Source organism: Ochotona princeps, chromosome 23 (assembly GCF_030435755.1).
Source record: "Ochotona princeps isolate mOchPri1 chromosome 23, mOchPri1.hap1, whole genome shotgun sequence".
Taxonomy (NCBI): Eukaryota; Metazoa; Chordata; class Mammalia; order Lagomorpha; family Ochotonidae; genus Ochotona; species Ochotona princeps.
In genome coordinates this window covers 22635811-22707899 of record NC_080854.1, presented here as the reverse complement: position 1 = coordinate 22707899, position 72089 = coordinate 22635811, and the positions used below count along the sequence as shown (strand labels likewise).

General features: G+C 38.6%; 1 long non-coding RNA gene and 1 pseudogene across 1 annotated transcript; both read right to left on the bottom strand.

Moving 5' to 3' along the window:
- Positions 1-22347: 22347 nt before the first annotated feature.
- LOC101519354 (high mobility group protein B1-like) lies at positions 22348-23363 on the bottom strand (annotated as a pseudogene).
- A 34954-nt stretch (positions 23364-58317) lies between these two features.
- On the bottom strand, positions 58318-66674 carry LOC131483128 (uncharacterized). Its single transcript, XR_009247542.1, has 3 exons — positions 66458-66674; positions 64165-64253; positions 58318-58416 (listed from the first exon to the last, which is right to left on the bottom strand). It is a non-coding gene; the product is annotated as an uncharacterized LOC131483128 (long non-coding RNA).
- Between the last annotated feature and the right edge of the window lie 5415 nt (positions 66675-72089).

The window sequence follows — 72089 nt, the reverse complement described above, 5'->3', positions numbered from 1 at the left end:
TTTCATGTGGGATGATAAAGACCTTCTATGTAAGGTAACTGGCCTTGCTGCATTTATAAATTAGGTCATAATCTGTAATGGATTTCATCTTTCTTTAACAATGGATCGCCATTTTCCAGTTGTGATAGGATTATCTGAAGGCTTCCATGAGTAACCTATGGGGATGCAGTGAACACAGTTGGAGAAGGAGTGTAATAAACCCTGAGCCTTTTGGGGTCAGGTTGTCCTGGGACACTCTGCCATTCATGCCTGGAGAAGCAAGAGCTTGGCTTCCTGGCAGAGGAAACTCAGGGTGCCATGGCAAGCCTCGGTGGCTCTGACTTCTAACCTTGGGCTTGGAGGTGGCTTTCTCCTTCCAGCAGCATGATTTACCCAAAGGAGTGATGCTCACCTGAGAGACACAAAACAGAGTTTCTCTGGGAAGATCTGCCTCATAAATGAGGAAAATTGTCAATGGGAAAAATCTCTCTTGAGGCCTTGTAATTTCTTTTTTTTAAAAGATTTATTTTATTTTTATTGGAAAGTCAGATATGCAGAGACGATGAGAGACAGAGAGCAAGATCTCCAATTTGTTGATTCACTCCCCAAGTGTGGCTGCAACGACTGGAGATGAGCCGATCTGAAGCCAGGAGCCAGGAGCTTCTTCCAGGTTTCCCATGTGGGTGCGGGATCCCAAGGCTTTGGGCTACAAGTAGGGGGCTGAATTGGAAGTGGAGCCACTGAGATTAAACTGGCACCCATTTGGGATCCCAGCGTGTACAAGATGAGGACTTTAGCTGATAGGCTAACTGCACACGGCCTGAGGCCTTGTAATTTCTTTATTAATTTATTTAATTGGCAGTCACACAGACAGAAGCCTACAGAAGATCTGAGGTATAGCATAGCTGTTATTTCAATCTTTCTCTCTCACTAAGCTGGGTCACAGTCACTTTTTTGAGACTCCTGTTCCATCAGAACTTCAGTATTTGTGACAGGCCACCTTGACCCCAGATACTGCAGAGAAAAGAACTTCTGTGGCTACCTAGCTTTAATAATCATTGGACAGTTATTAACTTCAATAATATAGGTGGGATGAATAAAGGTTCCTGTGTGTACCTATCAACATTGATCATGTTAAGGGCATAGCAAGTTAAGCTTCCATTTGCAGTTGCAACATCCCATGGCAGACTGCCAGTTCAAGTGCTGGCTGCTCCACTTTCAATCCAGCTTTCCGCTCTTGTGTTGGGGGATATAGTATTTGACGGCTCAAGTACTTGAGACCCTGTCAACCAATACCTGTCACTTTATTTCTCCCGCTTTCTCTGTCAAATAAATCTGATCAAGTTGTAAACTCTGAAAAAAAAACAATCGCTGGACAATTATTAACTTCAATAATATAGATGGGATAAATAAAGGAAAAATCACAAGATAAATCCACCAGGATCTGTGCATTTGATGGTCTATTCCAATTTCTGTCAGCAGTTAACTTTGTGACATTGGGTCTAGTTTCTTATGTGCCTCATTTTCCTCCTTTGTAAAATTAAGGAATTTTGGATTGAATGATCTCTGAAATCCCTAGTGCACTGTCCCCTTAGATGCTCTAGGATAAATTGAGAGAAAGTGTGTAAACTGCTTAATACAGTCTTACTAAATTCTCAGCAAGTAGACTAAATTTTTGTTTTTCATGCCATGATCTTAATGGAGGCACATAAAATGCTGAACGAGACAAACCAGTTTATTATCTTTATTAGTATTCACTTGAGCCAAACAAGTTTTAGAACCTCGTGAGCAAATGTTTGTGACTGAAGTCCTTCCTCCCCTGGGATATGCCATATCTGGGGGAACTCATCAAGGAAAAGAACCCTCAATCATTTTGATTTGCAAGAATCCTTTGGCCAGTTCTTCAGGTTTCCCAGCTGATCAACTAAAGCCCATTCTAGTCTAGGCTGGAAACCTTTTCATTTTCCCTCTCTGTTTCAGAGGACAGTGGCACTCTACTTCCTTATGGCTATGAGATTATTTTGCCAGATCATCTACCCATACCTTTTAAAAATAATGATCTACTGTAGCAGCTATTGGCAGGAAACCTCAAGGATTCATAATGATTCATTATTCTATACTTGTTGAATGTATTATACAAAAAGCAACCATCTCCAAATTCAGAAAAACTTCAATTTTATCACATCAAGAACTGACACCTTCACCAAACAGTCTTTCAGTGGCAGCCCTGGTAGCTCTGGTGCTATGGTGTTGCTCAGTTTCCTATTTGGGTTTTAGAAGGTTGAAAACAAAGTAGACTTGTTCTTTCTTTCTTAGGGAATTTGTTATTAAAAGTCTCTCTGCTCTTTAAAACACATTGATTCACAGATAATAAAAACCTAATTGTTCAATTTACCTCCCCTCAGCAAATACATATGAGAAAAGAAGTCAGCTTGTAGGACCAATCAGTTGTAGGTTTAAGATTTTTCTGCTGGTTATAGATACTGGGCTCCACACTCCAGTCTGACTCTGTAATTTCTCTTTCACTCTTTATTGTCATAAACTATGCATCAATGAGAACCTGGAAAGAGGGAGGAAGAATTTTCTGCACCCCCCGTCGCTTTTGCTGTAAATGATGCCTAAGCAAGGTAAACAGGTAACACCTGTGATTACCCTGATTCATAGCAAGAAGCAGCAACAATTTCATCTTCGAACAGAGACTCAGTGGTTTTAAACACGTTTCTTTCTGAAAAAGCAGGAATAATGAATTAAATAATGACTACTTAAGAGAAAAATGTAGAAATTAAAACTTTGATTCCTAGAGTAGTTTGGTTATCATGGAGATCTGTTATTCTTCTGAAGCCGCACTGCACACACCTTACTGCCATCAGCCGAGCTGTCCTCATGGCCGTTGCTGTCCTTTTGCCAAACGCTGCTTGATTTCCAAACTCTTCCCCCATTAGCTGACCCTGACACCTGAAAGGGGTTCCCAAGAGATGGCAAAGAGGAGTCATTATTTTCTTGAGGGATATGTGATGGAAAAGGGTTTAGGAGGTAAAGAAAAAAAGTCCTTGAACTTGGACAAACTTTTGTTTCCTTGTCTGTTTTAGTACTCATTTTCTTTGATTGATCATTTATTACACTTATAGTTGGCCATGAGCTATAGAGAACACAAAAGGAAACTGAAAAGGGTAGGTAACATAAGCAACAAAATAAAGTATGATATGTAATATATACCTTCAGCCAAGACTTTATTTACAAAATTCTGTTGACTTCCTACTATAAATAATTTTCTGAACTATGCATTAGCAAAATAAGTATTAAACATGTAGTTCTACCTCTGTCACAAAAGCATTAGAAATAGTACAAATAAAAGGTCTTGGGATCTTAGGAAGAAAAAGGAATGTAAATTGTCAAAGTTTTGTTTTTTAAAGCAGATAGCATGCTGATGAAAAAAATGATAAAGTGGTGAATTACAAAAATACCCAAAGCCGTGAATATTAAAAATAAAAGCAAGGGTTCATAATTTCTTTGCAAAATGAATACTGGCAATATTTGTTTCACAAAAGATAGAATTATTTTAAAATTCATTGTCTGTGAAGTAGTTATGGGCTGTTTTTATCTGAAGTATAGAACATAACCAAGAAGGAAAGTAAACAAAGGGCACAAATCAAGTATAAAGAGAGAAGGTGAACAAACTGAACAAAGGTATCTGTGAAATCAGACATGTATTAGCATAATATTAACTTAAAATTAACATAAACTTCCATAATTTTAATAAAGCAGCATGGTGGTGGGAGGAAGAAATGGGATCTCTTGTAACTAAGGCAAGTATGTATTGACTAATTCTTTTGTTATGGTTTTGGATCTGAAGACTCAAGCAGCCCTCTTACAGAGTCCCTTTAGGAGGTGGTGGTTGTAACTCTCTCCCAAGTTCTCCAGCACGCTGCAGGCTGCAGGGAAGATCCTGTTCCACTGGAGCCTATCAAGGGACCTACTAACTGGCAGAACAGCCGGCAATTCTCACACTATGAAGATGGAAAAATCTCCAGTGAAGAATGACTGTTTTCTGGTACAAATCCTGTACTCGTATTTCTGATTGCCTAAAGCTTGACAGCAACAGCCCAACATGCATGATCTTGCCTCAAATCTTACAGATTGTGCCTCTGGAAATCTCTTTTCTATCCAAACAAGAAACTGAGTAGTTCAGGAGACCTTTTGGTTCTTGGCCTCTCCCTTTTTGGACAACAGATACGATGGCGTCCGCATTGGGGAAAGCTAATTAAGATTTCATTAAATCCTCAGACCAGAAGAAAATTATGCGCAGGATATAGCACTATGAAGTACTTTATAATAGCTATGCTCTGAAGAAATGACATTTAAACTGCTCATCTTGTCTTAAATCAAAATCCAGGGATCTTTATCTCTCTCAGTTGTAAAATGCATGTATGTGTATGTATTTTATACATAGGAGAATACTTCAAAAAGTTCATAGATGGGATTAAAACATAAGTATTTTGGTACAAAAATTTTAAGAAATTTGTGTACCTGAAGAGTCTTCAAAATTTCACGAACAGTGTTTATTATGAAAATCAAATGCATTTCAACTGTTTTTCACCAAAATATCTTTTTTAAAAGATTTATTTATTTTTATTGGAAAGGCAGATGTACAGAGAGGAGGAGAGACAGAGAGGAAGATAGTCTGTCCGATGATTTACTCTCCAAGTGACCACAATGGCCAGTGCTGTGCCGATCTGAAGCCAGGAGTCAGGAACTTCATCCAGGTCTCCCACATGAGTGCAGGGTTCTAAGGCTTTAGGCCGTCCTCAACTACTTTCCCAGACCACAAACAAGGAGCTGGTTGGGAAGTGGAGCTGCTAGGATTAGGAGCAGCATCCATATGGGATCCTGGCACGCCCAAGGTGAGGACTTCAGCCACTGGGGCACTGCACCGGGCCCCAAAATATCTTTTAATCCAGTTCCATAACATTTGTGAAGTATCCTAGTATGTGTGTATATTTCCTATCTATCTATGTATCATTTGAAAGTATGCCATGAGCTTTATTGTTTAGTCTGTGTTCTATTTGTCATTTTATTTTTTTGATGACAGAGAAGTCACAGAAATAGGAGTACAAGGAAACTATGATGGACAAACTGGTATTTCAGCTCTTTGTATTTTCTTGTTACAAAAGAGATGCAACATTATCCAATTCAAATTGGTTCTGGCCTTGTAAGCTTAATACAGTAGGAACTTAGGGATGTATAGAAGTCATAAATCCCAACAACTAACCAGGTATAAAGGTATCTATAAATTCACATTTGGCAGAATCTCAGCTGACTCGCAGAGATGCAATGGGACACGGCCATTGAGAAGGTTACAAAATGGGAGATAAAAAAAGATCATATTTTGACAAAATCCAATCATACTGGTTTTTAAAGAAAATCAGGCTTAACTAAAGGCCCTGTTCTCTTTTTGCTGTGATTATTCGTTTTTATTATTAACGTTATGTATTGAAGATTTCTCCCCCTGCTCCAAATTTAAAAGAAGTGATCACTGTAGCTGTGAAATCATTGCTCTGTTTTGCTTCATTTAAAGCAGATGCAGTTTATGGGATCCGGATTTTTTAAATGGATCATATTGTATACTGTATAGGCTGCAATTTGTCACTTTGCTAAATTTCAATGTGTTGCAATAATAGTCAGACTTTCAAAAATTCTAGTGTAAAACTTGGTTTTTCAGTGACCAGCTCATTAGATCTCCAAACTGTTTAATTTTTTCCCTCTAGTTTCCCTAATAATTTCCCTCTAGTCTAGTTTCACAGCAAAGAAGTAATCCACAACAAAGAATATTGATTTCAGGAATGCATTTACTTAGCACATTTATTTACATTTTTATTTACGAAGTAGGTTGGTTTGCGCCTAATCTTTCTCCTTGCTCTATTTTCCTTCCTCTTCTCCTTACTTTATTTCCCCCTTCCTCTCCTGAGTTCATAAATATTGATAGAACACCAGCTATGTTTCAAGCCTAAGCTGCAAGCCAAGGACATGGTGGTGAAGGGCAGGTGAGGTTCCCAGCCTGACGGGAGCTGGAATTTGTTGGTGGTATAAATAGGCAAACAGGCAATTCCAATCCAGTCCTGTGACAAAGTGCCACGTGCACAGGGACTCCGAGAGAGAGAGAGAGGATTTGCTTGGTTTCAGAGATTGTATCCATGACATGGAAGCTGATCTCTGAAGGCAGAAGAGTTTTCCATCTAGCGACCCACATGTAAGCACATGGAGACCGTCTTTGATGAATCAAGCTCTTGGATACAAGGGAAAGGCAAATTTGGCAAAGGAAAGAAAAAAGAGCAAGAATGGAGACTAGGAGACCAATTTTTAAAAGCTGTTAAAGTTATTGGAGCTAGAGATCATATGACTGTGGCCTGTAGCTGTGGTAGTGCAGTGGAGCAGAGAAATTGGTTTCCAAAGTCGAATGAAGGATTGCAACGATAGTTGACTTTGGACACAGAATGTGTTGAAGTTTGCATGTGTGTGTGTGTGTGTGTGTGTGTGTGTGTGTGCACGTGCACTGCAATCATGGAGAGGAAAGAATCTCGGATGGCTATAGAATTTCTAGTTTTGACAGTTGTGATGGTGTGAGAATACAGAATACAGAATACAGAATACAGAATACAGCAGCTGGGGGAAATGTAGAAGGGACACTGAGTTCAGTGTCATGTGAAATGAGAGCCCAAATGACCAGTGGACTAATGGATTGAGAAACCATAGCTGGAGGTCAGAATTGGTGAGAGATGTCAGCGTAAAGGCGATTGTTGAAGCCATGCACTTAATGAAGCCACTGAAGAAACACGTGCCAGACAGGAGTGGGGGTGGGTATCTGCATCCTGCCCATCGATCAATGGGTGATACCCATGTCCAGTAAATGCCAATGTTCTCTTGGGACTTTTCTGACCTATAGAGATTTCACATTATGACCTTCTTATACCTGCTTAGGTCCTAGAACCCGAATGGGCATACTGGAGGGAAAGCTTCTTTTGGGAAACATCCAGATGCCCACACACACAAAGTCTTGGGTCCATCAGTAACTGGTTTCCGCTACACAAAATGTTGATCTAGCCCTTCATGGAGTGCCTAGTTGCTGAGTGCCACAGAAATGTTGACAGTCATGGCAGGAGTCAGATCTGTTTATTATGTTTTTTAATTTGTTAGTATCTCTTTCTAGGCTAGTGAAGTTTTATTTTACATATTTTGATTTAGGATCTCATACCCCTTTTTATTTTTTATTTTTTATTTTTTTATTCATTGATTACATTGTATTATGTGATACAGTTTCGTTGGAACTGTTTTCGAGCATTTTTGCTGTGGCCCATGTTTATTTGTCTTATATTGAATACTTTGTGACTTTTTGTATGTCGACATTTCCTTGATATTATCCTCAGGTTTAACCATAGTATGGCTTATTATTCTTGCTTTTTATAGTTATTTCTTTCGCATCAGACTTTCTGTGTAGTGAAATTTTTGTGTGTTTAGAGATCATTTCTCTCTTTTTTGGAGTACATTTCTTGCAATATACTTGTAATAACTATTTTTGCAGTGAATTCCCTACATTTATGGTTGTGTGAAAATGCCTTTATTATACCCTCATTTTCTGGGTATCTGTTTCTTGTTTTCTACGATATTCTGGTTAACAATATCTATATTAATTCTGTTTTGAGAGTATACTTTGCTAGTCCCTCGTTAAGGAGCTGTTGATGATCTCCGGCAAATGGAGTCTTAATTTTCACCATGATGTAGCTAAGAATGGATTTAGCAAGTTTGTCCTGCTTGAGAATAAATTGATTTCCAGGTTTTAAAGATTAGTTTATTTCTACAACTCTTGGACATTATATAATTATTTAAACATTGCTTTTTGAAAATTCTGTTAATCTCTTTCTAGAACTTGATTTAGACACATTTCATGGTCTTGTTTTGCCTTTCAGTTAACCTCTCCTTCATATTTTCCTGAACTATATCCTGTGTTATTTAGATTGGTCTTCAGATTTGCTCATTCTATTTTCAGTTGTATCATCTGCTATTTAAAGCCAAAGTTGTTCTATTTCCAGGAGTTTTGCTTCAATTCTCATTACCTTCACAATCTCAACTGCTTCTTGTTCTCTTCTTATAGTTTCAAACTATTCTTGGTTTCTGTAAGACTAATAATGATAGCATGTGTTCTGTGTAAGATATTTATAATTTCTGAAGTTGGAGACCTGTGTCTGTTAATGTTTGTTTCCTCTGGATTTCAGTCACTTGTGACTTTTGTGTTTTGTGAGTTTGGGATTTGGGTTGTTCATGTCTTGGATTTTAATGTAGAGTACTGTTATGAGGAGACTATAGCTGTGGGTATCTCTTTTTGTTAATCACCCTTCATATTTGATTAATATGTCCAAATTTCAGTTCCTTTACACAGTGCTTGCTTGTTCATGCAATCTGTTGCACACTTAGGGAACTTTTCATGGCACATGATTTTTATCCAGGATAACTGAATTTTCAGTTTCTTGTAATTGCTTTGTCTGGAATACATATGATTCTTGATCATCTTTGCTAGGAAAAGAAAAACAGACTAGAGCAAGTCTCCCCAGCAATATTATCCTTCTGCCCAGAAGTAACTTGAGTCTCTTTTACCTATAGTCAGTTAATCAGAACTGCAAAGGACTGAACAACTGCAAAGGACCTGGGTAATACTGGAACCAAACCCTGTGATAATGGATGAGTATTATTGTTTTGGCTACCAAAAAGTCCACCAATTCTTGACTTAAACTGTCTACTTTAAACTCTTGGATAATAAAATGTAAATTCAAAACAAAAAACGTGCATGAAACATATCTGAGAGAAATGAATTCCTGTAGAAGATGTTACCTTCATCTGATACCTGGGCTGAAACAAAAATGTTTTCACACTATTATTATTTCCTGACAAGCTTTTTCGTTATTTTTCCTTAAGTTCCAGGTTTATATGGATCTTTCATTGCAGGTTCCTTGGTGATCTGTCATGCCCATATCCAGTATGCTATGCAGATAAACAAATCTAAGTGGAAGCTTAAGTTCTCCTTGGTTTTGCAAAAACTCTCAGATTTCAGTTTGTCTCATCTGTCAATTAACAGGGATTCTGGCTTTACCTTTGTTGTGTAAGTTTAACAAAAAACTCACTTTTGTAACAGCTAAGCTAAACATTTCAAATGATAATTTTCAGGAAGAGTTTATTGTACTAAAATTGAAATAAAACACAATAAAGAATATCAAATGATTGTATATCTACAACTTCCCTTAAAGATGATGTTTAAGAGAGCTGTAAATAACACAGGCCAAATTCTAATACGTAATTCTAACATTTCCAAACTTTACATTATATACAGAAAATATCATGATAATCATCTTTGATTTATAGTTCCACCCAATAGTATTAAATATTATTCATATTTGTAGTGAATGATTTATAGAAAAATTATTGAAAATTTTAAGCCTTTATCAGGCTATTTGAAATAAAATGTAATTTGAATTCATGATAACTTTTTTCAACCTCAATACAGCAACTAGGCTTAAATTTATGTTTTTGTGCTTTATATAAAAAATAAAATACCTTAAAAATGAATTGTTTAATACATCACATTTCTTGAATGATTCAAAGCACATTAAACTACATTCATTACTACTTATCTGTGAGAAATCATTATTAATGTCCTTATGTATTAAAATGAATAACAGTCTGTTAATCTTTGTTTTGAAGCCTAGAGTATTTTTGCTTAATCACATCTAATGATTTCATTGCCAAGAGACAAATGATTAAAACAATTCTGAAGTTGATTTGCAAGATTATGTAAAACGATGAAAGGGGGTTGAGAACTGAAGTAGGCATACAGAAACTGTCCTGCCTAATAGTGCCCAGCTGTGTCAGGAGATTCAAGCAGAGCAGAGCAAGGGCCCCAAGGAGGGCAGGGAGAATTGCTGAGTCATCTCAAAAGTGGGAAATGAAATTGTCTTCCAAGCTCCACCTCTCACAGTGCCAAGCAGATAACTTGGTTGCCAGAACTGTAAGAATAACACTAAATTTCCATCTATTCTCTACTTCCTCAAACACCTTATTTCCCATGTGCATTTAGGACTTGGGGTAACAGACTGGTTGAACAGCTGGCATGCCTATCTTCCTTATTTCTACCTTTTATAATAGGTCCCTATGGCTTTAATCTAATCCAAATGTGATTTCTTTTGCAGTAAATCTAAGGCTTTGCTGAAGTGGTAAACAGAAAAAGATTAATGCTGAAAATTTAAAGGAAAACAGGCTTTTGTGTAGCTCACATTGCTTAATGCAACGCTCAATATTTTGTCTATCCATATGCTTCTATAAATAGGGTAATCAAAGTATTTAGTAACAGACTGTTAGAACTTGTAAGTTTGGTAAAGTTGCAGAATATAAAATTGACGCATAGAAGTTAGTGCCTTTGTATGCACAGTGCCATGACCAAGAAAGAACTTGTAAGATCAGTCCTATTCACAGTAGCTATAAAAAAATAAGTACTTTACAATAAAGTTAACCAAGGAGGTGAAAGATCCCTACAATTAAAGTTACAAAACATTAAAAAGACATAGAGGACAAAAAACTAATGGAAAAATCTTCTATGTTCCTGAATTGGAAGAATTAACAACATCACAGATTCAATGAGATCCCATTCAGAATACCAATGATCTAGAAAATACCAATGATCTTGATCTCAGATCTAGAAAAAAACTATGCTGAAATTTATATGGAAACACAGGGATCCTAAATAGCTAAAGCGATGTCAAACAGCAACAACAACAACAACAAAACAAAACTGGAGGTATCACAATATCAGAGTTAAGGACATATCATACAGCAGTCATAACCACAACACCCTGATATGGATATGTAGACCAGGATAGAACATGTAGGACGGGATAGAAACTCCAGAAATTAACCCACACGTCTATAATCAATTAATGTTTCACGAAGGACTCGAAACCAATCCCTGTGTAAAGAACAATTTCTTCAAAAGTGGTGCTGGAACAATTGGGTCTATGAGTGCAAAAGTATAAAAAATGACCCTGAACTTATAATTTATACAAAAAGAAACTTAAATTGAATCAAGTATCTAAATTTACATATTATATCATACAATTACTGGAGGAAAACATTGGGGAAACTTCACAAGACATTGGCAAAGGCAAACACTTGTTAGAAAACATCTCAAAAGCATAGGCAGTTAAAGCAGGCCTAGACAAATGGGATTGCACCAAACTGAGAAGACTCTGCACTGCAAAGGAATATTCAACAAACTAAAGAGGCATGTGACAGAATGACAGAAAATATTTTTGCAATATACAACTGATCATGTATTACTATTCCGCGTCAAGAAACTCAACAACAGCAAAACAATGGAGCAAAGACATTGGCAAAGGACACGAACAAAGGCTTTTCAAAGGATAAAATACACATGACAAACAGACACATGAATAAAACAATTCAGGATCAGTGGCCATCAGGGAAACGCCAAAAAAAAAAAAAAAAACAAAAAACCCACAATGTGATTTCACCTCACTCCACTTATAAAGGCTACCATTCATAACCAAAAATAAATAAGGGTTGGCAATGATGTGAGGAGGGTACCCTAATCTACTGTTGGTAAAAATGTAAACTAGTTTAACCATGATGAAAGACATATAGGGATTCCTCAGGGATCTGAAAATAGATCTACCATTTGATGTAGGCATGCCATTCCTGGAAATTTACTCAACCAAAATGAAATCAGCATGCATGAGATTTATTTGTACTGTTTCTCTTTCTCTCTCTCTCTCTCTCTCTCTCTCTCTCTCTCTCTCTCTCTGCAGCCCAGCACAGTAGCTGAGATATGGAATCTACTCAAATGTCCATCAACTGATTAATGGATAAATAAAATGTTGTATTTACACATTATGGAATACTACTCAGCCATAAAGAAGAATAGAATCATATTTTTTTGGTAACAAAAGGAATGCAACTGGAAACCACTGTACCTAGTAAAACAACCAAGTCTCAAAAAAGATAAATATGTTTTCTCTGATATGTAGCAACTAACACAGAACAACAAAAAATGTATAGGAATGAAATGGTAACTTTGGGATATGATTGTCATTTAAAGATCATGCTGGTCATGCTTAAACTGCAATGGAATTGTGGTCTTCTTATTATTAGTGTCAAATTAATCCTGCCACTTCATATAGAGGGTATTACAGTTATATCTTTGCAATATGACATAGCAGGCTGGAAGAGACATTGAAAAGAAGCAGAGGAGTGTAAGAAATGTGGTTGTCTTAGAACTTCAGCCATGAAATGCATAAAGTCTGTTCACTTTATATTGATAAAAATTTAAAGTATTGAATATTGTCCAGCCAAAAGGAAGGACATACTCATCATGGAAATATGATGTAATTGAAAATTTTTACAGGAGTTTGCTTCATAAATCAAAACAATGTTTAGATGCAACCCAAGGTAAATAGAAAGGCCTATGAATGAAATCTTCTACCGCAGCAGCACAGTATATTAGCAATTATGCCCACCTTCTGTAAATAATAGATTTATTAAAATTTTTAAATGTTTTACTTTGTCACATATATACGGCCTCCTAGAACTATTCACATAAACAGTCTTAAAACCTGTTTTCAAACCCTTTATCAAATGTTTAATTGTTTGCACCAAGTGGAGATCAAACTCATTTCTGGCTTAGTGCATTGCGATAGTGTGGCATCCTACAGACTTGTGCCAACTCTGATTCCAGATTTTTTATTGTATTTCCATTACAATAAGAGATTCTTTCTTCTGCCTCGTTCATTCCACTATTAGGACTTTCCACTGAACTTTTAATTTGCTCTATTTTGTACTTCATTTCAAAGAATTTGTCCTGATTTTGTTACAGGGTTGCTATTCCCTGTGTGACATATTCCTTAAATTCCTAAATTCCTGTGTGTGCTTCTCATTGTTGATAAGAAGCTGTGTAATGAGTTTTCTGAATGCTCTATCTCCCATTTCCTCTATGTATTCCTCAGTTAACTCAGGTTGGCAAGAACTTTTGTTCCTTTGCAGGGGAGTCTTCAGTAATATTCATTGTGCCTTTGTCTCTCCATTTGCTCTTGGTCATTGTACTTCTGGTTATCAGATTATTCTTCTTAGGACAGGTTTCTAAGCTGCATCACCCATAGGTCTACACTTTAATTTTACTTATTGTAGTTGGTACACAGTTCTTTGCTTGCAATCACCTATGCCTCTCCCTCCAGTGAGTTTCAGGTCTAGACCCTAGCCATAGTCTCTTTAGCTTTAGCTCCTGGCTCACCATCCTCCTCCTGTGATCCCATGCTGAGGCTGCATCATTGTCTGTATAGCCCTTTGTCCCACTTCCAGTTTGAGCGGTTCCTAGATCAAGGTACTAAATAACTAGATTGTTGGTGGTGCTGATCTTGCTGGAACCTGCTATTTGTTAGGTCTGAGGGCTACCTGGACCTATTTTGACCTGTAGGATCAAAAGTTGATACTATTTTCTTTGTGGGGTCAGTGCACTGAGCTGGAAGTGAGCTTGCTCCCAGCTCAGTGCATGTACTGCTCACTGTTGTCCCTGTAGTCTCACAGCTTTTGCTGTACTGTACAAAATACTGCCTGATGTGCCACTACTAGAGTTCTTGATCTGCTGCCCTTAGGTCTTGGGGCTACCTGGACCTACTTTGGGTCAAGTCTGCAGGATGCCACACTATCGCAATGCACTAAGCCAGAAATGAATTTGATCTCCACTTGGTGCAAGTGCTGTCCTGTTCCACAACTTTGCCTCCCCACACAAAATGGAGCTCAATTCAGCTCTGGTGAGGCGGGGGCTGGTCTGTGAAATCCACCCTGTTCCCACACTACTTCTTTGGGATCTGCTGCTGCTGCTCTCTCTGCCCCTGGTCAAATCAAACAAATAAGCAGGATGGGCAGTTCTTTACTTGGGTTTGCCTGCTGAGCTCTTGGTGACCTTCCCTTCCTTCCTGGCTGCTGGTGGAGCTCCAGCTGCTGGTGGAACTCAGTTCATGGCTCAGTGACTGCCACTGGGGTATCTGGTCACTGCAACACCACACTATTGTCTCTGCTGCTTTTCCACGTCTGTCAGTCTCCAGGTGCCCTTCTGCTGTCAGCCTGTACTCCCACATTTTCTGAAATGTGCCCTCTCTGCTCAGCCTGGCTAATGATTCTCTATCTGCCATTCCCTGTTCTGCCATCTTGACTCTCCAAATGTCAATTTTAATAATACATCTTCCTTAATTGAATATATTCAAAATGTCATCGCAACATTACTTAGTAATAAATGTTAATGAGATGTTTTATACCACTTTGCTTGAAGTCTTCCAAATCCACTGACAGCACATCTTGCTTCTCATTAGTCACATTTCATGTGCTCAGTACACATGTGCATATGATGCCTATCATATTAGGTGTGCTGTCCAAACACTGAGTCCAAGGTTTTCCCTTGCACTGGTTCCACTTGAATCCCAGTCATCTAGAGTTGTCTCTTCCAGTGAGACCTCCAATTCACTGCAAGGATGTAACCTGCAAGTATCATGATTCCCATGTGAGTGGAAACAAAGCTGCTCTTTAGCCTGGAGAACTGTGGGGTGCAGTTAGCCCAGGAGGCCTGCACAACTTCCCTCTGAAATGCTTCCAAAGGCACAGCCAAGATGCAAAGTGACTGTTTCAAGATTTCACCTGGGTAGTTACAGATGATCTTTGCAACTTTCAAAATGCCTGTGTCCAGCCCCTTGATTCTACCTGTTTGGACCTCAGTGCTAGACTACTTACATAGCCGAATGCAGGTGTACTTACCTTGAGCCCTCTCCTTTGAGTGACCCTGTCAGATTCGACCTATCTCATCTTGATTCCCTAATTTCCTGGGACTGTATCCCTGCTGCTGTATCTTACAACCCAAACCCTTACTGATTCCTAACTTTGTAATTCACATTCCTAGCATTAGTTCTTACAGAGCTCATTTAAGTGCAAATCCAATAACCAGGTTTGCTGGTAAAGATTGGTGTAATACAGGAGTCAAATGTAGGTGAGTGTAAATAGTCCAAATTAGAGATCATTATGCTCAGTGAATAAACCAATCCCAGAAAGACAAACACCATACATTTTTCTGATATATAGCAACTTTATGCAATATGCAAGATAAGTAGATACATAAGTAAACATGTATATACATATGTTCTCATAGATAAATTGTAGAATGAGATAGCATACCAAGAAGTGAAGATACATTGCTGTATGCATCTTTATCGCTGAAATGAACGAGGACTCCCAATGAAACTGTTAAATATGTCTTGACAATAGAATGCTAGACTTTCTACTACTGTCTACACCTACAATGCCATGATACACTTAACTATCAGAAAGTTGGACTTAGAACTGTTGCTGAAAGTCTATGCTATCGTAATAACATAAGGGGAAATATTAGGGGGTTGGGACTTTGGTGCTGGAAGGAGGACACCCCCTGCTTATAGAACCATATTATGAAAAATGATTTTAAAATATCACTGATTTATAGAAATAGATTTACAGAAATGATTTATGAAAAATTCTTTTCTCTACCATGTAACATAAAGTGGTAGGTGACTCAAAGCTCCGTGATTTTTGTCAGAATTATTGCTATTTTGCCATTCCCCAGCTATTTCCTCTGCCCTCTGGGTCTAGCATGCCATAGCATCAGGAATACTTTCAAAGGAAATATGAAGACAGGGAAACGAAGATGGCAAACTTTGTCCTTCAAGGTTGTAGTACAGAAGTGGCTCTCCTAACTTTCACTCAAAATTCCTTTGGTCAAAATTTACTTGTCAGTTTCTATCACAGTGCCCAACAAGAAGGGCCATGTGATCTTTCTTGAGTTCCTTTTAGACTTTCTGAAGTTGAGAGAGAAGAATGCATCTAGAGGGACACCTGGTACCTTTTACTTTGTTTAAGTCTGAAATTTGCTCTGGATTTATAACTAATGCCACATGCACAACGTCTTTGAATTGTCATCATCAGTTAACCTTCTTATAAGTTGGTGAAATTCAAGCAGAGAAGGTATAGACACTGATGAGTTTCCTTATGTCCGTTGAAATTTGAATGATGGGTTAGATATTAAATCCAAAGAGACATTAGGTTGATGTAAGAAACATCTAAGAAAAGTTCACATCTTTGTGCTGATTGGACTCATCCTTATCCCTTTGGCCTTCCTGTATTCAAATTTGTTTCAGGGTATCATCCACGTCTTCTAGTCTGCAGTCAGTGGTACTGTCAAATCAGTGCTTTAGAGTGGGTGAGCCTAAGAGCAGGTGGTAAAATAGTGACAGAAAAGGGAGGAGGGAATAGAAGAAAACTTGTCATCTCAGTGGTAAAAAGCTGCACAGCTCCTGTTGAATCAGGATCTCAACTCTGTTTTGGGTGGGTGGGAGATGAATAACTCAGTAGGACTATCTTGAATTGTGTCTGGTGTTAAGTGTCTGTGTCATCGCCACATTCCCATAAAGCTACAGTCCCCACATCTAAGACTGAGCCGTCACATGCTAGGGCTCAGGTGAGAGCTATGCTTCCTAAAGAAGGAGCCACAAATCCACTCAAGTCTAGTGTACTCTGGATTCACCACCCTCCATGGCCATGGCCCTAATTATGACTTTCTTTATCATCTGCCCTGATGAATATTATTCCCAGGAAAAAGTGTTGCCCCTGAGGGATGGAGCTAAGAGACAGACTTGCAGACCCTTGGCGGAGTGTCATTAGCTACCACGGCCTGTCTTCTGGCTCCCAGGTCCCTTCTGCAGCAGCATGGTTGCCATGGCACCACAGTCCTGTCGCCACTTGAGGTTAGATTGATTCTGCAGCAGTGCCAGAGATAACAATGGCCTCTGCATCTGTCTTGATCAAGTAGAGATTCTTAAAAGCAGCTCTTCTTTTCCAGTTTTCGTGAATAGGAGTGGACCCCAAAGACCTCTCCTTTTGGTGCTTTCTTCTTCCTTTATTTTGCTCTTTTCTTTTGTAGATTGCTTTTGGTGCTGTGGATGCCTATGGTGTGTCATCGGCTGGTAATCTCAGCTTATGCCAGTTAGCCCCTCTGATAATAATGAAATAAGCTCAAAACAGCAGATATAAAGCAGGGGTTCTTTAATGTTTGCTTGTAGAGAGCAGTAGGTTGTTGATGGTATGAAGCCCAGCAGAAAATTTTGCTTCACAACCCACTTGAAAAGGTGGAAACCGCTGACACTGTCCCTCTGTCCCAAGTGTGTGATGGAACAGTGGAACTTGGAAAGGCTCAACCCATACTCATATTTTCAGTGAAGGGCATTTTGGATATCAGTCTCCCTAAACATGAGGGCACTTGACAATTTCATGAGAAATGCTATAGAAAGACATTTTTTGACCAAAATTTTCTAAATCAATGTATAGAGGGGACTTCAAAAATTCATGAACGTCTATGCACATAGATTTCAACATCTATTTGCACCAAGATAAGGCTGGTTTTTTAAAGTTATTTTTGAGTGCAGAGCAATAGTAAGAAAGAGAGCAAGAGCCCATTCTTTAGATCATTCCCCAGATACCCACAACAACCAGGGCTCAGCCCTCATTGCAGGTGTCCCGTGTGGATAGAAGGAGTCCAAGTACATGTGCCATCCTTATAGCCTCCCAGGGCTGATGCTGCCACAGAGCTGGAGTCAAAACAGAAAGCCAGGGATCAAAAGCAGGTGCTGTGAGGTAGGATGTGGTCATCTTAATCACCAGGCGGACCACTTGCTGTGAAGCTACTCTTACTTCCATTTCGCCTGAATTTTTTGAAGTTCCATTTTTATGTTTACAAGACTTTTAAGTTTGACTTCAGATAGTTAACGTTGTGTTAATAGAGTGGATTAAAATTAGATCTTTTCAAAATTAAAGAATAAAAGGGGAAGGAGAGGGACTGGAAGACAGAGGGGAAGTGAAGTATGATTATCTTAAAACTGTACCTATAAAATGCATAAAGTCTATCTTATTTAGATTAGCACATTTTTTAAAAGATGAAGTCAGCTGTTATCTTTGCCCAATCTAATTTAGATATATCTAGTAAGTGAGCTCATTACAGAATCTTAGTTTAAACTGCATATTAACTTAATCTGGATATTATACTAAACTCAGTTTATCAGAGTTCTATAACAAATGCTATTAATATCTAATAAAGGCATACAGATTCAAGACACAATCCCAGGCATGGCACTCATGCGTATATAGTTGGACATGTTATGTTAAAGGATGCATATATGCCATATCATTAATTCTAAAATGGATCAGAAAAGAGGAAGAGAGTGAGAGAGAGAGGGCATGAGAAAGTATTTAAATCATTTCCCGAGTTTTCCAAGGGACATTAATCACTGGTGTGGCCAATCTTAAACACCAAGTCATACCAGGAGTGTCAAAGCTGTAAAATACAAGCTAATCATAAATTCTGGTGACTCAGTCAGATGTCATTGTCTACTGCTAGAAAATTAACAGTCATCACCTTTCTCTCAAATTGTTAGGTCAACAGAAATTAAAATGGATCCCTGAATTTCTACAGTTGTAAAGCACATTATATCTCTAGCAATGTTTGGTACCACACTTCTATATAATTGTCTTATTATTTAAGAAAGCATAACTCAAGCACAAAGTATAGCCTAAGGATCTGTATTTGTAAGCTAATCTATTGTGTTTTATAATTTATAGACAGCCCCTAGGTTGTTAGTGTTCTGCTTTTCTACAATTTGTGTGTTTATGCAAGGGAAGACACTGTAGAAAGAAAGGTTTGGATCACCCGTTGGAACAACTGGTCTCTGCTATCAGTGCAGAGAATGACTCCAGCTCCAATCTTTCCCCAGAAAGTCTGGTGGGAGAAGGATGAAACAATAGTGCTCTGGCCTTTGCTTACTGTGAGGCCTTGGGGGAATCACTCTTCCCACTGGAGGTTCATTTTAAGGTTAATAAGTGAAGTCCAAAAAATAAAGACAGATGAACTAGACAGTTTGTGCACAAACATGATACAGTCAGAGTCACATGCCTGAACTTCAACTAAGGCAGGAAGGAACTGGCAGAAAAGTAATCTGAGCAAGAGAAAGGCTCCATCTGATAAGACAATGTGCCAGAACTTGGGAAACTAAAGCAAAGTGATGTTAGAATTCAGACTGACAAAATCTTGGCCAGAAATGAAACTAGTCAAAGACCGCAGGAGCAATGCCAGGGTTTGGATATTAGGTAAGAGATGCCAGACATCTGGATCAGGCCACAAACCAAGATGCTGTAAGATCTGGGCTTCTTGTTTCCTTGAAGACATCTTGGCACACACGTGGGTCTGATCTGCTAGAAGCTGAAAAAGTGTGAGGTGGGAATGGGACACAGGCAGTTCCCAAAAGCCAAGGAAGCCTGAATCGCTTTCCTATGTTAGATTCTCTCCTTAGAAGCCAACTTCACTTCTTCAGCAGGAGTGGAAATGGTCCTTCCCCACAAAACAATGTGTTGAAAATGTATCCCTGCGGTTGATCATTTGATGAGATGCTTTTAAAAAAAACTTAAAAAAATACTTGTCTCTACATCTGTGTGAATCTCTGTGACTATATTCATAGTTTTTTTCATCACTACAGTATCATTTGGGACTGCTTTTCTCCAGAATGGTTTTAGACAAATACGAGGAGTTTTCAGTCACCTACAATCTTAGGGCAATCTTAGTACAGCTTGATGTACGCCTAATAAATGAGATCTGGTCTACAAACCTGTGATGGTTTCTGAGGCACACACAGAAACGCATCAGACAAAAGACATAATGGGAAAGTCAGGTTGTTGAGAACCAACCAAATAGGACTCCAAGTTTATGCATAGGTTGGGTTATCCTTCTCTGAAGTATCTGGACTCAAAATTACAGCTTGTAGATGGACTCTGATTTCACTTAGACCCGTTAGGATAATGCTTTCAGCTTTGGAAATCGTGTGACTCAGGAGGATAAATGCACTAATTCATGAGATGTCATCTATATATTCCAGGAGGCAGTCATGTTTAAATGAATTGCAATAAAAATCAAATGGGAAATTCAATCCCTGTCTTGCTAGCCACATTTCCAGCCCTCTAAAACCATCACCCATTGTCCTGGACATTGCAGATATAAAATATTTCCATCACTGAAAACAGTTTTATTGGAGAGTGCTGTGAGTCTAGATTTTTATGATCACATATATTAAACATATTTTAGAGCTCGTATCTCATCATTTAAAATGTGTGCTCCCTCGATAGGGAACTGATTAATTGTATACATAATTTGCAAGATTCTCTCCATTGGTTCTAGAATGTGGGTTCGTGAAACTTCAAGAGGATTAACTCCCAGGATCAAGTGATTGAAAACCTGAAAAAATAGGCAGATGCAAAATCAATATACAAATTCTAAGACAAATTCTGTAAATATTATTTGCTATTTGATGAGGATTGTATTTTAGAAACAAATAGTTTCTAAAATACAATCTTAGAAACAACCTAAACTAACTGAAGCATTAATGGCCATTGCACAAATTAGAAAATTTAGAGATTGCTAAAGGGGTCAAGAGCTATTTTGACTTCATTTGGTCGCAGTGTGTTCTGGTACTGCATATGGGGATCATTAAAGCTTACTGGTTAGGTCTCTCTTTTTTTATCTTACATGTTGCTAACTAATCTCTGATTTATTGCCTTCTTCCACTCTCAACTAGTTCATTTGGAAGAAGAACATTGTGCATAATAGAGCACATGTTGTGTAACTTACGGTTAGTTGCATTTTCTCTCATTAATTTTGAGATTGACAAATAAAGATTGCTTCTATTTGTGGTATACAAGATGATATTTTGAAATAGGCAGACATCATGGAATGGCTAAATCAAGCTAATTAACATATTCCTTGTCTCACATACTTTTTTGGTTATTTGGCATTTTAATTAGCCTCTATAAAAACAAAGAGGTATGAGCATAAGTTTAATTTTGTCTTATCTTTTTTTATCAGGGATACAGCCATTTATTTTCATCATCCAATTATATCAGAAAGTCACAAGGAAGCTTAGTAATGATGATTTAAGTTTACTCAATTTTCCTTTTAGTAAACAGGCTGAAACTACAAAAGGATTTCGCTGGGAAACTTCTCAAGTCATTGAACCCTACCCTACTTTGATGCTAGAAGTTGTAAATTTGACATGGAGAGCATAGGGTTTCAAGCCAACACACAACTCAAACAATTAAGAAATAAAAGCCTAGGGCCTTGCTTCTCATGTGGGTTACCTCAGTGAGTGGGAGCTTGGCATTGCCTATATGTTAGACAAATATTGCAGAATTTAGGAGCAGATTTTTAACCACAAAACCTTTACTGAGTCAACTTATTTAGTTGCATTGAGGATTTACCAGGGTGTCATGCTTTGTGTTTGTCTCTCAGATAAGGAGAAAACTGGCTCTGAATAATGGTTCATATACTTCATTTATTACAACATTATCACCACAATCTATGGAGGAGAACAGGTAGCTATTTTTCTACTTCAAATAATTATGAGGATTTTCTTAGGTGATTCATTTTAGCTGATAATCAATTTTAAAATTCTTTGATTTTTTTGTACCAACCCAGTTAACATCTTGATAAAATGCAATACTGTACTATATGTGGGCCATGTGACCAATTCTCCAAGAAAATCTCATGAGCTGATCTCAGTGCCCAATGAGACTGTAAAATCTTTGTATCAAGTACCCCCAGAATAAGATCTTCAATTTTATCTGTGTTAAAGAAATTGTTGATGGTAGACTTAGAAAACACAATTAACAACTTCAGAGAGTACGCATCTAGGGGAATAAGTAATATCATTCATCATTTATATCAGAAAAGTTCATTAGTCATCTATTGCATTGTAATACATTTTGCCAAAACTTACCAGCTGAAAATCATACCTTTTCATTTTTATAGTTTTTATGAATCATGGTATAGAGAGCTCTGAGTTAACTCTGGTTCAAGATTCTCATGAGGTTGTGATTAAGATAGTGGGTAAGACTGCAGACATGTAAGATTTGACTGGGCTAAAGGATTTGCATCAGAGCTCACTCACATGGCAGCTGGCGGGACTTCTCAGTGTCTTACGGGCTCTTGGCCTCCAGTTGCTCTACTCTAATGGGTCTCTCCATAAGGGCATCTGAATGTCCTGGCAACATAACATTTACTTTTCCCACAATTAACAATCCATCACACGAATAGAGTAGGAATAAACCATATGACTTCTTATGCTTTAGCTTCAGAAGACACTATCATTTTTGCCATATCTTAAAAAAATGTGAGACAGCCTTACCTTTCAATTTTTTTTCCCTTTAGAATGAGTGAATTATGTACAGGGGAGGAGGATGTGTTAAATACTTCATGGACAAGAAAACAAAAACTGCCCTAGAACCAACTTTATATTCATCCTCTTCATCTTCCTCCTCTTCTTTTTCTTGCTCTTTTAAGCCTTGACAGCTCCCCCCCCCCTTTTTTTTAAAGATTTATTCATTTTATTACAGCCAGATATACACAGAGGAGGAGAGACAGAGAGGAAGATCTTCCGTCCGATGATTCACTCCCCAAGTGAGCCGCAACGGCCGGTGTGCGCCAATCCGAAGCAGGGAATCTGGAACCTCTTCCAGGTCTCCCACGCGGGTGCAGTGTCCCAATGCATTGGGCCGTCCTCGACTGCTTTCCCAGGCCACAAGCAGGGAGCTGGATGGGAAGTGGAGCTGCCGGGATTAGAACCGGCGCCCATATGGGATCCCGGGGCTTTCAAGGCGAGGACTTCAGCCGCTAGGCCACGCCGCCGGGCCCGACAGCTCCCTTTTTTGGATGCATTAGGCTTTCCTTTGGCTTGGTATGTGGCAGTATCCTTTTCATTTTTTTCCTCCAGCTTATCAGCCCTCTTTTTGTAAGGCTGCTTCTCATTGGCAGCACTGTTCTTCCACATCTCTCCCAATTTCTTTGCAACATCACTTATAGAGAGGTCAGGATGCTCCCCTTGGATTTTTGGTTGATACTCAGAATTGAACAGGAAGAAGGTCGAAGGAGGCCTCTAGGGTGCATTGGGATCTTTGAACTTCTTCTTTGGCTCCCCTTTAGGAATGATTCAGATTTTAATTTCTCTTTCATAATGAGCCTTGACTGCCTTTGCCGTGTCTTCAAAATTTCCCTTCTCCTTAGTAATCGGGGTCTTCCTCCTCTCTGAGCACTTCTTAGAAAACTCTTGAGAAGTTGACAGAAGCATCTGGGTGCTGCTCCTTGTGCTCCTCCTGGCAGTTTGCACAAAGAATGCATATGATGATATTTTGCCTCTCAGTTTCTTAGCATCTCCTTTTCCCATGGCTAGTTAATATTCCTCTGCGAGGCACAGAGTTGCTCAGTGCTGGTCGAGCCTCTTCTTTGCTCCAATGCTGTCACAATAGAACTCAGGTACTGCAATGGCTGTGAGAGTGGGAGCCAGATGTAGCCTGCTCACTTGGCTTTGTAACTGTCATGTCTTATTGATCACACAAACTCTGGCAAATATGAGAGAAAAAAAAAAACAGGGGCCTCAAGAACAGACTCATTAGGGTCATGTTGAGGACTGGATATCACAAAAGGAATGACCTAAACATATTTGATTTTGATGTGGAAACTTTTCCAAAGATTCATAGAGAATATGGGTTATGAAAACAAATCTATACAAAGATTCCACAAGTTTTACCTGAGAACCAACTTATCTTTTCAATTCATTTTCCATAAATGTTTTTAAACACTCTCAGTAATGTGGGTAATCTAGAATACATGCCTAATGAAGTTTGACTCAAGAAATTGGAAGTCAGCATTTTCATCTTGCTTTGTATTCTTCTCAGGGAACATGTTTATGGATTGAAAATCTCCCTATAACTCAGTGGATTTCTATCTCGTCAATCTTGTCATTCTGTTCCTTTACTTTTTATGAATGACGTAAGAAATCCTCTACTAGTGTATGTCAGTATTATGTATAATGGATTTAATGTAATTTCTTTTCATTTTTTGTAAGAGGTAGGTGTAAAGAAAGTTCAGGCTACTCTATCAACTGGTGTGTGGTGTGATGGTTATAACCATAGCCTAATTAGAAGGTTGAGAATTTGCTTTCTTCTAACAACTTACAGGCCTCCTGTCACTTGATCATGGTTTTTGAGTAGCCTTGTGAGTTTATTATATTTACTGTTTATGTGGCTCCTGGGGTTTTTTTTCCTTAAATTTCATTCACTGTGAATGGCAGTTTGGCTCCAAGTGAAGAATGATGTCAGTTTCTCTGTCAGTTTCCAGAAGCATTCTTATAATTTCCAATGTAAGATAGTGAGATGGTTATCATTTACAAGTAACCAATTATATGCTGAAATACACAAGCAAAAATACAAAGGTAGTCATCAAGCACCAAACCAGGGTGGTTTACTTTCTTTCACTAGTACATGGAAACGCAGAACCTGAACTACTGGAATCTGCACAGTCTTGGATGACTCAACAGGAGGCTCAAAGATCCATGTCTGCACATCTTTACAGATTGCTTCTCAACAACATGCTGAGTCCAGATGCAATCAGCCTCCAGGACAAGATATCAGACCAGATTGGAGGCCTCCTATACCTTTCCAACACTCATCTTTTCCATATGTTTAGATTAGATGGCTGAAAATTCACATGGGTTCTCTCTGCTCTTTAGACTGCATATACTTTTTAAAGAGACTACCCTATTTAAATTAATTGCAGCTGTTGCATTCTCCTGAGTTTAGGGGACAAAGAGATGATCCTTTGTCAGTTGTACAATTAGAAATTGAACCAGCAGAAGTTTGAACAGCCAGTCTACTTTAGTACTATGCAAATACCAAGAGGCAGGAATTGAACTAAACCATTAGCTGCTTTTTAGAAAAAGGATTGATTACCCACTAATCACTACTTGGTATCAATGACAAAGATTTCCTGTATTAATTAGGAAAAACCAACTTAAAGTTGAAATTTTTATAATAGCAGCTTAAAACAATGAATGAATGGAAAAGGAGTGGATAAGGTGTCATATTCTTAAAATTATGTGTCTATGAAATACATGAAACTTGCTCTTTAAAGAAACAAATGGATAGTTGAGAAAGAGAAAATTCTCAAAGAGCAAGAGGTTAAGACAGTTTGAATGAACTGTGAATTCATATCTCAAAGCTCCTGTCCAGTCATTATTACAAAGCTCAGGGATGACATGGTCCTTTTCCTATGTATCTAGAATCTCAATACCAACTATAAATGGAGATTTAAAAAATTTTGAAAGCACACAACATGCCATAAGTTATTTGGTAATCTGGGAGGTAAGAAAACCCCACCAAAATAAGAGAATGGTGTATATCATGAAAGGGAAAAGAGCCAAGTGATTAGGGTGTTCGGATTTATCTGTTGTTATCTCATTGGGATATTTTCTGTATAACATCCAGCTGCTGTGACAAACAGAATACAATTCACTTTGATTTTTTGGCTTTCTCCCAGATGTAGGGAAAATCCCAAATACCTGAGCTGCACAGAGGAAACAACTGTCTCATTCAAGTCCCTCTGCAAGGTGTTATTTATAATGAGCACATTAGTTGTGGCTGAAGCCAAAACATAGACCAGCAAAAGATTTCCAATAGCTTGCAAGTCTTTCCGACTGAAGTTTTCTGCAGTGACAAGATGGTACTGTTGAAAGACTTTGTAATTGTTTTATTTCTAAGCAACTGCCAATGTTTAATTAGGCTTCAGCTAACAGACTTTAAGCTGATTTAAGACAAATGGCTCTGCTGTGGCTAATTGTCAGCATACTAATCTGGAAGTGTGTGACTGCCATGTGAGTCTGTCCCCTGCAGTCACGTTTTGGAAAGGTTAAGATGTCTCTTCCTGCTTGGAAATCCTGCAACCATCTGTTTGGGGAGATTAACCCATACATACTACCTAAGTTCACCTCTTCAGAGTTCAAGCTACTCATATGGATTGAAAGCTTGATCAAATGAAGCAATAACATCGGCTTTTATGAATCAAAACAGGCTTGCATCCATTGGGACAGAGAGACTTGGAAAACATCAGAGCTGGAAAGGGCCTCAGAAAAATTCTGGTTCAATGCCCGCAGATGCATATGAACCAAGAAACGACTAGTTTCGTAAGCTCAAGTTCTCTGGGACTTTAGAAATGAAACTAAAATTCAACCTTTAAATGGTGAACCTAAATGCTTCTTGTCCCTGTTCCCTTGGAGAATTTGTTTTAAGATTACCAACTAACAGCAACTCTTTCCAGACAGGAAATGGAGGTGCGAGATGTTTAAGGCACCTGCACACGTGCCTTGTGGTGCAGACACAGGACATGGCCTGGTAGGTGGGGGGCAGGGAAAGCCCTGGTGCCATCAGCCAATGAGATTCAAGGTCAGGCATACCTTTGGCTGTACTTCCACTGCTCAGTCTTCTTGAGGTCTCCCACCACATTTCCTCAAGGGGGTCCTCTTGCTTCCTGACTCATTCGCTGTCACCAATAGCCTGTGGCCAACTCCCCTAGCTCCCCTTTGGTTTTGGGTCATCTTTCCTGAATGTATTATTTGCTGCTTCCCTAGAGTTCTCACCTCCGTTGTGATTCATTGCTATCTCCACTGGCACCTTCAGATGTCTAGGTTTGAAATCATTTTGTCTATGAGGATGATGTGAGTTAGAAAATGGGAACGCTTGAGAAGAACGTCTGAGGTGTAAGAGTAAGATAAGCACTCCCAAAATGGTGGTTCTTTCTTCCTTATTCCATTTGTTTTCCCATCTTTTTTTTTTGTTGTTCTGACAATGTTTTTATTTTCCTTACTTGAAAGAAAATCTTGTTCGATAAGCAGAGAGAGCAAGCTTTCATCTACTGGATCTCTCCCAATATGGTCATACAGGCAACACTTGTCCAAAGTCAAAGCCAGGAATTGGGACTTAAATCTAGCTATCCTACAGGGGAGGCAGGAGCTAAATGCTTGGGCTGTCTCCCTAAGGGCTGTTAATAAAACAACAATCAATTTTAGCCAACATTTTTGTGTAAAATTTCAGAATTTATAGAATATTTATGAAGTCCATAGCAGCAAGTATAAATCCTAGTGGGGGGTGGTGTGGCAGATATTTGGGGGAGAAAACGAAGGCATTTAGGGAAAAGTTGTGTAAAATAGGTATAAAATTCATGATGTGCTTAGTTTTAAAGCCATATTCAAAGGCCGATGCTGTATTATAATGGGTTATCTCTCTGCCTGTGGTGCCAACCTCCCATGTGAATGCTGTCTACAGCTCCCAATGCTCCGCTTCTAATCCAGATCTTTGTTAATGGCCTGGGTGAGCAGCGGAAGATGCTCCAAGTCCTTGGGCTTCTGCACCCAAGGGATAGACCTGGAAAAGGTTCCTGGAGCCTGGCTTCGGATCAGCTCAGGTTTGGTCATTTGGGGACTGAAGCAGCAATGCAAGATCTCTCTGTCTTCTCTTTCTGTAACTCTGCCTTTAAAATGAAATAAAATAAATCTTCAAAACAAAAATGAAATATTAAAATATTAAGAAATTACAAAGAGTCACTTCAGGTATTTGTCATTGACGACCTAGGCTAATTTTCAGTTATTCTAAAACTCTATGTTAACAAAGATTAACAAATCTTAATGAAACATAATTGTGTCTTTAATATACAGGTAAGGTCATCATAAAAGACACAATTTCATAATTTTAGATGTGTGTGGGAAAATACAGCACAGAAAGCTGGAGCGCACACTGAGTATACTTACTAGAAGAACACAGCCAGTTACTATGAAAGGCTATTTTCACTAACCCTGGTTTGCCAATCTGCAGTGTTGCAAACATGATAAATGTTCTCCACATAGTGACTGAGGGTGATTTGGGCAGGTTTGGGACATGCTTTCTACTACAAAAAAAGTTTCAGTTGAAGGCTAGAATAGAAGTGACATGGTTTACAATTTCATGTTTATTTTCAAAAGCAATGTAATTTCCTTTTTCAAACTGCAAAGCAAAACAAAACAAAACCAAATGATGTTCCTTACTGCTTAAACAGTTTGGTCAGTCTCCTTTTAACTCTCGATCACTTAGCAATAATTTAGAATCCTAATTATGTCCAGAAAATAATACGTAGTCCAGTAAACTACAGAATGATTGTATTGGTAGAAAAATATAATAACCAATGTGAATGAAACATTTGTTAAATCTGTCCAGATGGAAATTAAGAAAAGAGATTATGAAAAATGAAACTCAAGAGAAGCTTGAAATAAATGAGAAAATATTTTACTCTATGAACCATTAGAAGTTGGCACTAGACCAGTAAGCTAAGGGGAAATTTTAACATGGTTGAAACTTCTCTGTTTCTTAATAGCAAGACACAAAAGCTGCATCTGTTAAATACACTGTGGTCATAGTGATACTCCTCGGTGTTTTCCACGCTTTTGATTGATTTTAAAAAAGACAAAAACTCAGTGTGACTAAGAGGAGCACAGCAGGTAAATCTACTGATCCAAGTGATGGACCAGTTAGAAAATTAAACACATTTGAAGTTTTTTGAAATCACATAAATTTAGAACTAATCATTAACTGATTCCTTTTATCCTCACTGGGCCAAACTCTGGGTTACTTTAGAAACAGTGACATCTTAATCTTTGCTTTCAGAAAATTCTAGTGGATGCCAGTGGAAGTCCACCTGTGTGGATTTGAAACACATTGCTTCCTCATTTTCCAGTAACTTGGGTAGGTTAGTTAATCCCTTGGTATACCATTTCTTTCATCCACAAGTGCATTAGCCTGCCCGAGTATTTTAGATCTGATAACAACTTGTAAAGCAGTGGCACTGTGCTGGCATGTAGTAAGTGCTTCATAAATGTCTCCTGAGATGATGCTGGTGTGGCCCCTTGCACAGCCTCTCAGTAGCACTTTCTGGTTCCTCTAGAAAAGCTCTCAGCATATACTATTGGAATTGCTTGACTAAACGTATCCTTTTACATATCCTAGGATCTGTGAAGAAGATGGGGACACCATATGATCAGCAATTCACTTATCCTAATGCTTGACTGATAACCAGTTCTAAAAAAGTAGTCCACAGTCAACTGGTAAATGATAATTAAAGGAAGGAAATTTGATTTGAATTTTAAAATAAATATATTAGCAAAGTGGTATGTAGATTTTTAAAAAAGACTCTCCATTCCCTAAGTAGAGCTTTCTGAATCATGTGGGTAGGAGACCTGATGGGGCAATTACATATTGAGAGGATCATGGGAAGTGGCCCTATCTCATTAAGACTCATGCCTATTAGTTCCAAAATGAGTACCAGAGACTTCAAATAACGATATACTTGTTAACACATGTGTACATATATATATATATATATATCTCTGTAATTATATTTACATATAAGTTTTCATGAACATACAAGCTAGTAAAGGACACTATGACAAAATAGGAATAATTAGAAACAATTCATTTCTTGAAATGGAATGTAATTCCTTAGTGGTAATTGATCTCTTTTTAGTCATAACAGTCAGGCCTCTTATAATTAGCTATCCAAGAATTGTAAACCCCAAAAAATGGCTTTCTTGACATTAGAAAAAAGAAAACTTCTACAAGTTACCAAGAGCATAGTTCTTGCTTTCAATGCCAAATTGAAATAAAGACATGGTTTGAGGGTAAAAGAATTTACCTAGGTGAAATCCCTCAAGATATTAGCCATCAAGATATTATCTGATAATTGTCTTGTAGGGCTGGCTGTATCACTCCTGTAATTCAAAGTGTTAAGCTGCATAAGGGGGCCAGCAGACTGGATTCTGATGGTATCTGGCATTTGAGGAACGTTTATGGGCTCAACTCCATAGATAAAACAAAAATTGGGGAATAATCAGATTCTGATTACTCTGAAGGACAGCTCAAGGTCTTATGTCCTATCCATTGATCAGTGTTTAAGAATCTGTGGCTGTGCCCCAGCTACTAAAGTTCACAGATGATTGAAATATGACAGGCCTATCATTGTGTGTATTAGCATGTTGGGTTCTCTTGGGAGATTTCACCTAATCCTTCTAGACATTGTTTCTGCTAGAGAAACTGTTTCTCTAGCAGAAACAATGTGCCATGGGGAGACAGCCAAACCTTTACAGGCCTGTTTCTCAGCATTTACAATTGCTTTAAGCAAAAACAGATTGATTCCTCATGTCTTTAACTGTACATTATCTCATGTGATGTGTACATTAGGGAAGAAATCAGGTCACTGGTTATTCTAAACTCCTAATGTCTTAATGCCATGTTCTAAAACAAACAAACAAACAAAAAACACCCACAAGATTAAAAAAGAAAAAAACCTAAATTAGAATTAAAACTTCCAATTATACTCTTATCTTTTTTAGACTACATACATATTTTAACACTGTGATCCTTGATAATTAATTTATCACCATTTTTCTTTACATAATCTATAAGTCAATATTTAGATGTACATCATTAATGCTACATAGTGGTTTTTAGGAAGCAGATGACGGTTGTTAAACGTCTGTCTTGTAAGAAAAATAAGTGGTTTCATTGAACACTTGACAGTAACTAATGTAAACATGATATTGAAAGAATGACACTAAATGACACATGGGCATAGTTCATTTATGCATAGTGCAGTTGAGGAAGCTAATGAAGGTGCAAGTATCTTGAAATGCTATGTAATCCACTAGAATTCAGAGCTACCTTTTGGTACTTGGTGTAAATTGTGACAAGAGTACTTTGCTTTCAATAATGAAGAAAAATCTTTCACCTTCTGGTGAGAAGTCCCTTAGAGAGGGACTTTCTGGATAAAGCATCTAATTTTCCTCCTTAGGTGTGTGGATTTACAACAGCTGTCAAACCTACTTAATTATGGGCCCTCAGAGTCAAAATAGAAATGACAGATTTTCATTTTGATAGCAACCACCTTGAGTGTTTATTTAGCAAGTGTGGGTAATTATGCCAGTTCTTATTGGAAAATTTTCTCCAGAATTGTCAATCAAAGGCTATCAGCTAAATATTCAACATCTCAGGGTTTCTTTTTTCCCCAATTTTTTTTTCTTTTTTGTGGTAAGACTTTTCTTTGAATTCGAAAAGTGATTTCTCACTGGTACACAAGCAGCAATTCTATCTCCAAAGAAAGAAATGTTCTAAAGTATTGCTGGAAAACATTTTTATATTTCAGGGCAGACAGCAGCAAGCAAAATGTCCCGGTCATCAACTCAGGGGGTCACTTTTAGGGCCAACCTTTCTGTTTTTGGTTCTGTAGTGCTTTATTATAAAGCACTGAATCCACAGCAATGGTTTTAGAAGGAGACCATTATTTACCAAAGGTGTGAATTGGGGACTCCTACATGCTATCTGCTGCTCTGAGAAACCAGCTTTCAGAACAGGAAATGAGGCAAAACATTAAGCTTCTGTATTTGAAGCAACACAAGTAACAATTTTGTTATGATCACGCTTGACTATTTTGGAAGCATTTTCTCTTATCTTGTTTGAGCATCATAACAGTAATTTCAGTAGGCAGAAAAGACCAACACTTGGAGCAGCACACTGGGTGCTGGAATCCAAAACCCAGCTTTCCTGCTAGGTGCTTTGTAGAATGGTCTGGTTCCGGTGTGTTAGGGGTGCACAGCCATATTTAGAAGCTTCCAGGAAAAAGGAGGATCACAATGGCCTGTTTTCAGGTTACCAGATAACACATGGTACACTTGTTTCAAGCTGAGTTTCAGTTAAACATGTCTATTGCTATATTTAGGATATGTATTAAAATTGATAGCCTGCTATCCAAATTTAACTGGGCATCCTAATCTAATCACCCCCAATTTCCCTTCTGACTTGATTACTAGGCTTAGACAATTTATAGTATAACCTATGGGTTGAATTGTAATTCCGTATGGCAGATTGCAATTTCTTTTGGAAACAGGAGCTTTTCAGAGGTGATCGGACTAAAATGGCAGCATTAAAGTGGGCCCTAATCTGGTAAGTCTAGTGTTATGGTAGAGTAGCAACAATGTGATTGGAGGAACGCTTTTACCAACCAACTCTCACCAAAGATGGATGGAAATCACCAAAAGCTGTAAATCAGGGCAGGCTTTTCCTTCGAAACCATTAGTGAAATCACGGCCCTACTGTCACCTTGGTGTCTGACTTCAAGTTCAATAGAACTATGAGACAGTACATTGGTGTTGTTTTATAAGCCACTGATTTTGGTAACTGTTATAGCAGCCCTGGCAAACAAATACAGCTAATAGAAATTGGCGTACCTTGTATCTCTGACTCTTGCTTTGCTGCTCTTACAGGTCAGCAATTCTGAGACTCCTCCAATTCAATTTGACTTACACTGTCCATTCTGTTTGAATGCTGTGTAGCTCTAGGCTGTCTACTAAGCCCAGTTATCACATTGAATCCCTGTGGTTGTACATTATTGCTTTACTTAGGTCTTTTTGAGTTTTCCAGTTTTCCTTCATTCTGAACCCCAATTCATCTCCCATTTGGGTCTGTTTCCTACATGTTAGACCATATCATGTAAATGAAAGATTAACCAGAGAGTATTACCAGTAAGTTGGCTTGGGTATGGGTCACAAGTTTGATAAAAATACCACCCCCAAAGGTGATTAATTTTTAGATGTTTGATAACCAGCAGTGATGAAATAAGAACGTTAAGAGGAGGGGAAGTGTGCAGCAGAACGTAGCACAGACAGAGATTCTCCTGGTCATAGGCTGCCTCAGCATTGCTAGAAGGCCAGTCTGAGCTCAAAAAAAAACCAGAACAGATCATATCACATACTTGCCTGAGCAGCCACACAAAAGCTGGAATTTCTTAGTCTTCATCAAATCATTTCTTCTTGCTCTCTTCAGTGAAGCTTAATGGAATAGGAGCGTTCTCTGTAATTGGTACAAAAAAAAAAAAAGAATGGAAAAGCTAAGCCAGATATATTTACTTTTTGTGCCCCGGCCTTTCCATTCCCTGGGACTCACAAGATGGCAAACATGAAATTAATATTAATGAATACTAATGAAGACAACGGTCAACAATCAGTGTGTCTACTCAAAAAAGTAGCCTCCTAGGGAATTAAGTGAGATAATGATTCCAAAGACAAAGCTTATATAGTTCATCTTAATCAGTGTGAGTTCTTGGTGTTCAATACTTCAAAATGGAAGTAAATGTAGGTATTGTAGTAAATGCAGGCATGGGAAAAATGTAGGTATTTCATTTTCTTTGTAAACAAAATCAGCTTTTTCTTTTAATTCAATTTTCTATGAATAGTTCGAAGTTCTCTCATACCATCTCCATTTTGCAAAGGCAGTGCCAAGATTCACAGAGCTGACAAATGCTTGAGCTAGTATTTAACCATGGAGTCCAGATAACAAAACCCTTAAACTCTGCAGATTGTTAAAAAGCTACTCAGACAAACTGAACATGGACAATCTCAAGTCTGAATTCTGTTTAAACTTTGTCTAAATAAGCATCCTCAGGGAACTGGACAAAATGAGGGCAATTCAAGACGTAGGGATGAACACAACAATGAGGTCAGAGAAAAGTGGCACGCTTCATTTGATGGAGCAAACTGCTTTTGATTTCAATCTGTATTTCAGTGTTGGCAACGCCTGCGTCGCCACGTACCCCGAGCCGAGCAGAGGGACTAGGGTTACAACACAGACAATACGCAGAGAGCCAACACAAGACAACACGCAGTACACAGAATGCCGATCGATGACAGATTGATCTTTATTGCAACTCCAGGCTTTCTTTTATACTCTCCCTAGCTCCTCCCAGTGTTTATCCAGTCCTCAAGGGACCACCCTAAATCCTCGAGTTCCTCCCAGTAGTGGCCACCCTAAATCCCTTGAGTTCCTCCTAGTGTTTATCCAATCCCTTGGCAGATAACTTGACAAGTAGGAAGCAGGAACTTGCGGTTAAGCCAGTGGCTAGATATATCAGGCCAAAATTACCAATCCTGTTATGCTCTGAGAAACAAGCTCAGCTGTGGAGTTAATCCTTGGGAGACCGGGGCCTGCATTTCAGAATTTTGTAAAAGCTGCCAAATTTGAATGAGTTATTGCCAGGATACAGGTCAAAGGACACAATTATTATGCAACTTGAGAGTGAGTATGCAACATGTTAATTGGCAGAGTTAATGAAAACCAAGCCGTGGAGCAAAATCAATGAAGTAAAGCTCTTGAGCTAACATTTGGAGCACAACGAGAAAGAAGAAATTTCTTTCTGATGATTAGAAATATGACCAACCATAGTAGCTAATCAATGCTGTCAAATGGAAAGTTGAATACACGATGATGAGAAAGTTCAATGTTACATATACCCACCCTGAACAGACACACGTGGAAAAATTTGTCTCATCAAATAAAAATTGCTTATTGTTAGTTTTCATCTGTCTTCTCATGTATATAGAGTGTGTCTATTTATGTACGTACAGTGGCCATATGCTCATAAAATGACTATATATACATATATATACATATATTCTTCTTATGTTCTTACACTATATCACTGAAACAGAATAAAGGAAATAAAAGGAGGAGCACACACAACAGAAGATAGAAGAAAAGAATGTTGATAAATTATGTGGAAGATCAAAATAAGCATTTCTGGCTAGTAAAGATTTCATGGTTATCCGTATTAATTTTTGAAGTGTTTTTGTTTCCTTAAAAATTAACATATCACAACCCTTAGCAAGGTACAAAGGTCTAAAAAGTACTTTGCAAGTCATTAGCTATCGTATAGATAGTAAACGTAATATCACACTACAGCTTTAAGAATCCTGTAAGACCCACAGTGCCTTAAAAACCTTGTGCAAGCAATAAGGGCAAATAATGTGGCAAAGCCAAAATGTAAATAAAGGTATGCACAAAGCCCATACAATGAATAACGTCTTCAACATTTAAGGAGAAGGAAAGGACTTTATTTATTGATATAGCCTCCTTGTTGCTTCTGTTATTCTCCTGCTACAGAGTGTTTGCATTGCCAAAATGCACATCCTCTTTCTGGCTATCCACATAGCTCACTGTCTCACGTTCATGTTTTTGCAGGACATTGTTTCAGAAAGCAATTTGGAAATCTCCACCCTTTCCCAACCGTTAACCTATCACAACCTTTTGTAATTCCCAATCTCCTCTCTGCATTCATTTTTTTAAAGTTTCCTTTGCTTGTGTGTGTAATTTGCTGTTGTTGGACTTATTTTAAATTTGAAAAGCAAAAAGAGCTTCCAACCTTTAGACCCTTCTCCAAAATTCTACAACAGCTGGGGTGGGAGGGCAGTGACCGTCAAGAACTGGAATTGGGAACTGAACTCACATCTTCCTTGTGGGTAACACCAACCATCACCCAGTGAGTTCCAGGTTCTGCATCAGCAGGAAGCTGCAGTCAGAAGCTGGGACTTAGAATTGAACTATGAATAGAGCATCCTGAACCCAATAGAGCCCCATTGCAAGACCAAATGTCTATTTTTTGCATTCTTTATCCTGTAATACTTCAGAACATTTAATATATTAAAAATCCCACATCTTTCTAAAAATTGTATTTAAGTTCCAGGAGAGCAAAGAATTTTGTCTGTAAATATAGGATTATAGATTCCCCTCTCATATGCAGTTTTCATTTCCTTTGGATATATTCCTAGCAGCGGGATAGCTGGGTCATAGGGCAGAACAATTTTCAGTTCTCTTAGCACTTTCCACATGGACTTCCATAGTAGTTATACTAGCCTGCACTCCCACCAGCAGTGAAGAATGGTACCTTTCATCCCTCATCCACATCAGCAGGTATTGTTAGTAGAGTTCTGAATGTAGGCCAATCTCACTGGAGTTAGGTGGAATCTCAATGTGGTTTTCATTTGTATGTTCCTGACGGCAAGGGAACCTGAGCATCTTTTCATATGTGTATTAGCCATTTGAATCTGTTCATTTGAAAAATGTCTGTTTGTTTCCTTTGCCCGTTTTTTCACATTTTTTTTTTTTACTGTCCCTGGTTTCTGAAGCTTTTTGTAAATCTTAAATGTTAGTCCCTTATCAGTTGTATAGTGTACAAAGATTTTTTTTTCCATTCTCTTGGCTGCTCCTTCACTTTATTAATTGTTTCCTTTGATGTACAGAAGCTTTTTAGTTTGGTGTAGTCCCATTTATTTATTTTGGCCTTAATAACGAAGCAATAAAGGCTAATACAACGTTCTTAAAAATATATTTTTTGTTGTAGTTGAGAGGCAGAGAAAGAGATAAAGATGATAGGTAGAGAGACAGCACATGCTCTTATCTGCTGGTTCACTCCCCAGATACTCTAAATGGTTGGGATTGGGCCAGGGTAAAGCTAGAGGTGGAAACTGTCCAGGCTAGTCTCCCATGAGGGTGGCAGGAAACCAATTCCTTGAGCATAAACAGGAAGCTGGAGTCAGGATCTAGAGCTGGGATTGAAGCAAATACTTGGATACAGCATGTGAGAATCTTAATGAACACCTAAACCACAGGCTTAAACACCTGCTCATAATACCTCATTCTCTGAAGGCTTATAACTTTATGTTTACAGGATTTGATTAATATCCATTTCATAGTGTTGTGATAATTAAAGAAGATAAGCAAAAAGCTTATCATAGTAGCTACCACTTAGAGTGGTATATATTCTAGACATTAGATGTATGTGTCTATATAAAAGCTACAGCAGGAACAATAAGAATGTAAAATGGCAAAAAAAAAAAATTAGAAAGATTACTGAATATCTTGTCCAATGCACCTTCCCAGGTCACTTTTGACAGTGTCTTTGAGTCATTTTACAACTTTGTTAATGTAGAAAATTAAAGTAATTCAAATATTTTTTGCTCACAGACATACAAATATATGTTGTCCAATGGAAATACAGTTGATTAATATCCTGTGGATATTGACTAGTTGTGCATTTGTTAACAAATTCAGTCTCAGCTTGAAGTTGCCCAGAGATGTGTCTGCCCTTTAGACTTCCTTTCTAAATAGGTTGCGACTTACTATCAATTCCTTTAATAGTTTAAACAAAATCTCAATATGCTTTCATTTGCTATTTTTATAAAGACTATGATTTTATCTTTCCAAATATATTCCTTAACAAATCTGTGGCTCCTGGTCTAGACTGTAGATTTAATCTTAAGCAGTTAATCATTTGATTATTTTATCAACATTCTATTTTTGCGCATTCCCTTTAATAAATCATTAGACAGTGTACTCATGCATTGGTTTGTGTTTATAAAAATTGCATAACATCCAATTTTAAAAAGAAAAAATAGAAGCTGAACAGATGTAGCAATGGGGAATACCACAGGAAGGAGAACGGAGAACTGATGTTTGAGACACTAGACTGAAGTTCAGAAAACTCTGCATTCCATTTCTAATTTGCTGGCAGGCCCTCCAAAAGGACATCACTGCTGAACTTTTGTCAACGTAGGGCTATCTCTGTTCAGTCATGGGAAGTCCTTTGACATGCTGAATTCCGAGCAAATCAGGCCCATGTCTTTGGTCAGCAGTTTTATAATGTCAAACTTATTGCAAGCTACTCCATTAGTGAAAACAAAGCCCTCAAGTATATTTCCTCTCTTGAACATCATGCGAATGCCTCATATCCTACTGTTGATAGAGATAGAATGGTCTCATGGAGAAATAGATATTTCTACTGCATGGAGCAGATATCCCTGAAGAAGTGAAGCTACAGATGTCCAGAGTGGGCAAGTGTAGACAGCTGTTCCAGAACCACCGGTGTTTCCTCAGCTGCCGTGGACAACCATTGGTGCTTTGTCAAGAGGAACTAAAAGCAAGTATAACTTCCTTTGCAGGCATATAGTGTCCTGTATTTAATAATCTTAACGCATCACAGAGCTGTGTGATAATTAAAATAATTTGTAGAACGTTCTAGTGACTAGCCTTTATTGTCTGTTATTTTATTAGATACTTTGTTCTCATCCCTCAGTGTCCTATTCTTAGCAGCCTTTACCCTGATTGAGCATATCACATATTACACTAACCAGGTAAAAAAAAATAAGAAGCAAAAATCATTCATATAGCAAGGGGAAAGATTTTGAAACACTTGTCATGAATGAGTCTTACAAAGTTTACCAGGCTTGGTGTGCTCCATGGATTTCTTAAGTTCACAATGCAGTATGTGCCTACACTGACAGCATAGTATACCTATTTTTTAGAACATAGATCTAAATATATGGCTTGCTTAAAACAAATCCATTTTATTCTCAGTGATCTTGTAAGACTAAGACTTTTGGAATGTCTGCACTACTCCTAAATGTATGGTTATGAAAAAGGGAATTTTCATTTTTGGTTGAACTTATGTCTGCATTTTAATTCAAAAGATCTGGTTTCAATGGAATCCTAGACAGAAGTTTGATGGAAAACTTGACCCAGCATCAAACCTCCAGGGGCTTCTGCAGTGGAAGCCCCTTTGCATGTTAAGCCTAGAGCACCTATACAAATAACTCCACAGTCACAGTTTCAACATCCTCACATTCAATCATTACAGCCGTCACGCATTTTGCATACTTTGTGATAGATCTCCAGAAACATTCCTGAGATGAACATCTGCTACTTCAGAAGCTGGAAACAGAAATAAGGTGCTATGTAAGAATAAACACAGTGCTTTGTAGGGACACGAAGTAGTGAGATGACCTGTTGACAAGTAATGACAAGCAAAGTGCAGTCCCTGGCATTTCACTGCAGTCATGAGGCCGCAAGAATCTTGTAACAAGAGAAGAATGTGGGCTGTGCCAATTCAAGTTTCTTCTTGCTCATACATCACCTGTTCCAGTAGGCATAGCCCATCCAAGAGGCAGAATGAGACCAGGAGCCAGAAGCCTGGGTCATAGAGACATTGCTTAAATATATACTGCAAATCTTCTGCCTTGCATCTAATCCCACCATGTAAACAACATGAAAGATACCTCTATAGATTGTAGTGTAAGATAACAGGAATATTTACTTATCACCCTCACCTTTTCCCTTCTATTGAGCTCTCCATAACCTCTTGATATAAGTAATCACTACCTTCAATTTATAGCTGACGTTGTTGATATTTTGGGAGCTTAAGTTGTTGGTCCAGTGTAGCCACAACACTTAGAAAGTAATAGATTGGGTTTTAAAAACGAGTAGCCCGATTCCATGTATCATAAAATGATCACTAATTCCACTTCTTGGGAAATATTTTAACCTCCAGTTGTTGTTGAAACAGACGTAAACACTTTAAAAATGTTTCACTGGAATAAATTGTATGCAAAAGAATGAGCACATAATGTCTCCTCTTAAATCTCCTTTCCTTTAACTCATTTTGAGGCTATGGTAATGCAAAACACAAAATAAGAAAGTGTAATCTTCATGTTTCAATAAGCATTGTCTCAGTATTTGCTCAGAATTTTCACCACTATTATCCAAACATATCAGTTTGATACTAATAATGAACATACTGAGAATAACTTGTTATCCCAAGCACTTCACACAAATTAACACATTAAGTACTAAAGGGCTGTGAAAAAGGCATCCCAAAATGCTCTCATTTTACAGACAAGTAACTTGAGGCACATTACACATACAAGCAATTAGGGGAAGAGCTTAGATTTGACCTTCATAGATTGGCTTTCATGGATGTATGTATGTTGTACTCTAAGACAAGAGTTTTAAGTACTATTTTTCCATTAAGTGCCATTAACAACTATTTTTCACAGACTAATGTCATGTGCTTATATCTATATCTATATCTATATCTATATCTATATCTATATCTATATCTATATCTATATCTATATCTATATCTGTAGTACTTCTTAATACCTGCAAAAAACTTTCATGTGCCATATGCTATTTGATATGGCATCCCTATTAGGAATGTTTCAAAGATGCGGAAAACAAACAGCTAGAGAGATTATGTCATTTGCCTTGAGAAAACACAATTGGAAATAAAAGGCAAGAATGAAAATCTCTATCCAAATACTCTTGCCCTTCTTGATGACTGGAATGTGGTTAACAGTAACATAGCAGCTATGTGGAGTTCACATATATCTAGATTTTAGGAAAAGCTCTTGACTATCATAGATGAGAGATGCTGCTACATTGAGAAAAACTAGGGCTGGTTACAGAAACCCATTAAGAATGCCTTCGGTCTAAATGAAGAACCTACTCCATGAGTGACCTGTTTAAAGTCGTAGGCAGAAAATGGGGGTGAGGGATGAGTATTTCACTGGTTTAATATCTAGTTATTTTCTAATTAGAAAAGAGTTTCTCAAATTCCAGTTGTTTATTAACCTACCCTTGTTATTTCTGTCTTATCAATGCAACACTGGGTTTAGCTTATATAATGCATTTTTTTGGTCGACATACTCATTTTGTTTAGCTTAAGCAAGAGAATCAGAAATTACAGGTTTTGTGAGGTACAGTTTCTAAACATGCAATAAAATAAATACAAAATGATAACTTTAAGCTATGTTCCCAATGATAAAAAGCTTGAGGTGTGCCAAATGAAGGGGAGGCTGCTCTACAGCAAAGATCGATGAACGCAGCGCTTCTGTGGTCCTGTTATGCTCTTAATGTTCACTGATGCAGATAGTAATAAACAAATCTCTCCTTCCTCAGTTTTCTGAGCTAGAAACAGCAGCTTTGTGTATTCCAATTGCTACAGAAATATGGTGAGAATTCAGTATGACAGCCAAGAACATTCAGTTCAGAAGCGATAAAATGCTCCATTAACAAACTTGAACCTTGGAGAAGCACAAGAGATTAGAAAGTTTTCTTAATTCACCGTGGAGGCGTGTCCTGGGGACAGAGGCTACTGAACTGGCAGTGATGTTGGGCTTCCCCATGGGTATATGAAGGTTATAATGTCAGCCCTGCTGTAGTTCCTTCCCAGTTTCCATCTCACATGACAGTTCAACGCGGTTCTCACTAGAATCACAGACACAGAAACCGCACCGGATACAGAAGTAGGGGATTCCCAAAGTGTCACTTTGGAAAGCAACATTCTGTTTCTGTTCAATTAACATGCTCCTTGTATTCGCCATTTATGTGTATTAACATACTATCCACATGTACATATACATATGGACATTTATTTTTCAAGATCCAACAAAACATTGATATGATTCAAATAAATCATTGTAATCACTTCTTCACATTAATATTGTCTTCTCAAGTTTGAAAGTGGAAAAACGGGCTAAAAAGAATTTTGTAATTTTCTTTCACCTAGGAAATTGTTAGAATCATTTATTGCACCTTGATCTGTGAATTGGCTTAACAATAAGTAGACTACATTTTATGCTCCTTCACTTAAGAGGTGGAGTTTAATTTTTCTTCCTAAGATTTCAGTTGGATTTAATGACTTTCTGATAAATAGGCCGCAATGGATATTGCATTCTGAAGTATTTGAGGTTGAGTCATAAAAAGCTTAGGAAGCCAGTCTCAAAAGGACAGATATATGTTCTGATATAAGACGACTATCATGAATAATACAAAACTGTAACTGTTACTAAAGGACTATTCTACTGTAATAAAATTGGAGCAATAATGGGAGGGGGAAATGGACAGAGAGGTTGGGGGAGGGGAGATCTTTATACATACAAAACTGTATCACAGAAAATAATAGCAGTAACTGAAAAAAGGAAAAGCTTTTCATCATCTGCTTGGGTCGCCTAAAACGTGTTTTGAGGAGCTTCCCTCTAGCATTCTCCATCTTAGAATTTAGCCATAATTTTTCAAGGAAGCTAAAATAACTCCACAGGAGAGGCACTCGGGGAGATTAGAATTGCGGGCCCAAGTTGCAATTCTGAGCTCCCAGTTATAGTTGGCACCGGCTTGCCAGTAATGTTGTGGAGTCACTGCCCATATCTAGGCCAGCGGAATCTTTGGTCACTCTGGCAACAATCACATGATGGACTCTGTGTGTATTTGCTGGCCCTGGCATCATGGCAAAGTTCTGTAAACTGTGTTGGCTTAAATCACAGAGGTTATGCTTTTCAAGTTCTTTAGCCTAAAAAAAATTGAAATCAAGGTAATGCAGAGGCCATGGTCCCTCCATAAATTCTATGGATGAAGCCCTCCTTATTTCCTCCAACTTCCATCAGTTCCAGGTATTTCTTGATCTTTGCCAATGGCTGTCTTCACATGTATTTTACAGAATGTGTATGAATCTCCTCCTCTTCTCATAAGGTCCTTTTCTCATAAGATCATTGGGTTTAGAGTCTAACCCAAATCCTGGATAGTTTCATTCTTGAGAACTTTAACTGATCGTATGCATAAGGGTGCTATTTCCAGTAAAGTTCATACAAAGTTCTAAATAGACATGAATTCTCAGGGACCGTATTCTTTCCATTGGAGATTCACAGCAAAAATTGTATAGTCAGGATTTTTTTCCCTAAAATGTATCCACAGATTGATAGGCATAATAAAATGATTGTTTATATTAGTTCCTGATTTATCACTATTGATATTGCTAGAACCATAAATAATTAAATGTATCTTCCAAAAAGAGAATTCCTTAATCCTGACTTTAGTCACTTGAATTCTTTTTCTTCATCTTTTCTCTCTATAGCGTGTTGGGATCAGTCCAAAAATGCAGCCTACTTCCTGGCATGGGACCTGGGAACAGATTCTAAACTCTAGAAAGATAGAGATAAATTGGCATCAGTCATCTACACATTTGCCAGAAGAAAGAAAGCTTTGGGATGTGTGCACCTGTGTACTTGGCGCATTACAATCAACAACCACTATCAGCAACTATTGTGTAGCTTATATAACAAAGGCAGAGGTGGAGAATCATCAGCCAACTAGAAATGTCTATCTTGGACTTGCTTATTGAGCTGATCCAAAACAAAATCCAATCCAAAGGCTGTGGTGGAACCTGGCCTCCTGTGTTTTGACATAATTTCTTATATATGATGATTAGATCATGAAGAACAGAGCATCTGAAGAAGGGCTAAAAAGCAGTTAAAGAACAGAGGACAATGATTGAGTCACTTACTTCAAATGACAGAAAATAAAGTTTTCCAAAGTCCAGATGAAGTTTAGAACACTGAAGAAATTGCTCAGTCATCTTCCTCTTGTCCAACTTTTTTTTCACTATCTTTACATAATTTCTGCCTCTTTTTTTCAAGCATGCATCTCCCATTTTCTTACCCTATTTCGTCCTCGTTCTGCTCATTTTTTCCAAGTATCTTCTGTCCTTTTCACTTTTCTTCTTAAACCCAGTGGCACTTTCTACAAAGCATTGCAGTCTTTACAAAAGCGTATTTACTGAGTGACTGTTTTCTCAGATTTAATTATTAAGTATTTATATAAATACTAAGTATTTATAAAATTATTAAGTATAAAGTTGAAATATTAGTGTCTAGTTGAGAAATCAAAGTTGAAGTTTATTCGGCAATTCAAACTGAGAATTTAAAATCACAACCAACCAGTTGCCTGAGTTGGCTATTCCACAAGCCCAAGTTTGGTTACAGGTTTTTTTTCTTATTCTTAGTGTGGGCCAATGGTTGGATCAGGTTTAAAAAAAAAACACAGATTTATGTATGGTTATCAATGACATTGAAAAACTGAAGAATACTGGGTAACAGCTGACACAATTAGTAAGGATATAGTTATATCGCCACCCTCATTCCCATGCTAGGGTGGTATTTACAGGAAGGGAAAAGGCAGAAAATGGGGCAGTAATTCTCTTCCTACAATGGCCCTAAAATCCAAAGCACTTACCTTTTTATGGAAAGGCAACAAGAGGAAGAACCAGGTGGTCCCTTCCTCACACCTGGGATATCAGGATTGAGCTCTGAATTCCTGGTGTTGACCTGGGCCAGACTTAGTTGTTGCTGGCATTTGGGCAGTGAACCAATAGATTCAAAATTTCTGTCTCTCTCTTCTATCACTCTACCTTTCAAATAAATAAATCTTGGGAAAAAAAAGGAGAGAGGGAGAGCTAGTGATGAGGATACTAACACTCAAAGCTGATCAAGTTACATAACACCTGTTGAATGAAGTAGTCAATTCACACTGAGTTGCTTCTGGCCTTGTTCACCATGTTTTGGAGAATATGTGCTTCCCCTGCTCACCCTAAACTCCCGCCCTCACCCTATAAGCTTATCTCATGCATACATTTGCTTTACTTTCAAGAACAAACATTTGAATCAATTGGCTAAATATTGATCAGAAGCTCTAATAGTTAAGTCAAATTTTTGCAACACCATGAAAGGTCTCATCCAGAATCTGAAAAGTCTTATCCAAGCTCTACAGTTGAGCTAAAACCCAGGGTCATAGGTTGTGGCTGACCTGTTGTTCCTTGTATCAGGTTTCTCCTTGGAAGGAGTATTTTCTAAGCCTTTTTTTATTTGGGAGGGAGTGCAGGGGAAGAAGAGAGAGAGCTAGAGAAGCAGAAGTTGGCCAAGGCAATTCTGAGAACAGAAGATACTGACAGTGAGGGGAGTGGACAATGGAAGGTCACTTCCCCTGGCTGCTCCAGTTCCATCACCTGCTGGGGCTGGCTACTGCAGAGATTCTTTGTTTTGGCTGTTTGCTTTAATTCTGGGATAGTTCCAGTTAGCCTTTTCACTTTTTGTAAAGTAACAATTCAATCATTTTCCCATGTCTGATGTTTTTCATTAGAAGAATAACTGCCCCACTCTAATTGTTTAAGTATACAAAACACCACACTATATTTATCAAATGTAGCTGTCTTGGCCGTTTTAAGGTTGAGTCATCTCTAGTAACATCCTTTCATTTCAAGAAACACTTGCAACTTTGACCTCCACAGAGACCCTACTTGTATCCTGACAGACTGCTGGCAGGGGACTGATTGTCCTGTGTGTGATGAAGTTTATTGCAGATGCTTTGCTTGTTATTCTGGTTCACACAAACTCCAGTCGAGTGTGTTGCTCTCGGCAGTATCTCTATTTCTTGCACTAGCTGCCTACCACAGCCATGGGGCCTCAGTGCTGGTCATCAGCTATACGTGTGTATCCCAGGATGAGTCAGTTTAGTACCGATGTTGGGGTGTCCCTATGGGACAGCTGCTTATCTCCAGAATTCCTTTCAGACATGGTATCCCTAAACTACCAATCACCTGAAAATGCTGGCAACTGGGTGGTAGGAGCAACATGTCCTTAACTACAGAAGTCTCACCTTTTGTCTCGTTAAACTATGTTTGGGTCTGATCAAAAGGGAAGACATACATTCTTTTTCCAGCTGATTTACTTCCTTAGTGCCCAATACATTGGGTTTGGATTTTGCTATTATCGAATTATCATATTATTGCTGCTACTGGAAAGGCAGAGCTATAGATGGAGTGGGAGAGGTGGAGAGAGAGATTCAAAGAACAACCATCTTCTGGTTCACTCCTCACGATGACTGCAATGGCTAGGAGTGGGCCAGGCTGGAATGACTGAGTCATAGGAAGTAGCTTTACTCGCTGTACCACAATGCTGGCACCCTGGTATTCTCCCAACCCTTCAAACACCTGGTTATCTATCATGGAGGATTACTTACTCCATGTATGGAGTGTAGATGATGAACTGGATAAAAATAACCAAAAAGCAGGAGGCTTGCAACCAAGACAAACACATCTTGCCAGCTGAGGTTCTGAGTCCTTGCTGGTACTGAGGCACTGGGGTCCAGATGGTGCTACCATGGGTCTCAGATGGTCTGCTCTGGGTCCTGCCTCAGTTGCCAAGACTTTCAAGTAAAAATAATCAGTTTGGTTGAAAAATCAAGAATGAAGTTGTCCAGAGAGTCAAATGGAGAATTTGAGACCCAGAAACAACCAATTGGTGGTGAAACTGGCTGCCCTGCAAGCCCCAGGGGAGTCGCAGGTGTTTCATTTTTCTTGTAGGGTAGATACATGCACAGAATCAGGTGTAAACAGCTTTGTTTATGTGTGGTAACCAGTTATGCTGAAGACTGAGAAATGCCTCGTTGAAAAAACCAGAACACCTGGAAACATCCATAACTTTAATCATGGACCACAGAGAAATGTTACACTCCACACCCCTTCCTACACAGGAGATGGCGTGCTGAGTCACTGTTCCCACAATGATCCAGACACCTACAGCTCCCTCCTTCTCAAGGGTTAGTATTTTTCTTGCCTGTGGCTGATGCTTCCTTGGTCAAAGGTGAGGTTCACTGAAAAGTCAGAACTTGAGAACCAGTTGCAAGGCGTCATTACATCATCGACAAGGTTCTGGCTGATTTAGGCCTCAGCAGTCATGAAGTCTGCATTTATTTAAAAGTGCTGTAAAATAAAGTCACCCAGCTAAATTGCATTTGGATTCATTCCTCTCTATTTGACAGATTATGTGATTTCTTTTTCAACTATTGACATAATGTTTTAGATTCAATGCTTGATTATGGCTTGTATTTTAATAGCTTCAGCAGTGCAAGATGACATTAAATGTCATATCTATTTTGTCTGGAAAGAGAAACATTTCACCAACTGTTGTTAATTTTGGAAGTCTTATTTTTTATTAGTCAATAATCTCAGGAAAATATGTATGTGTATTTTTTCCCACAAAGCTTAAACTATTTCACTTTAAGAGAAAATTCTATGTGCATCAATCTGTGTCACTTAATTGAGACTTTAAGGGATGCAATTTATGAAAATAATAATGTACACCAGAATATGTGATAAAGCACCATCAGTACGAAATTAGTCACCTGGAACTTTCCTTAAGTCTTTCTCAAGATTGAAGTATTCAAAGTAACATAACTGAGTTCTGAGACAGAGGGATAGAAGCTGGGGACACTAAGATTCTGAGTGCTGAGCTTCGAGATTTTTTTTTCCTGCAGTTGTCTTAAGAGTGACCTCATATGGCCTTCAGGGCAGAACACAAGAAGTCCCTCGGGGGAAGCAGATGTGACTGGCACAGTGGAAGGTGTCTCACCCTATACTGTGATTGGGAAAGCAACTCAAAAAAATAAATCACTGAATATGCAACAATGACAAAGATTAAAGTCCATGAAAGAAGCCAAGGCAGTCTTATGTGTGTGGCTATAATAGGAAGACCTAAAACTGATTGTATGAACTAGCAGTGTTTTATGTCCCAGCAATGCACCTGTAATGACCCACCTGTTAGCCCTGTACACTGCTACCCCAGGGAAACCTCAGGATAATACTTGGATTCATTATCTCTAGGATTACAATGTCTGTGGTTTGCACATGAGCTTTGTCTTGCGTTTGAGAGTTCTATTTTGATAGACATGAATGACTTCAGAGTAGGCGATGATAAATAATGATACCTAGTAAGAGTGGGGGAAAAAAAGGAGAGGGGACAGGGAGGATTGGATAATAGGCACCAAAATGCAGTTAAAGAAGATAATTTTCTAAATTTTTGCAGTTCACTAGAGTGACTATAACTTAAAACAATTCATCATATATTGGAGAAGAAGTACAAGGGAGACATTCGAAGCCTCCAAATATAAAGAAATGATACAGAGACAGAAATTTTAATTAATCAGATTTAATCATTACACTTCGCACAAATGTACTGAATATCATGTGGTACTTCTTCTATAAATAGGTACAATTACAAGTTGAAAAGTTAAAAAAGCAAGAAATTTGTTCAATGTAACTGCTTTAATTTACACCATAAATTCAGATAACTTCCAAGCTTAGCTTTATTTTCTATGAACAAATACATTTTAAAACAGATTTGTTTACTTATATTTGAAACGCAGATCCACAGAGAAAAGGAGAGACAGAAAGATCTATCTCTACTGGTTCTCTCCACAAATACACATAGCAGTTGAGCTGAGCTGATCCAAAGCCAGGAACCAGGAGTTTCTTCTAGGTCTCAATGCTTTGGGTCATCCTGTAATGTTTTCCCAGGCCATTAGTAGGAGCTGGATGGGAAGTGGGGAAGCTGGGATACAAACCGGTGCCCAGAGGGGATCCTGGCATTTGCAGGGCAATAATTAGCCAATTGAGACATCGTGCTGGGTCCTGAACAAACACGTTTCAATGAATGGTCTTCACAAAAGCAAAATTAGAGGGTGAATTAAATCACCCCGCGAAAAAACTGGTAATTGTATCCAGAGAGTTGGAAATATTCAAAGAAATAAAAGCAATTCCAATACATACTCTGTGTGTGCTTAAAAATATTGGCTAAATGAAATTTGCCAAATTCATAACATATGTGAACTGTACACTGAAATGGAGAAGATTCCAGATGATTTGTTATTTCACATGTAGCTGAAGACCAATTTAATTATACCCCCAAAGAGTGCTCCAGAGCCCTAGAAATTTTGTTTTATTTTGCACAGATTTCTAGCTTCATTTGCACTTGCCTACAAAGACTCTTTAAAATGTTTATAACGGTGCATGTTATGAAAACTGTGAGTAGATTTCAACATTGTTGACCCAATTTAACTCATCTTTGGAATTTCATTTTCTATGAGTTTTTTCAATTCCCTTATAAAAGACATTCCTTCTCTTCCACACAGCTTCAAGTGAAGTTTGTAAGACTATAGTCAGAAAGCCAAGAAATAAGTAGCAAAGGTTATTGGAAAAAATAATAAAATGAAGCTGCAGATCCAATTTGCCCTGTCCTCCCTGCCCTGCCTTCTAATTCTGATTTTTGCACTAGGCTCACCATTGTAATTCACCAGAAAACTCCAAGTCTCATTAATCCTGGTATCTAAATGATCAGCTAATGATGAAACTCCCTTCTTTCTTAGTGTTCTCTCTGGGTTTTTTGGAAGATTTAGCTTTTCTTTTTTTCCTTTTTCAATTTAGATACACAGATCTTCTATGTGCCAAGTTCACTCCTCAAATGTTTGCAACAGCTTGAGCTTAGCCAGGCCAAAGCCAGGAGATAGGAGCTCCATCCAGGCATCTCACAGGAGTGGTAGGAACCCAAGTACTTGAGCTGTCACTTGCTGCTTCCCAAGTGCACCAGCAGTGAGCTGGGTGGGAAGTGGAACACCTGGAACTCCAATCTGCGCTGCAATTGGAGCTGTGCACCTTCCAAGCCACACTTAACCTGCTATACCACAACAGCCACCTTTCTTTCTATGCACTCCTATTTCCAGCATTTAGATCATCACCCTGTCATGTCTGCAGGCTTCAGATTCCCTTAGCCCAGGCTAATCCAGTTGTTAATCAGGTGCTTTTGGAAATCTTGATTTCTTCATGTCATTCGTTGCCAACTTTTAGTAGGTCCCTATTTCCCAGCACATGCAATCTTAGTTCTCTGCATGGCTTTTAGGAATCCCCATTATGCTTATATACACATCTCTGTTGTATTCATTTTTTTCTTCCCAGCTTGGAATCACATAAATTAGTAAGGTCAGTCACCACTTTTTGTACAAATGTATCATGTTTCTTCCCAATGCCTCACCTTAGATCCTCTTGTTTCAAAAAAAACAAAAAACAAAACAAAACAAAACAAACTCAACCCTTTGTGTCTCCACTTAACATCTCCTTTAAAGACAAACAAGACAAACACAGTCCCACCTGCCCTCCAGATCCCTCTAATTCTAATGCAACTCCTTTGCTGCCACTCCTCTGGTCTTTGACTCAGTCCGACTTAGAGGGCTCTGTATCATTTCATAAATTATTGCTGTACTACCGTGAATGAACCCATTTCTTGAATTTCAGCATTACTTCCTCAAGAAAGCCTATCCCCACCATCCCACCATCCCACTCACCTCCAATTTAGTTTAGATTCCCAAAGCGTATGTTCCCACTGCTTGCACACAGTAGGACTCAAAGCACTTGTTGGTGCATGTGTACTTCTTTCCTGCAATGAACACTTTAATGATATCAGTCTAATCCATCCATATCAGGCATCCCCGTAACCCACAGTGTCTGGCATACACCAATTGCATGCAAACCAGCTTCTATCTTACTGTTAAGTTCTTGTCTTGTTTTTTTAAATTTCCCAAGCCAAGTGTTGTGTAACTTAAACATATATTCAAAGTCTTTTCTTTAAATATAGAAAAATCATTTCTGCCAATTGGCTTATTCTTCATGGAAATGGTGGAAGGGCAAGGTTCAAATGTATTTTAATAAGTTAATTAAGAGAAAAAAGTTCTTATTAGCAAACCACAATGGAAGGCAAAGACAACACAACCTTGGGGGCCATGAGTTACCTGAGGTGCAGCCCCAACAGGGAAGGGTGAAGGCAGATGTTGAGGGTCTCTCCTTGCATTCCATAGAAGAGCATGCTCTTCTGATGGTTAGCTGAGCTGACAGTCTTAGAAGACAGGGAGGTGCAGGTTCAGACACGGCCAGTAGGATCTACAGCTTGTCCTGAATTTACAACTAATGCTCCACCCACCATACTCGTAAAAGGATGCTGGACTCCTTCAATTACCCTCAAGGCTAATATTTCTTCCCAGAATTTTTTCCAAGAAATCATCTTTGATTCAAGATGAGGCAACAGCTCAATTCTGCAGATTTCTCATGCAAAACCTGAGTTTCTGTGTCTCCTTTATTAAAGTAATTGGTAGTTCATCATTCCTGTTATAGTCTTCTCTTTAAACCAAATCTCTGACATTTCACTCCATGGTCCATGGTTAGGAACAGTCTGACCTAAAGTGTAAATATAAGGACCTGAAAGCAGTGAGAATCTCATTTTTTGAGGGTCTTCTCATTGCCCTCTCTGCTTCTCTTCTTTCATTCTCCCTGGGACTTATGAATTCCAGAGCAGGAGTTCTTAAATGGGCACAAAGACCTTTGGAGATCCTAACGTGTCTGTGCATGTAGCTAGTGAACAATTTGTTGATGGACTGTCTTTTCTTTCCCAGTGGTCCCAATGGAATCACTGATACCAAAGATTTGGACCTATGAATCCCAGAAATGTAGGCTATCTTCAGGCCTCATTTCTTCCTTTGCTTAAATTTATTTGTTGGGTTATCTAGTTAAAAATGAGGAGACACAGCAAGCTCCCATCCATTTGTTCACTCTCCAAATGCTCTCAGAGCTGGGCTAATCCAAAGCAGAATGTCAAAAGCACCCCAAGGATTTCCCTCAAGGGTAGAAGTACCCAGGAACTTGGATTATCACTTGCTTCTTCCAAAGCTGTGCAGTAGCAGCAAGCTGGAAGCGGAAACAGAGCCAGACACCCTGGTATGCAATGTCAGCGTTCCAACCTCATGATATAATAGCTCAGCCAAACACCCACCTCAGACCTCAATCTTGATCATTTTTTTAATGATCAAGTTATTCAATCTTAGTAGCACAATCTTTGCTTTGGCAGCTGATATGAAATAAGGTCATTCATTCATTGGTTCGGAGTATCTATTAGATACTAGACATTATTCTTGCTAATGTTGAAACAACATAAAATGGACACAGTAAGATGTTTTAGGAAACAATATTTTCTCTGTATAAAGGTCTTAGCTAAGTGCGTATTACCTTTAATCCATACTAAAGAATTATGAAACAGGTATTATTATTGTTGTTGTTATTATTATACTAATTCAAGTTGAGGAAACGGGGGCAGTAACCAAATTCATGTTGTTATAACTCATAAGCAGTAATCACAAAAGATGGAGGATTCTCTGTAAGTTACCCCTCCAAAGTATTAGAAGAATTAATGCCAAGTCTGCAGTCAACCAAGTGTGCAGTCCACAAGAATGATGAAGTAAATGCTAGCAGAGCCCATCACTGTAATTCTCTAAAAGTGCACAATGCCTCTTCCTTAGGCTTCCCATCAGCTCGTCTCGTTTCCTGGTGCACTGGGAGCCGAGGACAGTAAGTTTCATTTGTGAGCCTCAGTGCTCTAAATGCAAATGGCAGCTCTGACATCACCGGCTCCTTCCTCTCCTCTCCTCATGCTAAGGATTCTCTGATTGCTTCCCCACACTCTTTCATTTCCACATGTCTTCATGGATGTCTTATCTTTACTCGCAAGAGGATAACATGTCCTACAAGCAGCAGTTAATTACATCAGCAGCAGTACTTTGCAAGCCCAGCTTCACTAGAGGCCCAACAAAAAGCCAAACTGTGTTAGTCACACATCTGAGCAACACCAAAAACTCTTTCCATTCATTTTAATCACGTGTATTTACATATATTTACAATTGTCTCTGCTTAACCAGAAATAATTCCTTTTGGAGCTTAGTCATCAAATCACTTGGCTGAATGTCCCAGTGTTTAAGTAAGTTTAGCTTTCACTTGTTCATAACCACCTAACATGGTATTTCTTCCTTCTCCTCTTTCTCCACTCCTTCTTCTCTTTCATTTTTGTGCCATGTGTGTTTCTTGCTGCTGTTTTCACAAGTTTAAGATTTTATATTTATTCATTGGCTAGATGTTTTTATGTGTTTATAAGATATTTTAAAATGATCATCACTTTTGTTAATTTTCCTTTACTAACAATCATCTGGGAAGTCTAGTGATTTGAAAATTAAAGAGTTGGGATCTAGAATTAGCAGTTCAGTATGGTGTTCCCTTACATTACACGGTTATGGAATTATTGAAATATGGATTATGTCATGTGTGAAATGGTTATATTTTGCATATAACAGCTTCCATTCATGTATTTTTTTAGTTTTTAAATCAGCTACTAAAAGTTGTGAAATTATATGTGATTCACATTATGTTTCTATTGGACAGCGCTGATATATATAGACAAATGTTTCATTTCACCCCATGTAATAGAACAAAAGTATTCCAAACTGATACAGAGTTACCTAAGTTATTTACCTGTTGATCAATTTTGTTTAGGTAGTACATAGGGGCAACTAATACCTGTGAAATTATAGATGCTCAGAGAACAAATGGAAAAGGAGAATTTTAAAATGATTTTCAGTTACATATTTGTTAAGGTTTTTGTACTGGACACTAATTTGGGATTCTTTTTCTTTTTCAACAAAAGCTTTGGAGTTAAAATAATGTATATTGTTTAGAAAATATTTATTTTTTTCTTTAAATGTTTACTTATTTCTTGAGAGAGAAAAGAGAGAGAAGAGTGTGTGAGTCCCACCTGCTGGTTCACTCCTCAAACACTGACAGCAGTTGGGGCTGGGTTGAGCTGAAGCCAGGACCCAGGAGCTGTGTGTACACTCCAGATCTTCCACCTCAGTGTCAGAATCTAACCATGTCATCTATCACCTCTGCTAACCCAGGAATTGCATTTTCTGGAAGCTGTAATTTGGAAGCAGAGCCAGCAATTGAAAATAAGCACTCCAAGATGGGATACAAGCATTTTTTTTTTCTGGCAGCTTCAACACTAGGCCAAACCCTTGAAAAAATAATTACTAAAGAGAGTAGAGTCTTAATTATTTTCTAATATTGACCTTCACTGAAAATGAATACATCCTTTAATATTGATCTCATGAAACCAAGAAAGACAGAGTGCCAGTTCCACACTGCTGAGAGGAGCTTTCAATGATTCATACCTGCAGAGCTAATGTTCCCCAGATGCCCTTTTCATGAACATATGTTAGGAAACACTATCCACAATCCATACTGACATACAGTTGCCTGTATTCTGGATGAATCTAGGCCTTAACCATGTCTGGGATTTTTGAAACATGAGCTGGAACAGGAACACACTGGATTAGGTGTCATGATGTTGATGTTATCCAGTATGCAAATGCCTCATACATGTGCACACACTTAAACACGTGACATTAACCAGGAAGATTAAAGATTTTAGACTAGTCAGTAGACCACTTAATTATTTAACTTGAAAGAGAGGGAGAAAAGTAAGAAGAAAACACACACATGTACACACACACACATCTCTTGATAGTTTACTCCTCAGATGGCAACAATGGCCAGAGTTGAGTCAGGAACTCTATACGAATCTCCTACATGAATGGCAGGGACCCAAGTGCTGGATCAGTCACCTTCTACCTCCCAAGGTATACACCTCGGAGGCTAGAAAACAGAACTGGAGCTGAGAGTCTAACGCAGGCATCTGCAGTGCCATCTTAACCACTGTGCAAACAGCCACCACCAATCAATAAACATTCATTGATTGCCTGTTCTATGGTCAGCACTATAAGCTGTGAAGTTGTATGATGGGGTTTGGCGTAAACAAACATGCAGCTGCTTAGGTTCTAAGTTTCCTTTAGGTCATCATCCAAGTGAAGGCTAATTTCGTTTCTTCTTAGTGTTCCTTACCTCAAAGTTCAGAATGTAATATGCCTTGGCTTTGAAAAAGGACAAAACAGCAGACAAAGGAAGGAGGAAAGGGACCTTAGAAAAACAGCTTGGGGGCAATAGCAGTGCCCTTGGTGGCAGCACACTTCATCCAGCAGGGATACTTAGAGCCCAGTGTTCAAGAGCATAGGGTCTTCAGTTGGCTCCACTTCCTACCAACTGGATACTATTATTTATGAGGGTGTCATCTATCTAATCCTGCATTTAGTTTTCTCCTCTGAAAAGTGACAGTGATTATTATTCTCATCTTCTACAGCTATAAAAATTAAATGATACAGTAGCTGTCAATTTCTTCACCAAACATAGTATCAGTAAGGGCTCATTAAATATAAAAATATTATCTAAGTTCTATGGTACAGATCTAAGTCTTCTTCCCACGTACTGATTTTCTTCCAGATATGACACAAACTCCATCATTGCCTCTACCACGAAACCCTTGTCAGCACACACATCCATTAAGATATCACATTGCAGGGCTGACCTTGGGGAAAACATGTTTTTTTCCTTATGAAATTTTTGGTCCTTTGCATTCTGTTTTTAATATTGTCTCCTTAAAAAAACTAATATAGATTATCAGAGTGAATGTATGTTATATAATTCTCTCAAGAACACTTTGACTTAAAAATTAATGTGTTGAGGGGGCTGTATCAGTGATACAGCAGGCTTACCCTTTGACCTGTGGTGCCAGGATCCCATGTGGATGACACTTGATGTCCAAGCTGCTCTACTTCCCATCCAGCTCCCTGCTAACACACCTGGACAGCAGCCAGAAGAGACCCAGTGCTTAGGTTCCTGCACCCATGCGGGAAATTGGAAAGAAGCTCCTGGTTCCTGGCTTTGCACTAGCCCAGCTTTGATCACTGTGATCATTTGGGGAATGAACAAGTGAATGGAAGACCTCTGTGTCTCTCCCCTCTGTAATTCTACCTTTCAAATAAATAAGTAAGTAAGTAAATCAATCTTTAAAAACTTAATGGTTTGCCCACCTCACTTGATTTGGGTGTTATGAAAACACAAATACAGTAGAACTTTAATATACTTAAGAAATAGGCAACAAATATATACATGGTTTTTGTGACTATATATGCATATGCAATGCACAGTAGACAAAATACTACTGTGCCTATCAGAGTTATGTCATGTAATGTTTCACAATGAGTTCTGGCGTATTTGCAATATCAAGGGTATTTGAGATTTAAAGATAAGTTCTCCTTGCTCTCCCATCTAGCTTCTTTTTGACTCCTTTAGATAACAGGACCAATGATTGACTCCTCAATAATAAATGAAATGATTCATTTTCTTTTGGTAAGATTTATTTTTTTATTTATTTAAAACGCAGAGTTACACACCAGCCAGGGTTGTACAAGGTTGAAACGAGGTTCCCAGAGTTTTTCTCAGTCCGCTATGTGGGTGCGGGGGCTCAAACACTTGGGCCATCTTCTGCTGCTTTTAGGTGCTTTGGGAGGGAGCTGAATCAGAAGTAGAGCAGCCATGCTTTGAACTGGTGTTCATATGGGATGCTGGCATCACAGGTTTAACCTACACCACAATGCTGACCCCTATTCTTTCTCTTAAAATGATGATTTACCAGATTACAATGTTCTACAGTTACAATAGGATTTTCCAGGTCAAACCAATGAATTCCATATGCTAACTCTACTAGTAAGTATATTTTAAACTTTAATTTAGCATACCCATATACACATATACACACATAGCATGAACAGACATTTTCTAATGCAAGCTGTAATTTGGCAGTTTCTTTTGCCAGATTCTTTGTTACCCATCTTTTTAATCATGAGAAGGGATTCTGACTGAAAATGTTTAGAATCAAACTATATTCTGCATCAAGGTTTCCCACTTAACTTTTTGCAATCAGCACACTAATATTTTTCTGCTCTAAGTATTATGGGCAGGAACATGATTGTAGAATCACTCTAATTTATTTGGATAGGCTGCTCTTTTTTTTAAGATTTGCTTTTAATTTTACTGGAAAGTCATATATACAGAGGGGAGGAAAGACAGAGAGAAAGATCTTCCATCCATTGATTCATTCCCCAAGCGGCCACAATGGCCAGAGCTGATCTGATCCGAAGCCAGGAGCCCGGAGCCTTCTCCAGGTCTCCCACGCGGGTGCAGGGTTCCAAAACTTTGGGCTGTCCTCTTTCCCAGGCCACAAGCAGGGAGCTGAACGAGAAGCAGGGCCACTGAGATTAGAACTGGTGCCCACATGCGATCCTGGCGTGTGCAAGGCAAGGACTTTACTTGCTAGGCTATTATGCTGGGCCCAACAGACAGCTCTTTAACAGATGTTTTCAGGAGATCTCTCAAATGACAAATTTAATCCCTTAAGACCTCATTAGAATGCTGTCACTATATGCCAGACAATTGTATCTGGTGGTTTTCAAAGGGAACAGTAATATCTAAACTTCAAATTGACTTTGTTTCCAACAACATCACTTCTTAAAAGGATTTTTCATACTTTCAGTAGTTACTACAGCCCACAGGGAACCATTCCAAGCTCTTTTGAGAGGCCCCCCTGTGGCAGGCTTTCCATGCCTGAGGAGTTAGGAGCCTTTGCCATTGCCCAGGACACTTGGGGACAGCATATTTTGAAGGAACAGAGTGAAACATGAGAAGGCAAAGCCTTGACATTTGGAAAAACAGGCCATCTTGTTTGGCAAGATGACACATTTGTGTCATTCCTCTCTGCTGTTTCTCTGTAATGCTGGAAATGTAGGAAGGATGCTGAGAGCATGGATTACACAGTGGGTAGGCAGGTGATTGCCATGGACTGAATCAGTGGCATGGCATCAACAGTGGTGCTAATTGCTGCAAAACAATTTTTCCTCTTTCTTTTTTTTTTTTAAGTTTTTTCCCTTTCTGATAATGATCTCGACTACCTGCCTTAGACAATTTTCAGCAAAATGGTATGCAAAGTAGCCCCCAAAATGGACCATCAGACATGCAGACTCCAAGCTCCCTAATGAAAAATAACAACAAAAAACAATGAGCAATATACCTTGAGTTGGAAGACAGGATATAACTTAGTCACATGGAATACATCTGGTGGCCAAGACTGCTCAGCAGACTTCACAGAGGAGGTGAATCTCACTGTGTAGTCAGGAGCCACAACTCCTGGCATGCTCCTCCAAGAAATGGGGCAGAACATGAGTGGAATGTTTCAGGCTGGGTAACCACTAGTTACTGACTCAGATACAATCTGGTCCCCTGCAATGTAGCTATTTCAGAAAAACATGGGGAAACTGAGAGGGCCTGTGCTGGGAAGGTTCCAATGCCATCATCTTGAGGGAAAAGGGTGCAGACAGCTGAATACTAATGGAGTGATACAGGATATCATCCATTGCAGATATGTGCCTGCTTGCAGATACAACACGGAAAATTAAATACAAACACATGCAGGTGACACATTACCTGTAAAAATAGAGCTAAGCACAAATACTCTTCAATTGTCAGTCTTTCACTAGGCATTCCAAATCTCTATTTTCTGCTTGGTTCCAGAATCAGCTACTTACTTAGCAAGGCTTTTAGAATGAAAAAAGTATAAAATTTTCCCTTCTTGCCTGGTTTGATTTTAAGCTATTTCCACATCTTCCATTTTTTCCCGTTGATATGTTTTGGGAAGCATGAATATAGTTCATTTAATTGCATTCCACATATAGCTATTATCTCTCCTTAGAATTTATAGTTCGGATTCTTATTTGGGACCCAGAACACCCACCTTTCTTCACAGGACCTGGGTCTGGATTAAGCTGTGTTTCCTGTATTGGGCACCATCATTCGTCTTCTTGCACTGCCTTGATCCACTGGTACTCTCCATGAAAGTTCAACCTAACTGATTAACTTTCTTCATGATCTTATGTTGTTCCCACTGACTTAGTGGAAGTTTCCTAGAGGCATATCCTGAAAACAAAATTCAAGTGCAAGTGATTTTTGGGGAGAGGAGTTACCAGTAGAAAAAACAAAGCAATATGAAAACAGTACCAAAAGGAAGTGACAGGAGAAGCAAAAAAGATGAATCATTAAAAAAATTACCACTCTGAGCAGCTAGAGGTGAATTTTACTTGGAAAGATGGACTAGAACATACAGGACACAATTATCCTAAACAAATGAGCTAGAATATTTATTCATCAATTCCTTTCTGACCTTATTTGAGAGTTGTTTGGAAGGGTGATTATTCTCCCATGCTTCTGGTTTGCCTCACATAAAAGTAAGCAATTGCAGTCTTCAACAAAAGAGCTGCAAATGTTGGGTGTTGGAAGTTGACTCTCTGCATGGAAAGGGTAAGTGCCGGGGAGATCATAATCTGCCATCCCCTAACTGTGGGCTACAACCTTAAATATGCTTCAACCCCAGGATGGATCAGATCTCATGTGCCAGCTGTGAGAGTCTGTGTTGCCAGCTCTGAATTGGATTTGAACCCCAGTTGCATAGTTATATAACCCAAGTTCCTATTCCTGTTTCTGCACTAAATACCGGTGATCCCAAGATGAATGAGACATGATTCTTCCTTCAGGAAGTAAATTGTTTAGAGTTTAAAATCACCTCCTCACTGCCTTCCAGAAGTCCACTTCTCACTTTCTTTTATGCTCTGTGTCCTGCAATATCTACCTGTTGATTCCAACATCTTTAGGAAGTCTCTCTTCCTAGTCTACCAATAATTATCTGGCATCCTTTTTTCTTGATGTTTCCAGTCTTGGTTCACTCCATTTCACTCCAGGGTTACCATGTACATTGGGTTTCACTATGTTAGTGTTGTTCTTTGTTTTCTTGTAAGGCTCTATTAGCAACCTTCTAACTCAAGGTGGAAGCTATTCCCCACACCATGATGATTTGATGTATTTTTCTAAAACATTATTTTTAATAAAGATTTATGTTATTTATTTGAGCGGCAGAGTTAAGAGGGAGAGGAGAGATCTTCCATTTGGTGATTCACTCCCCTAATGGTCACAATAGCTAAGACTGGGCCAGATTAAGGTTAAGACACAGAGCTTCATCGGGGTCCTGCCAGATGCATTAGCAGGAAGCTAGATTGGAACTGGAGTGACTGGGACTTAAAACAAAACCCATATGGGATGTTAGCATCACACAGTAGCTTAACCAATTATACCATAGCACAAGCCCCAAAATATGTTATTTTCTGATAAAACTTTTAATTGCTTGTTTCCCAACTTCCAGTTTTCTGTGTCAACCCAATTAATCTAGTCCTGGTCAAGCAGTGTGCACTTTCAGGCCCCACATTCCCACTTACATCACTTACCCCACTGGCCTGATTTTCTCTCCTCTGCATCCAGCCCCACTCCTTTGTTCAGGTAGAGCTGAGATCTCTTTTTTCTTTGAAACTTCTACCCAACCTTATCTGTGCCCAGCCTTCTTCACAGAATCTGTTATTGCCTCACATTTTGTCATGCTCTGAAATTTGTGACATTATTTCTATATAACCAATTATATAGTCTCATAATTAAAATAGGTAATATTAACACCAACATGACAAGATTCTCTAAAACTTTATCATTTTGCCCCATAGCTATACTATGGATAACTCCTATTTTTCCCTATTTCAAGATTCAGAAACAGCATCTGAGATGATGAGGAACTTGTACAAGAGGGAAACAGTTAAAAATGTTTAGAATTACAATTTGAAACTGGATATGTCAGATTGTTTTAACATTTAGGGTACCTTCCCAGCAGCAGCTATAATACTTCCTCAGTAAAACTGTAAAGTAATAAAAACAAAGATAAAGCTTCTTTCCTTCTACATAGTAATGTCTTATAATTAGGGTAACTCAATCAAGTTGTTTTTATACATTTCGGGGGATTTTGTTTTAATGATTTTGAGAGAGAAGCATTGCAAGGTACTTAAATGCAGTTTGCTTTGCCTACTTAATTTAGGGGAAAATTAATGACCAAAACAAAAGCCTCTACCCATGTTTGGTGAATCTGCTAGGCTGTCAATTCTTCAAAGTCATGAGCAATGTGTGACTTTTCATCAATGTATTTACCTACTGAAAAAAAAAGTCTTAAAAAAATAACAAAGTGTTTTGGAGTCTATATGCCCCACATGAGGGCAGGTTTTTCTTAAACAAAATGTTTGAAACTAGGGACTCCATCCTAAGAAATGAGATGGTCTCTTTGAACAGATTCAGTTACGCTAGAGAAAACAGGACGTCCTCTCTGCTCCGAGCATTTGACTTTGTACTTTCTGTCACCTGGACCTTAGCAAAGGATATCCATGTTGTGCTGTTCCCAACATGCAAACTCCATGCACAGAACAATTTACAGTTTACATTTGGGGAGACAATATAGTCATTGGTCTTTTCCTGGTAGTAGCCATTCTGAAACAACCTTCTACTTGCTTTATTTTCCTGTATGTTGCAATGATTAAACAAATGATATAAATTGACTGATCACTGGACATGTATGCCTCTGTATTAGAGCGTGTTAAGCTGCTGTCTGGGGAGTCACCTCCAAAGGCCCCTGGGTCATTTACTATTCCCTACAGGAAGCTGTAATGCAGTTTGCTTTCTTATATAATGACAGATGTCAAGATTGGCAAATCATTTGCTTATAGCTCACATTAATATCTCTTTTGGGTTTAGTCTTCTTTGGATTACCTGATACAATTTTGGTTCTGTAAAGCAAAAGTGTTGATATTCTTTGTAAAAATATCTAAGGCCAGGCATACTTCACCACTAACACAACTTTACAAAACATGAATACTTTCATGATATGTGTGTTCTCCTAAGACTGCGACACAATTGACAAACCATACTGCTGATATTCAATATCTGGCTGTCCTTCCTAGGTTCTGATGTTTGGAACAATTGTTCAACTACTTCTTCAAATTAACTAGATTTATTCTTAATTGTACACCTGAGGCACCTGAGAATTAAGAGCAAGCAAGAATCAGATACTTGCTGGAGTCAGAAGGAATATCAATAGTTAAGACTGTAATTAAGACCAACGTGACCCACATGAAATGAAATCTAAATGGTTTAGCCCACTCGTGTTCTGTGAGGGCCCAGGAGTTCAGCGAACTGCAGTCCTCAGGGCTCTGAGGTGCTGCTGGATTTCTATGGAGATGGGGAATAGAGTTGCAAAGTCATAGATAGCATCCAGCCTTTGGTAAATTAAGTTGTGGGCCTTGCACAAAAGCCTAGTAGTTAATCCTCACCTTGCATGCACAAAGATTCCATCTGAGTGCCGCTTTGTGTCCTGGCTACTGTACTTCCCATCCAGTCCCCTGCTTTTGGCCTGGGAAAGCAGTTGAGGATGGCCCAAAGCATTGGGGCCCTGTACCACATGGGCAACCTGGGGGAAGCTCCTGGTTCCTGGCTTTGAATTGGCTCAGCTCCAGCCATTGTGGCCACTTGGGGAGTGAACCAACAGATGGAAGGTCTTTATCTCTGTATCTCCTTCTCTCTGAAGATCTGCATTTCCAATTAAATATTTTTGAAAAGTTACTGAATTTGTCTTATTAGAGCCAGAGAACATTATTTGCCCCTTTCCTTTATTATTGAATTATCTTTCTTCATTGCTCAGTAAGAATGTGTTTATTCAAGAGCACTAACTATACTATAGTAAACAGATATTGCAAGTATTATCACCTATAGTTTAGAAATACATTTCTATTTTTTATAGACAATGGGGCTAGAAAATTTTTTTGTCAGATTTTCAGTATTCTTTATTTTTCTTTTCCTACTTCCTTTTGTTCACCTTTTTAAGAATGCCCTAAACATTTCCCCCATGAATTACAACAATAGAATTTTATTTAATCATTACCTCTTTTAGGAACATCTTCATTATATTGTCATTCATTTGGTGTGATTTTTTTTTTCATGTAAACATTTCTGTACTGGAGAAATAAAAAAAAGAATTGACTTGTCACAGATGAGTTCTTATGAAATCTTTTTATTATGTTGTAACAGAAAAAAGGCAAATTAAATAATTTGTAGGAATACAGAGATATTTCACCTACATTTCTGGAGACAGAAAAGGAGAACAACAAAAGAAGCCTAAATTTGGTTTATGCTTAGACAGTTCTTTCCTTCTGAAAAAAAATATGTTAAATTGGAAAAAAACTTGAAATTTTGGTGACTCGTCTCGCAAAATATAGAATATCCCAACTAAGTTCACTGTTCATGCTCTGGTGTGTTAGAGACTGAAGAGACACGGGCCAACTAACCAATGTTTTCTTAATGATTTAAACATTTTCTCAAAGTATTGTTAAAATTGTCACTGTTGCTGATTTAAAAATTAACATTCAAAGTCTCTTTCTTCCTGAAAAATAAACCAAATCATCTGTTAATTTTTGCCAAGTTAAAAAAAACCCCTATTATATAATAATCGTTATTTTGGTTTCTTGAACATAACCTCTCAAACAGAACTTCTGCCCAAACACCCAATGCATCTCTCAGTTCCCCAGGGAGTAGAAAATTCCAGGAAGCAGGAACCATGGGCCTGTGCAAAGCACATGGTTTAACTCTTAGCTGGAGGCAAAGTGGCAGAGCAGAAAATCTGGGACTTGGGACTGCAAGTCTCCTTTCAACTCTTAGCTTCATTACCTAGCAGGTATATAAATTTGAGTAAGTTACTTTTCCTCCTAGAACTTCATTTTTAACTAGAAAAAAAACGAACAATAAAATACTAATCTAGAATTTTTAGAAATAATTAAACATAATGCTGTAACATACTTGAAGGCTATCTGATGTGCTAACAGGCTGAGAGCTCATATCCCTAACATTGTTGGTTCCATTTCTAAACTTTGGTGATTCATAATATCTGTTCTGGTGATATGGCCTTGAAGGAGTTAAGTAAAATGAGGTCTTATGGGTGGGAAGAAAGCCCAGAACATAAAACATGTAGAGACACAGAGAAAAGACCAAAGAAGGACATAACCCTTAGAGGAAATTAATTGTGCAGATACTTGGATGTGGTTCCTTCTCAGCCTCAAGAGCTGTGCAAAGGTCGCTTCCACTGCTTAGATCACTCAAGTGTTTCCTTATAGTAGCCCTACCAAACTAATATAGGCTCACACTAATTGACCGATGAATGTTAACTACGTTAGCTTTTCCATTGAACCACCCAGATACATTTGTTTAAGCATAGTAAAGTGGATGTGTTCATAGATGATGATGATGAGTGACCATCCACTGCAAGAATTAAAGGGTATATTAAAGTATAACTGCTTGAATGCCCTGAGCCAGCAGACCATGGTACTGGAAATTCCCAGCTCCTCTGATTAAAACACAGAAGAGTCCTTTTAAGATGCACATTAATCCATTATCCTGCATCAATGTCTTTAGAGGAATAATTTAAAAGATCATAACCAATCTTAGAGATGAGGATCTTGAGAGCAAAATATCTAGAGTAAGTAAGTTTTCAAAGTAGATGGGGAAAAGGGAAACTAGCTCCAGGGCAGTGTGGGTAAATAAACACCCCTTCCCCTGCCACCACCAAGAGTTGCTGAAGATCTGACGTGGAGACTGGCCATGGGTCATCGAATCCACACAGGGCAGGGGCGGGACACCATGACAGAGTGGAAGAAAGGATACATGCCACTAAAGCCAAAATGTTTAAATCCTAGACTTGCCATGAACCTACAGATAGGATCAATTTATCCCTATGGGACATAATTTCCTTTCAAATTTCCCCCCGCAGCCCACCGTGTGTGTGTGTGTGTGTGTGTGTGTGTGTGTGTTCTCATACAAAGAATCAGATTTGACTCGCAGGACTGGATTTACATGCATTTTCAGACATTAAAGGCCAAGAGATATTTTAGCTTGACTACCACTAAGATAATCACTGGACAATTTTGTAGAAAGTTAAGAAAACAACAAAACAAGGGATGAAGAAACAAATTGAAAATATAAAGGCATATAGAGACTCTCCAACAAGATCGTAGAGATAAAGAAAATCCTAAACACAGAAGAAAGCAAACTCAGAAAGCTCAAACTCTTTTTGCCAAGTTTTCCATTTCTTCCCCGCTTTAAATCACATCTCTCTTAGTACAACTCACCTTAGTCAGACCAGTTAATGACCTCTGCTTAATATTTCTTCAAGAATTTTAATCATCTTTTGACTTACAGGAAGCTAAAAATGATTGAGCTGGAAAAGAAAATAGAGCTTAAAAATATCAAGGCAAGTGGATCACATGAATACAAATCAAAGCAGACAATTTTTGCTTCACAGGAAGTTATCATTGGTGCCAACCAGTTGTTCAGTATTATTGGACTTTAAGAAATAGCAAGTTTGGGCCTGGCTTGGTAACCTAGTGGATAAAGTTCTCACTTTGCATTCACTTGAATTCCCTATGGGTGCCGCTTCGCATCGTGGCTACTCTACTTCCCATCCAGCTCCCTGCTTGTGGCCTGGGAAAGCAGTCGAGGATAGCCCAAAGTCTTGGGACCCTGCACCCACATGAGAGACCCGGAAGAAGCTCTTGGCTCCTGGCTTTGGATCAGCTCAGCTCTGGTAATCGTAGGCACTTGGAGAGTGAACCAGCGGATGGAAGATCTTTCTGTCTGTCTCTCCTTCTCTATGTGGATCTGACTTTTCTTAAAAAAAAAAAAAAGTAATAGCAAATTTGACATTGCAAACAGGAAGGACACATATAGACCTCAATATCCTCACTTACATGAAGATTAATAGCCTCAATGTCCATTTTGGTCCTACTATCCTTGACATTTTGTAGCACCATAACTTTCTTTGGATTTTTCACGCTATTGGTTATTAGCAAAATTCCAATGACCTATTGAGGATGCAGTGAAGGGATATATAACACCTATAATTTGAAGGACTCTGTATTCTGTTATTAAACAGATGCTGTTCTGCTAAATCACATCTTGTTTCCAAGCAGAAAAATCAATGTTTTCATTTGGCTCTTTTTTTTATATGACCAGCCCCAAATTTAAGTGAAGTCATTTCTTGAACAGCAATTTCTTTTATGTTGAATTCACCAAATTTGAATCTCATTTAAAATTGTCACCATGCTGCTGCTCATTTTATGACAGATCCACTTAAACATACTCACTACCACCTTCTTCATCTGGTGCAAGCTATGGAACCAGAGCAAATAACCGTGATTCTATTAGCAGAAAAAAGAATCATACATACCCGCCCCCCCCACACACACACCTTTCCATCCACACAAACATAGCCAAGAGACTCTTTCATAAATGGCTGGTTAAAAATATATATATATTTCAGCAAATGGCATATACATAATTGAAAAATATATCTCATGAATAATGGCTTGCTTTAAAAATAAGACAAAACCCCTGCAGATCCTTCAGTTAGCAGAATGGAAAGAGGGTTTTGTTAGAAATGAAGATGTGACTTTGATGTGATTGCTTCAGATGACACGATAGCACCAAAAATGACCCACTTCGGTTGAGTCCACTTTAAAAGTTTCTGGAGAACAGCAGCCATGTTTTATCTATCTTTGTATCTTCCATGGCATTTAAGACAACATACAATAGGCAATTTACATACTGTAAATCCAAGACATGAATGAAAGTGCACCTCTTGGGCACAGGCACATTGCAGACTCATCAAAATCAGGCTGGTATGTAAAGGGAAATTTTCCTAGGGGAGTTCTTGTCCTAAACCAGCCTGAAATTGGAATGTTCAGTAAAATAGAATGAATTAAAACTAGGCTTATAAAAGGATACACAATTTAAATTGTATTTTAAAACACAATGTTCTGAGATATTAAAAAAATAATTTAAAATAAGCTGTGAAGTGTGAAGTAGTTCAAGTAAACAACACGAGTTAAATTCTGCGCTGTTGGGAAACCCACATGGTTTGTTATTACACATTGGCATATGGGATTAAGCAATTGTACATAATACATCTTGAACAGCTAGTAACATTTCACAGAAAGGGGAATGACTTCTGTGCTTTTCATGAATGAATTGCTCAGCCTTGGCTCTCTGTTTCCTGCACTGAAGCTTGAGACAGTTGAACGAGCAGCTTAGAGGACTACAGCTTGTTAGCCCCGTTTTGGGGAAGGAAATGTTTAGGGGAAGACCTGAGCCTTGTGAAGGCATTGCAGAGCAGGCAGAGCTAAAATTACAATGTGTTTCTCCAGACTGTGACCTTGACGTGGCATACAAATGTGAAAGGCGATACTGCACCTACTTACCATCCTGCCAAGGAGGAAAACCTTCAGTACAACGGGTGAAAACCATTTTTGTAGTTTGTGATGCATGACATGGAAGGGAAATCTACACACTTTACCCCTGTGAAATGTATACTTACCACATTCACAACACACCTGCCATACACTCGGATTTCCTAACAATACCCACAGATCATTGAAATCAATCTATTTAAGAAAATCATGTCACATAATGCTTCAAACTGGGAGAAGCATTTGCTTGTTTGAATAATCTGAGTGCGACATTTAAATCAGGTACATTATGCACATTTCCCTCTCCCTGCTGTGAGGCACATGCGTTTGGGAGAACAGACAGATCTTACTGCTCCGTGATAAGGTCAGAGAGGCTTAGCTAGAATGTAGTGTTACTTAAAGCTCATTGGCTTTGCCTATGGAGTGCAAGGCTGTTACCATGACGACAAGGCTGCCGTTGCTACGGCATCCACAGGCTCATCTGATGTCAAGGCTTCCGGGTGGCCCAGCACAAAAGCTATTACTTCAGGTTGTTTTTCAGGAAGTCTTTGAATAGTAGTGCATGGCTAAAATAACTCCAGGTAAACAAGATTTCCTATACTTTTTCATGTAGGCAGAAGACTGGTCTTGAAAGCAGAAGTAGATCATTGAAAAAAATCTAGTTCTCCCAGTGGGTTCATTGGGGAAATAAATTGTATGAAAACAATGTTTTACCTCACATTTCCTAAATATACTTTTTATGATGATTTTTGAAATAACCTTCACAAAAATCTCCAAGTTGTTTAGGCTGGCAACAGATAACTCCCTGGTAAAAATCCATGATGTTACAAAGCTGGAAAACTCTTGACTATAACATAAGTAATATCATTGTATTTCAGATCTGTGTAAGACTAAATCCAGCCCTTTTGTGGGGCATGAAGGTCATATTAAAAAGTATTCTTGAATATTGTAGCAGAATCTCAAGTTTGAGGCTAATGCTGCTTCCAAGTGATACAGAACTTGAGCTCTCGGGAGAGGAGAGGGTAAGCTACAAGAGGAAAATATCAACCTGAGGCAAATGCGGTGATAAGCACTTAAACTTGTGACTTCATTTAGTCCTTCTGCCGTTACTAGGAGTTGGAAAATCTTTTCCTGTTATGGATAAAGAACTAGATAGAAAAGTTAAGTCAAGAGGGGCAGGCATTGTGGCATAGCAAGTAAAGCCGCAGCCTGTAACGCTGCAATACCATATGGGCACTGGTTCCTGCCTGGCTGCACTGTTTCTTATCTATCTCCTTGCTAACAACCTAGGAGAAGTGGAAGACGGTGCAAAAGTTTAAGCTCCTAGCTTTGGCATGGCCTGGTGCTGGCCACTGCAACCGTCTGAGGGGGGATGAGTCAGCAAATTATAGACTCTCTGTTCCTCTATGTAATTATGAGTTTCAAATAAAATAAACAAATCTTTTTAAAAGACACACAGAGAGATTCGGAGTTACAGAATGAGTTGATCTGCAGCTGCAATTTAAGCTTGTGTATTAGACTAAGCTTTTGTACCTGTAATGATGTGCAACTTTAAGGTGGCTCTCTTCAGCACTGATGTTCACTCCAATGGGTAGCACTTGCAAAATTAGTAATGGCAGAGTTCAAAAGATCACTGTGGAGCTCCTAGGAGGGGCTTTAACGATGTAATCCTACCCCTCATCTCTCAACTGTCTTTAACCTCTTTGCCTAACATTGACCAGCCACAACTCTGTATCTGTAGGAACTTGCTGTCTCTAGAGTAGATATGTTATAAAAGTATTCATCACATTGAGCCTGTTTCACAGGTGGTGGTAGAATCTGATACACAGCTAGTCTTTGTCCTGGCTAAGACATGAACAAGACTGAGCCTGTTGTGTTCAGAGTGGCATGTAGGCCTGGGTAGGACTGGGACAATTACCAAGAGTAACAATTAGTTACTCTTGCGAGTAACACAGTCCATAACTGTGACAGTCCTGAGATTTCAGCCTGTATGCCAGCAAATAAATTAGCCCAGGACGGTTTCTTGGAGACTGAAAGAAAACACAGTATTCTTGGGGTCAGAGGTCAGAGACCATTTATTACTCGGTGCAACTGAAGTAGCTGCAGGATGGGCATTTGTGTTGGTTCCCACAGAGCAATGTGGAATGGGCCAGGTCACATGTGCACATGCAATTGCTCACGCTGAAAGAACCAAACTCGAGATGGTGTTTTTTGTTGTTTGTTTGTAAATGGGAGTGAGCCTGCTTAACCTTCCTGTTGGAGAGAGACATAGTGTTTATCTCCCAGAATTGTTGGTTTAGGTAAATCTCCTTAGAAAGATGTTCAAAAAAGACAGCTGGTATCTTTGTGTTCAAGACATGCAGAAACAGGAGAAACCTGTTGTGAATTTTCTTCCCCCAAATGCCTTTGTTTTTTAAAGATTTATTTATTCTTATTGGAAAGGCAGATATACAGATAGCAGGAGAGACAGAGAGGAAGATCTTCTGTCTATTAATTTCACTCTCTAAGCAGCTGCAACAGCTGGAGCTGTGCTGATCTGAAGCCAGGATCCAGGAGCTTCTTCTGGGTCTCCTACACAGGTGAAAGGTCCCAAGACTTTGGGCCATCCTTGACTACTTTTGCAGGCCACAATCAGGGAGCTGGATGGGAAGCGGGACCACTGGGATTAGAAGCGGTGCCTATATGGGATCCCGGTGTGTTCAAGGCGAGGATTTCAGCCACTAGGCCAAGAGGCCGGGCCTACCTCCTTTCTAATAAATGGATACTTCTTATAATATGACATAGGAACACATTATCTGTGTATATCCAGTGTTGTCTCCTACTGAGTGATGACTGATTAGATTGTCTTGTTTTCTGAGAGGTGCTGCAGCAATACTGCATCACTCCAAATTTTACTTGTAGGGTTAGACCTTAAAAAAATGTGAATATGAGTTTTTCAATTCACTCTAGTAACTTTGCTTTCTCAGAAGAGGGGAGGAAACAGCATGTTGATCAAAGTTGGGCTGAGCTAACAGTCTGCTATCAGTGTCCTCACGTCCTTTTTGCCTCTCTAGAAGTTGGTCTCCAAGCTCGCACTGAAGGTTATCTTTTACCTACATCGAGCTAATCCTGCTTTGACCTCTCACTTCCATTTTGTATCAAATGAGACCATTTCAAATCCTCTCTTGGCTTTTTAGTATAAAACTTAAGCCTTGTAATACGGTTCACAGAGCCCTAGCTACATTCCATACTAAGCTTGCTGTGCCTCCACTGTTCTTTCTCAACTTTCGTCATTCTTTTTTTCAAGCCCTTAAACAAACCATGCTGGAAAACCTTTTCACTTAGCATCTCTCTGTCTGAACTGCTCTCTGCTCATCATGACCGTGTAGCCCAACTCGTTCCTTTTCTAACATGCAGGTTTCAGTCTCAAAGCTAATTCTTCATGGAAAACGGTCATGACACCTCTACCAGATTGTTCCTTTGGGTATATTCCTGGAATGCCGTGTCCTCTTTCATAAAACTCACAACACTTGTGACTAATGTCCTTCTTCCCTGGAAGATACTACCAGTTCTTCTCTTGTGGCTCCATCTTCCAAAGCAATGCCTGAAACAATGCTCACCAGGTATGTGCCAACTGACTTGACATAAAATAGGAAGTTTGTTTGGGAGAGGAAAATTTGTCCTGTTTGAGACAGGCTGTGGTTCATGAGACAAGATGAAAGGAGATAAACCTGAAGGTGTGTTGTCTAGAATCATCCATGTAAGACCAAGGTATTTCATTTATTTACCTAGCAGAGATAGCCTGTTCATTGGCACACTTCTTGCCTGTTCACCAGGTCTAGAATTGGGCTGGGTTCACAACTAGAAACCAAAAATACAACTGCAGGCTCACATATGAATGGCAGGAAGCCAATTACTTGAGCCATTGCCTCCCAGGGTCTGTTTTGGTAGGAAACAAGAGTTCCCAGTCAGAGTGGACCCATATGGGATCTGACCTAGTATGCCACAAGGGCAGCCTATATTGTGTTGTCATGGATTCCGCCTTGGAACAGAGGGCAGCCCAATCAAGCACATGTCTTTCTTGTCACCGTGGTGCTGTTGGTGGTTCAGCATCGAGACCACTGGTACTTATAAACACCAATTATAACCTTCAACATACAATTTAGGACCTGAGATTTTTCCAAAGTAGAATTTACACATACAGTCAATGTAACCAAACCATACAGAGTTGTGAATGTTCAGTTCTTTACATGCCATCTTAGTAGGAAAAATAAAAGACTAGTTGAGACACAACACCAGGAAATGTCCTGGGCTCAGCTTTGACTTGGCTTGGGGAACAAAAGTGGAGCAAAACCAATACCAGCATCATTACTTCCATTTTCTGGTTACAGAAAGGCAAAATCATCTTTATTATACTAATGTGGCTCATTCTAAACATCAAAATCAGCCATGAAAGTAAAAATTAGGTGGGAAAGCAAGCAGAAGAAGCCTGTGCTGCATAGCTTTCTATTTTTGTAGTTTATGGGTAAGCGGATTGGCCTCGCTGCGTATCTTCCCTATAATAAATTGAGGCCCTGGTGCGTGGTGGAACTGTGATTTGATGATGGCCCCAAGAAGGCTCAGATGGCCCTGTGAGACCTGACAGAGCTTCACCATGAATTATCTCATTCTTTGTCATAAATGCTGAATGAACAGAAAGTAGTGAGAACAATAACACTAAAGAGTTTTGTGCAATGAAATAAAATTCATTTTACTCATGAGGACTATAATTAAGACACTTTTAGCTGATTGAAGATCACTGGAGAAGGTAGAAATAAAATACAATATGTTTAGTTTGTAATGTTCTCTTCCTCTATTCAGAATCTCTTAGTGTGCCCCCAGTCTGCCCTAGGCACTGATTTTACCTTTCTTTGCTTATTTTCTTCCTCTGAAAAAGAATAGCGCATTTTAGGTGTCTGTTTCTATTGTAACCTCAGGATTATGCCACTCCCTCTTACTCATTTTCAGTGTTCTGTCTCCTCTTCCACTTTTTAAAAAATCTAAGTGGTTTTCCTAATCAGATAAACGTATAGTCAATGCCCACAGGTGAAAAAGATTGGTTGCTAGGTATTAGAGTTATAAATAACATAGAGCAACATGAACATTTAAAAATTGCCAGAAGAAAAAGAATTACAACTGAAAAACAGAACAGCCAGAGAGTGAAAATCAGATTTTTGTAATGTCATAAAAGTCATAAGAATCAGTGTTTAATGGATTTGGCAGCAGTTGATTGCTGTGAGTCATTTAATTAGTGAATGGAGAAAGGAAAGAAAACAGAATGAGAACAGTCTGCCTTGTCTGGGTTCTGCCTGTGAAAAGTAGAATCCAAGATGGTACCTTTCAGGAGAGGTAGAATTGAACATGAATGTATGTTGTTTTGTGTGCATGTAATTCACATGAAATTTGAGCATGTTTATCAAAACAGTTTGCCACTAATTTTATAGTCTTTTTTTCTAGTAACTAAGACCATATAGAGATTTCCACTTCCAAGTAAAAACGTAAGTTTTAGCCAATCAACATCATTGTTCATATCAATTGTGCAAGACAGAAAAAATTAAAAAAAAAATGCACGTTTTTAAACCCAAGAGAGCAATGAGAGCAATAAAGTCTAGAAGAATTGAAATTCCTGTGAGTACAAAACATTCAATTTTATCTGAATACCTGCTGGCTTTTTATTGTGAATTTTTGCTGTTTCTGGGCAAGGAGAAGTTCCTTCCTTTCCTTCCTGCAGCCCCCAGCACCATGATGTAGAGAAACTGACACAACTTTTGGCCATCACACAGGTTTAAGAC